This window comes from Hippopotamus amphibius, chromosome 16 (genome assembly GCF_030028045.1).
Source record: "Hippopotamus amphibius kiboko isolate mHipAmp2 chromosome 16, mHipAmp2.hap2, whole genome shotgun sequence".
Lineage (NCBI taxonomy): Eukaryota > Metazoa > Chordata > Mammalia > Artiodactyla > Hippopotamidae > Hippopotamus > Hippopotamus amphibius.
The window spans coordinates 50,922,357-50,994,445 of record NC_080201.1 but is presented as its reverse complement, the minus strand read 5'-3'; the positions used below and the strand labels follow the sequence as shown (position 1 = coordinate 50,994,445).

The following is a 72,089-nucleotide window of genomic DNA, read 5'->3' as shown; positions in this document are numbered from 1 at the left end:
CTTTACCTATTCCCATCCACCCAGTTCCCCCTACAACCCCACAGGTAATCACAGTTACTAGTTATGTATGTATTCTAACAAAGTGTCTTCATAGACCAAAAGACACATAGAAATATAGGTTATCTCCCCCCCCTCGTTTTTCACAAAAGATGTATATCCTAGTTCATGGCTGAGTTTTTAACTTACCATTGTCACTTAGAAACCTTACTGAGTCCATACATAGAAATCTTCCTAATTATTTTCTACACAGGTGCACTGTTCCATTCTAAGGATATGTCACAGTATGTATAACCACTTACTTATTGATAAACCTTTGGGTTTTCCATTTCTTTCCTGTTAAACAGTATTACAGCAAATGACTTTCTGTATGTGAGACGTGTGCAAGAAAATCCGCAGGATGAATTCTAGTGGATGAAAGGATATATGTATTAGGAATTTAAATAGATACGGCCAAACTTTTACCATCATTGTTTTACTGATTTGTATTTTCATCCACAGAGGATGTGTGTGCCCTATCGCCCCTCATCCTAGCCAGTACACTGTGTTCTCAAATTTCTTCAATGGTGACAATTTGACAGGTAAAATATCTCAGTTCAGTCTCGGTCAAATATCCTTTAAAATGTCTGTAGCCATTACAAAGGTTAGCCAACGGCAAAGTTAGAGGGGACAGGCTACACAACACCGCCCTCACTTCTGATACCAGTTGCAAGTTCAGGGGTCCCCCAGACCACTCTTACATTCAACAATTTACTAGCAAGTCTCTCAGAACTAACTGAAAGCGCTTATACTCACAGTTACAGTTTAGTACAGGGAAAGAATGCAAATCAAAACCAACCAGGGGAAAAAGGGTAGAAGGCAGGGCCCTAGAGGGTACCAAATGTGGAACTTCCAGTTGTCTTCTCCCCAATGAGGCAGGATGGTGTTACTCTCCCAGCATCACTATATGATACTGTACACAGAGTTCACCAAATCTTGGGGTCCAGAGCCTTAATTAGGGCTCCATGGTTCACTGCCCACATGGCTTTTATTCGATTCATTCCTCTGATGAATTCCCAGAAACTCATAATGTTGCATGATCTAGAAAGTGTACCAATCTGATCAGGATGTATTATTCTTTTATTGTAGTGATACCATTCATTAATATTCTATGTAGGTTTTTCCCATCAATATTCATAAGTGAGATTGCTATATACTGCTATTGTGTCGTCTTTCTCAGCTTTACAATTGTTATACTCACTTTATACAAAGAATTTAGAAGTTCCATTAAGTTTTTTGTGTGTATGCTCTAAAACAGGTAAAATGGGTTGTGGAGTTAAATTATGTGATTGGTCCCAACAGAGGAATAGACCTCCCACCCTGTAACATCAGGCTTGGCCATTTGACTGAATTTGGGCAGTGAAATGCGAGCAGTAGTGATCAGTATCACTTCTGAACAGAAGTTTGGAGAGTGCTGTGTAGTTCCATGATTTACGTTTTCCATCTCGGCACAGAATGGGATGTCCCAAGTAGGCAAGGCTTCTTCAGGCAGAATCTTGAATTGAGGAAGATACATGGAACAGAGCCATAGCCGACCCAGAGCAGATGTGTAATGGAAGTAAAAGCTAAACTCTTGTCACAAACCATTGAGATTATGATGATTATTACCACAGCAAAAGCTTGATGGAGACCAAGGCATCTCTTGGGAACTTAGATTTCCCTTTGGATACATCTGGAAGAAGAGCTCTTTGCTTCAGATGAAAATATCCTCTCGCTGATTTAGAATGTAGGGGTTTCTGAATTGTTTTTCCCGATTTACTCATTACATGCCTGGCTCACAGCCTTGGAGTAGCAGCAGGCTTTGCTAAACTAGGAGAATCATCATGTAGTGTCTATATCTCTTTAACATTAAACATATTCTAACCACTTCTCATGCACGTTCCATTTGAGCTTCACCATTTCCTGCTCTGACCGTACAGGTGGACCTCTAAAGGTTATAGAGGTGCCCTGAATTTCCTTGGATTTCAGAAGCCAGCCTGGAGTCTTTCTTCACTCGGTTACTGAGGGAGGGACCCCAGGGAGGCCACATATATTGGGGAAGAGTTTTTGCCACCTAATGAGAGGGTCAGGCCAAAAAAGAAGAGGTGCTTGCTGCCAAACAATAAAAAATTTTGAGACCTTTCATTCCTCTGACTTGTCATCACCTTAGTCACCCAGTCGGTCACTAGAATTTGTTTGCTCAGGTGAATACCAAGACTCTGAGTGGAGGTGAGGCTGTGTTCCCAAGGTCCACCTGAGTACAGATCCTGACCTTATCCCACTACAGCACGCTGTCCTCTCAGGGTGGAGTGGCCCCTCAAGAGAGCACAGGCAGCATCCCTGAGGGTCAAGTCAGGGGGACAAAGTAGAGCAGAGTGACTAAGAGCATGGCCCTGGGGGCAGACTGCCTGGGCTCAAATCCTGATGTTGACATTAGCAAAAGTGGGGCTCTCGCCATACGTTTTTCTTTTTTTCTTTTTTCTGTTTTTGCTGCACCACACCGCTCATGGGATCTTACTTCTCCACCAGGGATTGAACCTGGGCCATTGATAGCGAGACCATGTAGTCCTAACCACTGGACTGCCAGGGAATTCTCACTGGCTGTTTTTCTTGACCCTACTTTGCCTAATAAGTTTATCCTAAAAGTTCTCTCTTTTTCTTTTTTCTTCTCCTGTCCTTATCAATGATGCCGTGTTAGATGGAGCAGAACATGCAAGCTATTGAGTTTTGTGAGGGAAGAAACAAAAGAATCTGGAGTTCCTATACTCACACGAGTGGGCTGAACGCATGCCAACAGGTAAATGAGTAAAGTTCTCAAGAGGATGACAATTTGACTGTATCAGCTCACCTCTGAGTTGTAGGCTCAGTTGATTTTGGAGAAATGTCCATCCCCAGCCCTGCACACTTGCCTGTGCATGGGAAGAGCTTCCATGAAGAAGGCAGTGGACAGCCAGCTCCAGATAGGAATCATTCGCCATAGCATGTCTAAGAAAACAGAGGGAAAGATGTTCCTTCATCCCCTTGGCTAATACAGACGGTTAAGTGGTTCTCATTTCCTCCCACCACGTCCTGCAAGAAAGAACGACACATGCTCTCATTTCTCCTGGAATGAGTAAGTCTCAGGGCACTGACTTCATGGAAAAGGGAACTATCCCCAAGGGGAAAAAACAGTTTTGATATAAGAGAATTTCCCGAGTTTTTAAAATACAGTGAATATGTTTATAGTACTAGTAAGCCTCAGTAAAAATATTTGACAACTACAGCACAGTAGGAAAAAGAAAATCTTCAATCAGAATCACACCACTCAGAGACCATCACTGTTACTATTTTGCTTTGTTCATTTTATTTTTGAGAACAAATTTATTTCAATAAACTTGGTATCATATGCTGTATTATCTTAAAGTTTTAATGTCTGACAAAACTTTACAGCACTATATCATGTTCTTAGGTATTGTCTACAACATGAAGTGTAATTGCTGCACAGAGCCGATCATTTAGATGAAATATAACTGATTTATCTAAACTCCTCTTTTGGGTGTTTTTGTTGAACAGCTCCAAAGAGGGGATATAGAGCTGGGCCATGCCCACCCCTCTGACTCCACCTCTTCCACACGCTCTCTGACTCCCTCTGCTCCAGTCACCCTGACCTTGATCTTCCTCAGACCTGCCAACTCAGTCTCACTTCATGGCACACTCCGTGTGCCCTCTCTGTGAAATGCTCATATCCACATTCTGTCATGGAGGATGAAGGAAAAGCTGGGTGTAAAGATGACTCTCAGGTTTCTGGTTCACAGGAGCAAGTGTGGCCTTGGTCCACACATGGGCCTTAGCCTGACCAGCCTCACTCCCAGCAGCAGTAGCTTCAGGTCATTTAGAGCCATAGAAATCTTTCTTACACTAAGGATGGAAAGAATGAAATAATTGTGTCAGGATCCAGCACTGCAGCATGGTTCCTGAGAAAGCCTTCAGTGATGGAGAGGAGAGGCTCTGAGGACAGGGTGGGGGGAGGGAGGGTGGCTTGAAGAATCCCCATCATGTGCCCCTTTAAAAAGGCCTCTCCTCAGCACTCCAAGACACAGAGAAGGGATCTTATTCAGACAATGCCTGCCCACCTGGTGGGGGTGTGTGTGGCTAGGGGCTCGGACCCTCTCCCTATGCCGCCCCTTTCTCAGGGAGACTTTAACCACAGCTCCAATGAGAAGAGAGAAGATGAGTGTGTCTCCCATTGTGTGCCTCTTGTATTGTCTTGGGACTGACCTGGATGTGAGCTGAAAGTCACTTCTGGTTCAGTCAGAGGGAGGTGGGTTGGCATGGATGTGCCTGTAGATGCTCATGCCTTCCCCATCCCCTCAGCCTGTGCCAAAGCAGTTGCCCTTCTCCCTGTGTTCCCTGTGGCAGCACTCCAGCCTTCAGGAGAAGAGCAAACAGCATCACTCCCAGCACCAACTTTAGCTGCACTTACACACCTGCGGGGGGACTGAAGGTGGAGAGCTGGCACCCCATTGACGGGCCAGATTAATAGTAATTACTACCCAGTATTTACATAGAGCTTAATATATTCCACCCAGTGTTACAAACACGTGACATAAATTAACTGACCCCTCACAACAATGCTATGAGATGGGCACTATCATGTCAATCTCATACCTGAGGAAACTGAGTCACAGAGCTCTTAAGTCACTTGTAGATGGTTACACAAATGAGCCACACCACCTCCCCAGAATATTCCCCGTGGAAAGGAGGAGTTGTGCCGCAGCAGAAAGACTGCATTTTCCAGTTAAGAGAGAAGCGTGGGCAAGAGAAAAGATTTTGAGGGCCGATGAAGTGGCGTATTCAGAGTTCTCTTTCCATCCCCTCCACACCCTGGTGAATCACTCCCGTGACTCTCCAGGTGCCCCGTCATCACTTTGTATCCCCACTCTGAGCTGAGTTCCATGAGTCCTCGAACAGGGAGGGGCAAGAGAGGAGGGAGCGTCAACAGCCTGACCTTGAGTGATGGGCAGTCATTTGAGCAGGTCTCCCTGAGCCTGGAGTCATCACATAGCCTAGGAGATGTGGGGGATAGGGAGGCAGTTAGAAGAGAAGTGGGTGAGCTGTATCAGTGCACAGGGCTGCCATAGCCACCAGAGACTGGGTGGCTTACACAACAGAAGTTTATATTCTCACAGATTTGGAGGCTGAAGTCCAAGATCAAGGCACCAGCAGGGGGGCCTGCCAATGCAGGGGACGTGGGTTCGAGGCCTGATCCAGGAAGATACCATGTGCTGTGGAGTAAATAAGCCCATGCCCAACAACTACTGAGCCTGTGCTCTAGAGCCCTCAAGCCACAACTACCGAAGCCCACGCCCCTACAGCCTGTGCTCCACAACAGGAAACTCCACCGCAATAAGAAGCCCACGCACTGCAATGAAGAGTAGGCACTGCTCTCCACAACTACAGAAAGCCTGTGCACAGCAACGAAGACCCAATGCAGCCAATAAATTAAAAAAATTTTAAATGAAATAAAATAAAAAGAAAATTAAGAGAAGGTGGCAGCAGGGTTGGTTTCTGGTGAGACCTCTCTCTTTGGCTTGCAGATGGCCACCTTCTCTCTGTGTCCTCCCGTGGTCTTTGTGTGCCCACATCCCTGGTATCTGTTCCTCTAAGAAGGACAATGGTCTTTTTGGATTAGGGCCCCACCTTCATGATCTCATTTAACCTTAATTACCTCCTTAAAGGCCCTATCTCCAAATATGGTAGCATTTGAGAATTAGGACTTCAACATATCAACCTGTGGGCAAAACACTTCAGTCCATGACATGAGCTAAACATGGGTAGTGTAGGACCTGGCACTTAGTAAGTGCTCAAAATCTGGGACCAATGGCAATGATAGCTGATGAGATTCTCATGAAGGGAATCAGCACCAGGAACCATAGTAATGGGGTTACTGTACCTCCTCATCGGCCGTGCAGTTGTGGATGGTCCATGAACCATACAGTTAACCACTGGGTTGAGGAGTGTGGAGGCCGCATCTTAGCAAGTGTGTAGCCTGCACCTGGAGAAAGCAGCACCCCCAGGCCCATCCCGCCCCAGCCAAAGTGGATGAAGCTCTTGATGACGTGGGGCTTAGAAAAGGAGAGAAAATTAGATTCATTTCCTTGGACCCAAATCTGAATGACCCCAAAGGTCAAGTTTCTGACCATTTCAGCTGTGGTTTCTGAGTGTTTCTATGAGTATATAGTATATCCTTAGGACAGAGAAGGCAGTCAGTAACATACACACACACACAGACACTTTGTCATTACATGTAGCAACAGTAGCCACCCACAGGGAGGTGGGATGGCAGCAAAATCATTCAGAAGGGCGTCTCAGTCTCTGCTATGGGAGCTGTCTCCAAGGCATTGCACGGAGACTCCCAGGAAAAATCTGTACTTTCTGTGAAGGGAGTGTTCAGAGGTTTGCTATATGCAGGAAGCTCCAGCACAGAAGCTAGACATAGGGCTAAATTAAGAAGGAAAACACTGCTAATGCCCTGGTAGTCTAGTAGTTAGGACTCTGCCTTTCCATTGCAGGGGGCACAGGTTCAATCCCTGGTCAGCGAACTAAGATCCTGCAAATTGCAGGTGGCCTAAAGAAAAAAAAAAGAAAGAAGAAGAAGGAAAATGCTACTTCTTTGGTTTCTTATTACCAGGACTAGGGGCTAGAAGTTCCAGGGGCTCTGCCTGAGTTACATATGATGCAGGTACTGTAGACAATATTGTGTCTCATCATTGGCAGTTTTCAGTAATGTTTGTAAAGAAAAGGGTTTGTGTAGTGACCTTTCCAAAGCATCAGTTGTGGGTTGGGCTGCCTGAGCCGCTAGTCCCGCACGGAGGTGCTTCAAAGCTTTATTAAAGAGGTAATAATAAGAAGAATAAATAAAACAAAACAAAAACAAATGCATATTGCGTACGTGAAACTTGCTAAGAGAATACAACTTCAATGTTTTCAGCACTAAATAATAAAAGTGAATTAGGTGATGAAAGTGTTAAATAACCCTATTGCAATTTTTTCAAAATCTACACAGGTATCAAACCATCACATTGTACAACTTAAACTTAAACAATGTTACATGTCAATTTCATCTCAATAAAGCTGGTGTGGGGGGACATAACTTTCCTCTAGACGTCTTGCTATTTTCAGATCAGGCTGCTGCAGGACCATGCCCACAAGCTTCCTAGAAACCCTCTTCTGTAGCTGGGAAGCTCGTCTACACACTGCCTCACATGTTTGACCCTTTAACAAAAGGTCATAAAGCACACCTTTAATCTGATTTATACTCACAGGCTGTTTTTGACATTGACAATCTTTTGTGGTTGGAGAGACTGGATGTGAGAAGACCCTTTCTTTCCCAACCTAGCAAGTCATAGTCCCTCTATGTTTCCTCTCCATTCTTCTGGAAAGTCAGCCAATTCCTCCTATAGGTCAACCTTTTTTGCTACACCTTATCATACTCATTGGTGAGTAATCCGCATTATGCCTGGGTATCTCCTTAGGCAAATACTTTCTATGTCTGTTTCTAGTTCTATTTCTGGGTAATCACAGGGGACAGCCTGCCTATTGTTTCACTGCATCATAACATGAGTTATCATATTTTCTGTTCTGATAACATTTCCTCACAGTTTTCCCTACGTCTTTTAGTTTTCCTTAGGGCACTACCCAACTCCTGATACCAATTTCTGGAGCAGTTATCTATTGCTACAATAACGTTGCATGGCAAATCACATCAAGCATTTATTTAGTTTATGAGCCTAAAAGTCAACTGCTAGGGCAGCTGGGGACTGACTGATCTTTCCCCCGCCGAGCCAACCAGAGGTTGAACCCGCACCCCAGCAATGAAAGCACCGGGTCCTACCCACAAGACCGCCAGGGAATTCCCAGGACTGACTGATCTTGAATGCCTTGTCTCAGACCACTCTCTTCAGTCCCAAATTGCCTTCCACCGTCCAGCAAACTGCTCCACAGTTGTTCCCACGGTTGAGACAAGAGTCTAAGAGAGAACGGAAGCACGAAATGCCTCTCGAGGCCCAGTCTCAAAACAGATACACTATCATTTCTGCCACATCCTATTGGTCAAAGCAAGACACAAGGCCAGCTCAGATTCAAGGGATGGAGGAAAAGAAGCTACCTCTTGATGGGAAGAGCTGCAAACTCATATTACAAAGGGTGTAGAAACAGAGAGGATGGAGAATTGGAATGAATCTAGCACAGTAGCAGTCTTGGGAAAAGAGACAAGGCTTGTAACATCATGTTTAGCCCTCACGGCAGCATTAAATATCTCGGGAGAGAGAGGCAAATCTGTATCTACCTGTATCTACCATTAAGCCAGCTCAAGCCCATCGAGAGAGCAGATGTAAGGCCTAGGATACTCAGGGGTAATAAAGAGGCAAGAATGACATCATGATTCCCCCAATTCTCTTAAGCCAGGTGCAGATTCTGAGTTGTGGTTTCATCCCATAGCCATAAAATTACTGATTTAGGTCAACATGGGTATGCATCCTTTAAAGGACATCTTCGTTCACAGTAAGGACAAGTTTCCCACCAGTGCTATTTATTACAGGCTTTGGCAGCCTTTGGGAGAAGCAGATTCCGTCCCTTTCCTTACAAAACTCTTCACCTCCTCTTTTCTTTCATCTTTATTGGAGTTTAATTGCTTTACAGTGTTGGGTTACTTTTTGCTGTACAACAAAGTGAATCAGCTATATGTATACATATATCCCCACATTCCCTCCCTCTTGAGCTTCCCTCCCACCATCTCCATCCCACCCTTCTCGGTTGTCACAAAGCATGGAGCTGATCCCTGTGCTATGCGGCAGCCTCCCAGTAGCTATCTGTATTACATTTGGTAGTGCATACATGTCAGTGCTACGCTCTCACTACGTCCCAGCCTCCCATTCCCCACCCTCCATGTCCTCAAGTCCGTTCTCTACACCTGTCTCTCTGTTCCTGCCCTGCCACTAGATTCATCAATACCATTTGTCTAGATTCCATATTCATCTCCTCTTTTAAAATGTTAAGTGTATGACCATGGGTTTAAATTCTCTATGTTTTCCCGTAAAAATATACCAGCGTGGAGCCCCTGATATCAGCTCCCTTAATTGTTGAGTCTGCAGCATGACTGAAACTGTCCTCCGATAATTCTGAAATGCTGGCAGTGAGTCAGAGACAAAGATGCTGCAGCCGCTACACAGGAACAGTCTTGGGAGCAATAGCTAACCTGGAAGCTGTCTCAAATTTTTCCTTTCGTCTCCCCACATGAGCACTTCTGTTTAATACACCATAATTTTGTTTAGAGCTATTCCTGTCTCTGGATAATGGGAGGGTCAAAAGGCAGGATGATATCTGCCTCCAGAGGATTACACCAAATTACTACAATTTCTAGTTCCCCTTCGCTTCATGTAAGTTATTACAGAAGCCTAGGAATTCTATTAAATATTTGTGATTTCCCAGGCAGGCTCAGGGTTGGAGCAATGGACCTTTGGTCTCCAAACTAGCCTGGGCGCTGCCTTAAAGGAGCCACACAGTGATTGCAAAGATGCTGGGGGGAAGCTGTGTTTGAAGCAGCAGGAAGGCTGGATGTTGTGTTTTATACATGTGGTACTTGGACCAGGAAAACAAAAATGCAACCTCATGATCCGTACATGACCTAATGCCTAGCTCCTCCTGACAGGGCAGAGAACAATGAGTCACTGGAGTTATTTGCTGATGCCCATGAATCATGGCATCACGATGGGGGTCATCACCAGCAAAATCAAGGGTGGAATTTCCTTACATGATGTTTCTCACGTTAATTAGAATAAGTAAAAAGTAACTAGACAGTCACTATTTAAATGAATGTTGTAATATTATGGGACACATGCAAATAATGGTAATGAATATGGATCTATCAAGAAAACGAACTATTTATAACCACAATGAAAACCATAGGTGACTCTCATAAAAATAATGTGCAAAAGAAAGCAGACACAAGAGTATGTAAAATTCAAAAAAGCAAGCAAAATTAAACTACAGTATCAGGAATGTACCCCTAGGTAGTAAAACAGAAAGAAAAGCAAGGAGGACTTCCCCGGTGCTGCAGTGGTTAAGCATCTGCCTGCTAATGCAGGGGACAGGGGATCGATCCCTAGTGGTGGAAGAGCCCACACATAGCAGAGCAACTAAAGCCACACACCACAACTACTGAGCACACAAGTCACAATTACTGAAGCCCAGACACACATAGCCGGTGCTCCACAACAAGAGAAGCCACCACAATGAGAAGCCAGTACATAGCAATGAAGACTAGCCCCTGCTCTCTGCAACTAGGGAAAAAATGCCTAAGCAGAGACCCGACTACCCAACGCAGCCAAAACAAGCAAACAAACAAACAAAACAAAACCAAAAAACAAAAAAACAAAAAACCCCAAAACAAGCAAGGAAATGATTAGTGTACATATCAGTATAGTGATTACCTCAGGGTAGAAAGGAGACTGTAGTGAGAAGCGGGGGGATTCTGGGATGATAGAAATATGCAATTCCTGGACAGGAGTCGTGGTTACATGGACGTTCACTTTGTCATAAATCAGTCAGCTGTATATTTATATTTTGTGTACATTTTCCTGCATGTTACATTGTACAAAAACGATTTAGAGAAAAATAGATGCCCAGGGGAATTCCTTCGGGGTCCAGTGGCTGGGACTGCCCGCTTCCACTGCAGGGGGCACGGGTTGCATCCCTAGTCCGGGAACCAGCATCCCACAAGGGGGCAGGGCGCACCAAATAAATAAATAAATGTCGAAGAATAGCCAAAGCCATTTTAAAATAACACAGGAATGTTATTATAAAGCTTTAGTAGTTAAGAGAATTTTAAGAAAATACACAAATAATAAATGGAAAAGAACAAAGGACCCCACCCTACCCCCAAAGTAACCCATGAACCTAGATTATCTTGGTATATAATAGAGGTGGCATTATAATCACTGGAGAACAAGAAACTTAGGGAGAGGCATCCTAGGATGTCATCTTGGGAAAGCCAACCGGAAGCGACCTTGTGCGACTTTGCTTGGACACATTCAACTGGTGGAAATGCAACACACGGCTCGGCTCCGCCCTCAGACAATCTGGGGAAAGTTTCAGGTGTGCCGGCACTTCCCGCCGCTAGGTGGCACCTGGAAGCTCGCAGGCGCGCGGGGAGGACGCATGCGCCGTGCTCTTACGTTGAGCCGCGGCCCCTTTGGTCCTGCACGTGGGTTTCCACACGCAGCGTGGACCCGCGTGCACAGCGCTGACGCACGCGCATTTCCGTGCACACCACTAATCGCGCCGTACCGGTTTGCCAGGTTTTGTGAGGGCGGCCGAGCTGACCCCGCGGTCCGAGATGTCCGAGCTGCCCGCAGACAGCAGTGTCCCGCCGGCGGGCGCGGCGAATGACCACGGCGACGTCCCGCAGGCGGAGGTAGGCGGCGGGCGGCGGGCGGCGGCCCCGGCGCAGCCTGTGGAGGCCAGCGACCGTGCGACGGCGGCGGCCAGGGAAGGTCCGATGGCGGCACCTCGGGAAGGTCCAGTGGCGGCGGCCAGGGAAGCCCGCGTGGCAGCGGTCGCCAGAGTGTTGGCGGAGCCCGCGGAGGGAGAGGGTGCTGAGGCCAGACCCCGGCCCAGGCCCGGCAATGGCCCAGGCCTGGCTTTCGTGCCGAATCTCCTCCTCCCTCAGCATTTTGAGGCCATGAGAGTTTACCAGCAGGGCGTGCGCCGCTTCCTGGAGCACTTCGCGCTTGCTCCTGGCCGAATTCCAGAGCTGGAAGGACGCCGCAGGGGGTTTGTGGAACCTTGGGGAGCAAGGGAGGCGGCGTTTGATGCGGAATATCGGCGGGATCCTCAGAGGATGGATGCTGATATGTTAACATTGAGTATAACTCTGACTGCGTCTGCAGTTATCAACCCTCTGATACGAGAACTTGGTTGTGATAAGTGTACCAGTAGAGAATAGTTTCGTGAAGAAAGTACTTCAAGAAGAACCTCTGCGTTGGAGACAGCCTTGTCGCAATCCTGTAACCTGATTTGAAGAAGTACGAGTATGTGAGAATAAGTGAAGGCACAGTTCGGGGGACAAAAGAAGAAGACTGTGGGGCTTGGGGGTCCAGGTCACCCCCACCTTTAAATGCTTTATTTTTCTTCCTTGTTCATACAACGGAATAAACTCCTGTGTATCCAGCATGCAGTTAAAACAATACCTTTGTGTTTTGTTTTCTTCTCTGTCTTAAAAGTTTTGCGATAACTGACATATTGGTTTAGGTGTACAACATAATACTTTGGAAACTGCATGTATTACAAAATGACCACTGTACCAAGTCTAGTTCATATCCATCACCATACCCAGGTATACATTTTTTTCTTGGGATGAGAGTTTTAAAGATGTTCTCATAGCAACTGTCAAATATACAATATATTCTTATCAACTATAGTCTCCATGCTGTACATTCTATCCCCCAGGGCTTATTTTATACCTGGAAGTTTGGACCTTTTGACCACCTTCAGCCATTGCGCCTCCTACCCCACTCACCACCTCTGGCAACCACCAATCTACTCTCTAGAAATACTTTTGTTGTTCAATTTCAGAAGTAATCTACGCTTACTCCTGAAAAAGTGTTTTATATTACAGCTGTATAAAACACACCTCCTGCCTGTGGGCTTACACTCCAGCCATTGAGCACAGGGTAGTGTGTTCCTGTGTCTGCAAACCTGTACTCACTTAGAGGCTGGCTAGAAGGCAGGTTACGCAGACAAGACCACCCTGTCCATGCGTTCTGCAGCTGCTCCTATCCTGGTTGATGGCTATGCCTTGGGGCCTCCTTAGGTCAGCATCTGCAGCTTTACGGCTTTCCTGTTTATAGTCGCATAGGCTTAGATGTTCAGACAATTTTTCACCTTCTCTTTTTTCATCCAGCTTTAGTGTCTAAGCATTGCTTCCTATCACTCACGTATATACTGTTATTATTGAAGGGTTATTGTACCTTCCTCCAGAAATTAGACAGGAGGTCCCTGATCAAACTGAATTTTGCAAAGAACAACGAAGTGAGACATCATTTTTACAGCCAATTTCGGGGATTAGCCAGCAGGAGCCAAGGCCGCTGCATTCACTATGGTCTCTTTGGGAAACATTCATTCCATGGTAATCAAGCTGGACACGTTTTTGTTTAGTAGATATTCTTAGAGCAGTTTTAGGTTTACAGATAACTGAGCAGATGGCACAAAGTTCCCATGTATCCTTCACCCGCCCCCTAAAAGTTTCTCCTGTTATTTTACATTGCATTAGTGGGGTACACTTGTTATGACACTATTTACTCACTTAACCAAAGTGACAGTAGAAGATTTTGAAGGCAAATGCAGAACATTGCAACAGATTTCTTAAGAGGTGAAGAAACTTTGCAATCTGTTCTCAAAAGCATCACTATTTCAAGAAACCTTTGTCCTTTTACCACTCTGGTAAACCAAAAGAAAACCAAATTCTAGTTTTGCACCATTTCACCTTTACTATTAACATACATTTATTTAATTAAATTTCATGTACTCTTAGTCTTGACTGAGGCCGAAGATAGATGGGCCCCACACTGAACAGCTGGAGTTTGTCCCCTGTGGACGGGCACTCCAAGACAAAGATAATAGCAGGAGGGAGGAGAAGCTGAACCCTTCCCAGATGAGAGAGAAAGAGACCATCTCTTTCTCATTATCAAGGTCAAGGAGACCTTGCCGACTACACGTGTGCAGAAAGGCTCCTCAGAGGTCAAAAGGGAGGAGGTGTTACCTACAGTAAGTGATGCCATCTGACCCACAGGCCTCTTGGCTAGAGTCCATCTTGGCTAAAAGACCCCCCAACACACAGGGGAGCCTCCTGAGATAAACCAAATATGGACTCAGAACCAGGCAAATCAAGATGATCGGCCAAAGGAAACCCAGAAGAAATGCCCCATGTAAGTGATTCAAACTACCTTGAGTGTGAGATTCTCTCTCTCAGTCTGCCAGTGTGAGTCTATTCACATGTACCCTTTTTCCTCCTAATACACACGTTTCACTCCTTTTTGTCTCTTTGGGGGAATTCCTGCTTCAAGCCGCTGCAGGCCGAGGCCACCCGAAATCATGACCTTGCATGAAACTCTTCTCAGGGTCCCATTTTTAAAATTAATTTCTAGAAATATATGCCATTTCATATACAAATTTTCAGTATAACCAAAATATATTTATCAGTAGTCCCAAACATTGTCTCTCTATATAAGAGATCAAATGTAGGTAAACATAGATTCTTTAGCAACTAATGGTTCAGTATGATGTAGACATTCAATGAATTTCCATAATGTAACTTATCTTAGGCATTTCCCTGACGGTCCGGTGGTTAGGACTCCATACTTCATGGCAAGGGCCACGGTTTGATCCCTGGTCAGGGGAGTAAGATCTTGCAAGCTGGGCAGTGCAGCCAAAAATTTTCTTAAAGTTTTAAATTAAAAAAAAAAACAGAAATTTTCAAGATACTAAAATTCTGGACTGTTTTTAAGTAGACTTACCATAAAACCTAATTATTGTTTTTCTTATTCTTTTTTTCCCGATCTTTATTGGAGTGTAGTAACTTTACAATGTTGTGCCAGTTTCCACTGTACAACAAAGTGAATCAGCTGTATTTATACATATATCCCCCATCCCCTCCCTCTTGAGCCTCCCTCCCACCCTCCCTATCCCACACCTCTAGGTCATCATCAATCATCGAGTTGATCTCCTAATTATTCTTAAAATGTATACCCAAAAGCTTTTGTCCCATTTATCTCTATTTCATCATGAAAATATGAAAATATTAACATACCGACTTAATTTTCCTGTTGATAAGTTTTATAACAGAAATACCGTAAACCTAGGTACAACTGATGTTGGGGGACCTTGGCCTGCAGTGGCTCGAAAGCAGGATTTTGGTTCCCGGCCAGAGATTGAAGTCAGGCCGAGGCAGTGAGAGTGCTGAATTCTAGCCACTAGACCAGTGGCCAGTGACGAGGCCCTGGCCCATACAGCTTTGCAGAAAATGAATGTCCACACAGAAATGGAAAGTTGTAAAACAAGTGAAGTGTTTATTAGGAGGAAAAAGAGTAGGTGTGGGTAGACACACGGGCGGGCTCAGAGACAGAGTCCCGCCCTCATGGTAGTTTGAATCAGTTATATGGGGTACAACTTAAACTTACACAATGTTACATGTCAATTTCCTCTCAATAAAGCTGGGATGCGGGGACATACCTTTCCTCTAGACTTCTTGCTATTTTCAGATCAGGCTGCTGCAGGACCATGCCCACAAGCTTCCTAGAAACCCTCTTCTGTAGCTGGGAAGCTCGTCTACACACTGCCTCACATGTTTGACCCTTTAACAAAAGGTCATAAAGCACACCTTTAATCTGATTTATACTCACAGGCTGTTTTTGACATTGACAATCTTTTGTGGTTGGAGAGACTGGATGTGAGAAGACCCTTTCTTTCCCAACCTAGCAAGTCATAGTCCCTCTATGTTTCCTCTCCATTCTTCTGGAAAGTCAGCCAATTCCTCCTATAGGTCAACCTTTTTTGCTACACCTTATCATACTCATTGGTGAGTAATCCGCATTATGCCTGGGTATCTCCTTAGGCAAATACTTTCTATGTCTGTTTCTAGTTCTATTTCTGGGTAATCACAGGGGACAGCCTGCCTATTGTTTCACTACATCATAACATGAGTTATCATATTTTCTGTTCTGATAACATTTCCTCACTGTTTTCCCTACGTCTTTTAGTTTTCCTTAGGGCACTACCCAACTCCTGATACCAATTTCTGGAGCAGTTATCTATTGCTACAATAACGTTGCATGGCAAATCACATCAAGCATTTATTTAGTCTATGAGCCTAAAAGTCAACTGCTAGCTCAGCTGGGGACTGACTGATCTTCCCCCCCCGAGCCAACCAGAGGTTGAACCCGCACCCCAGCAATGAAAGCACCGGGTCCTACCCACAAGACCGCCAGGGAATTCCCAGGACTGACTGATCTTGAATGCCTTGTCTCAGACCACTCTCTTCAGTCCCAAATTGCCTTCCACCATCCAGCAAACTGCTCCACAGTTGTTCCCATGGTTGAGACAAGAGTCTAAGAGAGAACGGAAGCACGAAATGCCTCTCGAGGCCCAGTCTCAAAACAGATACACTATCATTTCTGCCACATCCTATTGGTCAAAGCAAGGCACAAGGCCAGCTCAGATTCAAGGGATGGAGGAAAAGAAGCTACCTCTTGATGGGAAGAGCTGCAAACTCATATTACAAAGGGTGTAGAAACAGAGAGGATGGAGAATTGGAATGAATCTAGCACAGTAGCAGTCTTGGGAAAAGAGACAAGGCTTGTAACATCATGTTTAGCCCTCACGGCAGCATTAAATATCTCGGGAGAGAGAGGCAAATCTGTACCTACCTGTATCTACCATTAAGCCAGCTCAAGCCCATCGAGAGAGCAGATGTAAGGCCTAGGATACTCAGGGGTAATAAAGAGGCAAGAATGACATCATGATTCCCCCAATTCTCTTAAGCCAGGTGCAGATTCTGAGTTGTGGTTTCATCCCATAGCCATAAAATTACTGATTTAGGTCAACATGGGTATGCATCCTTTAAAGGACATCTTCGTTCACAGTAAGGACAAATTTCCCACCAGTGCTATTTATTACAGGCTTTGGCAGCCTTTGGGAGAAGCAGATTCCGTCCCTTTCCTTACAAAACTCTTCACCTCCTCTTTTCTTTCATCTTTATTGGAGTTTAATTGCTTTACAGTGTTGGGTTACTTTTTGCTGTACAACAAAGTGAATCAGCTATATGTATACATATATCCCCACATTCCCTCCCTCTTGAGCTTCCCTCCCACCATCTCCATCCCACCCTTCTCGGTTGTCACAAAGCATGGAGCTGATCTCCCTGTGCTATGCGGCAGCTTCCCAGTAGCTATCTGTATTACATTTGGTAGTGCATACATGTCAGTGCTATGCTCTCACTACGTCCCAGCCTCCCATTCCCCACCCTCCATGTCCTCAAGTCCGTTCTCTACACCTGTCTCTCTGTTCCTGCCCTGCCACTAGATTCATCAATACCATTTGTCTAGATTCCATATTCATCTCCTCTTTTAAAATGTTAAGTGTATGACCATGGGTTTAAATTCTCTATGTTTTCCCGTAAAAATATACCAGCGTGGAGCCCCTGATATCAGCTCCCTTAATTGTTGAGTCTGCAGCATGACTGAAACTGTCCTCCGATGATTCTGAAATGCTGGCAGTGAGTCAGAGACAAAGATGCTGCAGCCGCTACACAGGAACAGTCTTGGGAGCAATAGCTAACCTGGAAGCTGTCTCAAATTTTTCCTTTCGTCTCCCCACATGAGCACTTCTGTTTAATACACCATAATTTTGTTTAGAGCTATTCCTGTCTCTGGATAATGGGAGGGTCAAAAGGCAGGATGATATCTGCCTCCAGAGGATTACACCAAATTACTACAATTTCTAGTTCCCCTTCGCTTCATGTAAGTTATTACAGAAGCCTAGGAATTCTATTAAATATTTGTGATTTCCCAGGCAGGCTCAGGGTTGGAGCAATGGACCTTTGGTCTCCAAACTAGCCTGGGCGCTGCCTTAAAGGAGCCACACAGTGATTGCAAAGATGCTGGGGGGAAGCTGTGTTTGAAGCAGCAGGAAGGCTGGATGTTGTGTTTTATACATGTGGTACTTGGACCAGGAAAACAAAAATGCAACCTCATGATCCGTACATGACCTAATGCCTAGCTCCTCCTGACAGGGCAGAGAACAATGAGTCACTGGAGTTATTTGCTGATGCCCATGAATCATGGCATCACGATGGGGGTCATCACCAGCAAAATCAAGGGTGGAATTTCCTTACATGATGTTTCTCACGTTAATTAGAATAAGTAAAAAGTAACTAGACAGTCACTATTTAAATGAATGTTGTAATATTATGGGACACATGCAAATAATGGTAATGAACATGGATCTATCAAGAAAACGAACTATTTATAACCACAATGAAAACCATAGGTGAATCTCATAAAAATAATGTGCAAAAGAAAGCAGACACAAGAGTATGTAAAATTCAAAAAAGCAAGCAAAATTAAACTACAGTATCAGGAATGTACCCCTAGGTAGTAAAACAGAAAGAAAAGCAAGGAGGACTTCCCCGGTGCTGCAGTGGTTAAGCATCTGCCTGCTAATGCAGGGGACAGGGGTTCGATCCCTAGTGGTGGAAGAGCCCACACATAGCAGAGCAACTAAAGCCACACACCACAACTACTGAGCACACAAGTCACAATTACTGAAGCCCAGACACACAGAGCCGGTGCTCCACAACAAGAGAAGCCACCACAATGAGAAGCCAGTACATAGCAATGAAGACTAGCCCCTGCTCTCTGCAACTAGGGAAAAAAATGCCTAAGCAGAGACCCGACTACCCAACGCAGCCAAAACAAGCAAACAAACAAACAAACAAACCAAAAAACAAAAAACAAAAACAAAAAACCCCAAAACAAGCAAGGAAATGATTAGTGTACATATCAGTATAGTGATTACCTCAGGGTAGAAAGGAGACTGTAGTGAGAAGCGGGGGGATTCTGGGATGATAGAAATATGCAATTCCTGGACAGGAGTCGTGGTTACATGGACGTTCACTTTGTCATAAATCAGTCAGCTGTATATTTATATTTTGTGTACATTTTCCTGCATGTTACATTGTACAAAAACGATTTAGAGAAAAATAGATGCCCAGGGGAATTCCTTCGGGGTCCAGTGGCTGGGACTGCCCGCTTCCACTGCAGGGGGCACGGGTTGCATCCCTAGTCCGGGAACCAGCATCCCACAAGGGGGCAGGGCGCACCAAATAAATAAATAAATGTCGAAGAATAGCCAAAGCCATTTTAAAATAACACAGGAATGTTATTATAAAGCTTTAGTAGTTAAGAGAATTTTAAGAAAATACACAAATAATAAATGGAAAAGAACAAAGGACCCCACCCTACCCCCAAAGTAACCCATGAACCTAGATTATCTTGGTATATAATAGAGGTGGCATTATAATCACTGGAGAACAAGAAACTTAGGGAGAGGCATCCTAGGATGTCATCTTGGGAAAGCCAACCGGAAGCGACCTTGTGCGACTTTGTTTGGACACATTCAACTGGTGGAAATGCAACACACGGCTCGGCTCCGCCCTCAGACAATCTGGGGAAAGTTTCAGGTGTGCCGGCACTTCCCGCCGCTAGGTGGCACCTGGAAGCTCGCAGGCGCGCGGGGAGGACGCATGCGCCGTGCTCTTACGTTGAGCCGCGGCCCCTTTGGTCCTGCACGTGGGTTTCCACACGCAGCGTGGACCCGCGTGCACAGCGCTGACGCACGCGCATTTCCGTGCACACCACTAATCGCGCCGTACCGGTTTGCCAGGTTTTGTGAGGGCGGCCGAGCTGACCCCGCGGTCCGAGATGTCCGAGCTGCCCGCAGACAGCAGTGTCCCGCCGGCGGGCGCGGCGAATGACCACGGCGACGTCCCGCAGGCGGAGGTAGGCGGCGGGCGGCGGCCCCGGCGCAGCCTGTGGAGGCCAGCGACCGTGCGACGGCGGCGGCCAGGGAAGGTCCGATGGCGGCACCTCGGGAAGGTCCAGTGGCGGCGGCCAGGGAAGCCCGCGTGGCAGCGGTCGCCAGAGTGTTGGCGGAGCCCGCGGAGGGAGAGGGTGCTGAGGCCAGACCCCGGCCCAGGCCCGGCAACGGCCCAGGCCTGGCTTTCGTGCCGAATCTCCTCCTCCCTCAGCATTTTGAGGCCATGAGAGTTTACCAGCAGGGCGTGCGCCGCTTCCTGGAGCACTTCGCGCTTGCTCCTGGCCGAATTCCGGAGCTGGAAGGACGCCGCAGGGGGTTTGTGGAACCCTGGGGAGCAAGGGAGGCGGCGTTTGATGCGGAATATCAGCGGGATCCTCAGAGGATGGATGCTGATATGTTAACATTGAGTATAACTCTGACTGCGTCTGCAGTTATCAACCCTCTGATATGAGAACTTGGTTGTGATAAGTGTACCAGTAGAGAATAGTTTCGTGAAGAAAGTACTTCAAGAAGAACCTCTGCGTTGGAGACAGCCTTGTCGCAATCCTGTAACCTGATTTGAAGAAGTCCGAGTATGTGAGAATAAGTGAAGGCACAGTTCGGGGGACAAAAGAAGAAGACTGTGGGGCTTGGGGGTCCAGGTCACCCCCACCTTTAAATGCTTTATTTTTCTTCCTTGTTCATACAACGGAATAAACTCCTGTGTATCCAGCATGCAGTTAAAACAATACCTTTGTGTTTTGTTTTCTTCTCTGTCTTAAAAGTTTTGCAATAACTGACATATTGGTTTAGGTGTTCAATATAATACTTTGGAAATTGCATATATTACAAAATGATCACTGTACCAAGTCTAGTTCATATCCATCACCATACCCAGGTATACATTTTTTTCTTGGGATGACAATTTTAAAGATGTTCTCATAGCAACTGTCAAATATACAATATATTCTTATCAACTATAGTCTCCATGCTGTACATTCTATCCCCCAGGGCTTATTTTATACCTGGAAGTTTGGACCTTTTGACCACCTTCAGCCATTGCGCCTCCTACCCCACTCACCACCTCTGGCAACCACCAATCTACTCTCTAGAAATACTTTTGTTGTTCAATTTCAGAAGTAATCTACGCTTACTCCTGAAAAAGTGTTTTATATTACAGCTGTATAAAACACACCTCCTGCCTGTGGGCTTACACTCCAGCCATTGAGCACAGGGTAGTGTGTTCCTGTGTCTGCAAACCTGTACTCACTTAGAGGCTGGCTAGAAGGCAGGTTACGCAGACAAGACCACCCTGTCCATGCGTTCTGCAGCTGCTCCTATCCTGGTTGATGGCTATGCCTTGGGGCCTCCTTAGGTCAGCATCTGCAGCTTTACGGCTTTCCTGTTTATAGTCGCATAGGCTTAGATGTTCAGACAATTTTTCACCTTCTCTTTTTTCATCCAGCTTTAGTGTCTAAGCATTGCTTCCTATCACTCACGTATATACTGTTATTATTGAAGGGTTATTGTACCTTCCTCCAGAAATTAGACAGGAGGTCCCTGATCAAACTGAATTTTGCAAAGAACAACGAAGTGAGACATCATTTTTACAGCCAATTTCGGGGATTAGCCAGCAGGAGCCAAGGCCGCTGCATTCACTATGGTCTCTTTGGGAAACATTCATTCCATGGTAATCAAGCTGGACACGTTTTTGTTTAGTAGATATTCTTAGAGCAGTTTTAGGTTTACAGATAACTGAGCAGATGGCACAAAGTTCCCATGTATCCTTCACCCGCCCCCTAAAAGTTTCTCCTGTTATTTTACATTGCATTAGTGGGGTACACTTGTTATGACACTATTTACTCACTTAACCAAAGTGACAGTAGAAGATTTTGAAGGCAAATGCAGAACATTGCAACAGATTTCTTAAGAGGTGAAGAAACTTTGCAATCTGTTCTCAAAAGCATCACTATTTCAAGAAACCTTTGTCCTTTTACCACTCTGGTAAACCAAAAGAAAACCAAATTCTAGTTTTGCACCATTTCACCTTTACGATTAACATACATTTATTTAATTAAATTTCATGTACTCTTAGTCTTGACTGAGGCCGAAGATAGATGGGCCCCACACTGAACAGCTGGAGTTTGTCCCCTGTGGACGGGCACTCCAAGACAAAGATAATAGCAGGAGGGAGGAGAAGCTGAACCCTTCCCAGATGAGAGAGAAAGAGACCATCTCTTTCTCATTATCAAGGTCAAGGAGACCTTGCCGACTACACGTGTGCAGAAAGGCTCCTCAGAGGTCAAAAGGGAGGAGGTGTTACCTACAGTAAGTGATGCCATCTGACCCACAGGCCTCTTGGCTAGAGTCCATCTTGGCTAAAAGACCCCCCAACACACAGGGGAGCCTCCTGAGATAAACCAAATATGGACTCAGAACCAGGCAAATCAAGATGATCGGCCAAAGGAAACCCAGAAGAAATGCCCCATGTAAGTGATTCAAACTACCTTGAGTGTGAGATTCTCTCTCTCAGTCTGCCAGTGTGAGTCTATTCACATGTACCCTTTTTCCTCCTAATACACACGTTTCACTCCTTTTTGTCTCTTTGGGGGAATTCCTGCTTCAAGCCGCTGCAGGCCGAGGCCACCCGAAATCATGACCTTGCATGAAACTCTTCTCAGGGTCCCATTTTTAAAATTAATTTCTAGAAATATATGCCATTTCATATACAAATTTTCAGTATAACCAAAATATATTTATCAGTAGTCCCAAACATTGTCTCTCTATATAAGAGATCAAATGTAGGTAAACATAGATTCTTTAGCAACTAATGGTTCAGTATGATGTAGACATTCAATGAATTTCCATAATGTAACTTATCTTAGGCATTTCCCTGACGGTCCGGTGGTTAGGACTCCATACTTCATGGCAAGGGCCACGGTTTGATCCCTGGTCAGGGGAGTAAGATCTTGCAAGCTGGGCAGTGCAGCCAAAAATTTTCTTAAAGTTTTAAATTAAAAAAAAAAACAGAAATTTTCAAGATACTAAAATTCTGGACTGTTTTTAAGTAGACTTACCATAAAACCTAATTATTGTTTTTCTTATTCTTTTTTTCCCGATCTTTATTGGAGTGTAGTAACTTTACAATGTTGTGCCAGTTTCCACTGTACAACAAAGTGAATCAGCTGTATTTATACATATATCCCCCATCCCCTCCCTCTTGAGCCTCCCTCCCACCCTCCCTATCCCACACCTCTAGGTCATCATCAATCATCGAGTTGATCTCCTAATTATTCTTAAAATGTATACCCAAAAGCTTTTGTCCCATTTATCTCTATTTCATCATGAAAATATGAAAATATTAACATACCGACTTAATTTTCCTGTTGATAAGTTTTATAACAGAAATACCGTAAACCTAGGTACAACTGATGTTGGGGGACCTTGGCCTGCAGTGGCTCGAAAGCAGGATTTTGGTTCCCGGCCAGAGATTGAAGTCAGGCCGAGGCAGTGAGAGTGCTGAATTCTAGCCACTAGACCAGTGGCCAGTGACGAGGCCCTGGCCCATACAGCTTTGCAGAAAATGAATGTCCACACAGAAATGGAAAGTTGTAAAACAAGTGAAGTGTTTATTAGGAGGAAAAAGAGTAGGTGTGGGTAGACACACGGGCGGGCTCAGAGACAGAGTCCCGCCCTCATGGTAGTTTGAATCAGTTATATGGGGTACAACTTAAACTTACACAATGTTACATGTCAATTTCCTCTCAATAAAGCTGGGATGCGGGGACATACCTTTCCTCTAGACTTCTTGCTATTTTCAGATCAGGCTGCTGCAGGACCATGCCCACAAGCTTCCTAGAAACCCTCTTCTGTAGCTGGGAAGCTCGTCTACACACTGCCTCACATGTTTGACCCTTTAACAAAAGGTCATAAAGCACACCTTTAATCTGATTTATACTCACAGGCTGTTTTTGACATTGACAATCTTTTGTGGTTGGAGAGACTGGATGTGAGAAGACCCTTTCTTTCCCAACCTAGCAAGTCATAGTCCCTCTATGTTTCCTCTCCATTCTTCTGGAAAGTCAGCCAATTCCTCCTATAGGTCAACCTTTTTTGCTACACCTTATCATACTCATTGGTGAGTAATCCGCATTATGCCTGGGTATCTCCTTAGGCAAATACTTTCTATGTCTGTTTCTAGTTCTATTTCTGGGTAATCACAGGGGACAGCCTGCCTATTGTTTCACTACATCATAACATGAGTTATCATATTTTCTGTTCTGATAACATTTCCTCACTGTTTTCCCTACGTCTTTTAGTTTTCCTTAGGGCACTACCCAACTCCTGATACCAATTTCTGGAGCAGTTATCTATTGCTACAATAACGTTGCATGGCAAATCACATCAAGCATTTATTTAGTCTATGAGCCTAAAAGTCAACTGCTAGCTCAGCTGGGGACTGACTGATCTTCCCCCCCCGAGCCAACCAGAGGTTGAACCCGCACCCCAGCAATGAAAGCACCGGGTCCTACCCACAAGACCGCCAGGGAATTCCCAGGACTGACTGATCTTGAATGCCTTGTCTCAGACCACTCTCTTCAGTCCCAAATTGCCTTCCACCATCCAGCAAACTGCTCCACAGTTGTTCCCATGGTTGAGACAAGAGTCTAAGAGAGAACGGAAGCACGAAATGCCTCTCGAGGCCCAGTCTCAAAACAGATACACTATCATTTCTGCCACATCCTATTGGTCAAAGCAAGGCACAAGGCCAGCTCAGATTCAAGGGATGGAGGAAAAGAAGCTACCTCTTGATGGGAAGAGCTGCAAACTCATATTACAAAGGGTGTAGAAACAGAGAGGATGGAGAATTGGAATGAATCTAGCACAGTAGCAGTCTTGGGAAAAGAGACAAGGCTTGTAACATCATGTTTAGCCCTCACGGCAGCATTAAATATCTCGGGAGAGAGAGGCAAATCTGTACCTACCTGTATCTACCATTAAGCCAGCTCAAGCCCATCGAGAGAGCAGATGTAAGGCCTAGGATACTCAGGGGTAATAAAGAGGCAAGAATGACATCATGATTCCCCCAATTCTCTTAAGCCAGGTGCAGATTCTGAGTTGTGGTTTCATCCCATAGCCATAAAATTACTGATTTAGGTCAACATGGGTATGCATCCTTTAAAGGACATCTTCGTTCACAGTAAGGACAAATTTCCCACCAGTGCTATTTATTACAGGCTTTGGCAGCCTTTGGGAGAAGCAGATTCCGTCCCTTTCCTTACAAAACTCTTCACCTCCTCTTTTCTTTCATCTTTATTGGAGTTTAATTGCTTTACAGTGTTGGGTTACTTTTTGCTGTACAACAAAGTGAATCAGCTATATGTATACATATATCCCCACATTCCCTCCCTCTTGAGCTTCCCTCCCACCATCTCCATCCCACCCTTCTCGGTTGTCACAAAGCATGGAGCTGATCTCCCTGTGCTATGCGGCAGCTTCCCAGTAGCTATCTGTATTACATTTGGTAGTGCATACATGTCAGTGCTATGCTCTCACTACGTCCCAGCCTCCCATTCCCCACCCTCCATGTCCTCAAGTCCGTTCTCTACACCTGTCTCTCTGTTCCTGCCCTGCCACTAGATTCATCAATACCATTTGTCTAGATTCCATATTCATCTCCTCTTTTAAAATGTTAAGTGTATGACCATGGGTTTAAATTCTCTATGTTTTCCCGTAAAAATATACCAGCGTGGAGCCCCTGATATCAGCTCCCTTAATTGTTGAGTCTGCAGCATGACTGAAACTGTCCTCCGATGATTCTGAAATGCTGGCAGTGAGTCAGAGACAAAGATGCTGCAGCCGCTACACAGGAACAGTCTTGGGAGCAATAGCTAACCTGGAAGCTGTCTCAAATTTTTCCTTTCGTCTCCCCACATGAGCACTTCTGTTTAATACACCATAATTTTGTTTAGAGCTATTCCTGTCTCTGGATAATGGGAGGGTCAAAAGGCAGGATGATATCTGCCTCCAGAGGATTACACCAAATTACTACAATTTCTAGTTCCCCTTCGCTTCATGTAAGTTATTACAGAAGCCTAGGAATTCTATTAAATATTTGTGATTTCCCAGGCAGGCTCAGGGTTGGAGCAATGGACCTTTGGTCTCCAAACTAGCCTGGGCGCTGCCTTAAAGGAGCCACACAGTGATTGCAAAGATGCTGGGGGGAAGCTGTGTTTGAAGCAGCAGGAAGGCTGGATGTTGTGTTTTATACATGTGGTACTTGGACCAGGAAAACAAAAATGCAACCTCATGATCCGTACATGACCTAATGCCTAGCTCCTCCTGACAGGGCAGAGAACAATGAGTCACTGGAGTTATTTGCTGATGCCCATGAATCATGGCATCACGATGGGGGTCATCACCAGCAAAATCAAGGGTGGAATTTCCTTACATGATGTTTCTCACGTTAATTAGAATAAGTAAAAAGTAACTAGACAGTCACTATTTAAATGAATGTTGTAATATTATGGGACACATGCAAATAATGGTAATGAACATGGATCTATCAAGAAAACGAACTATTTATAACCACAATGAAAACCATAGGTGAATCTCATAAAAATAATGTGCAAAAGAAAGCAGACACAAGAGTATGTAAAATTCAAAAAAGCAAGCAAAATTAAACTACAGTATCAGGAATGTACCCCTAGGTAGTAAAACAGAAAGAAAAGCAAGGAGGACTTCCCCGGTGCTGCAGTGGTTAAGCATCTGCCTGCTAATGCAGGGGACAGGGGTTCGATCCCTAGTGGTGGAAGAGCCCACACATAGCAGAGCAACTAAAGCCACACACCACAACTACTGAGCACACAAGTCACAATTACTGAAGCCCAGACACACAGAGCCGGTGCTCCACAACAAGAGAAGCCACCACAATGAGAAGCCAGTACATAGCAATGAAGACTAGCCCCTGCTCTCTGCAACTAGGGAAAAAAATGCCTAAGCAGAGACCCGACTACCCAACGCAGCCAAAACAAGCAAACAAACAAACAAACAAACCAAAAAACAAAAAACAAAAACAAAAAACCCCAAAACAAGCAAGGAAATGATTAGTGTACATATCAGTATAGTGATTACCTCAGGGTAGAAAGGAGACTGTAGTGAGAAGCGGGGGGATTCTGGGATGATAGAAATATGCAATTCCTGGACAGGAGTCGTGGTTACATGGACGTTCACTTTGTCATAAATCAGTCAGCTGTATATTTATATTTTGTGTACATTTTCCTGCATGTTACATTGTACAAAAACGATTTAGAGAAAAATAGATGCCCAGGGGAATTCCTTCGGGGTCCAGTGGCTGGGACTGCCCGCTTCCACTGCAGGGGGCACGGGTTGCATCCCTAGTCCGGGAACCAGCATCCCACAAGGGGGCAGGGCGCACCAAATAAATAAATAAATGTCGAAGAATAGCCAAAGCCATTTTAAAATAACACAGGAATGTTATTATAAAGCTTTAGTAGTTAAGAGAATTTTAAGAAAATACACAAATAATAAATGGAAAAGAACAAAGGACCCCACCCTACCCCCAAAGTAACCCATGAACCTAGATTATCTTGGTATATAATAGAGGTGGCATTATAATCACTGGAGAACAAGAAACTTAGGGAGAGGCATCCTAGGATGTCATCTTGGGAAAGCCAACCGGAAGCGACCTTGTGCGACTTTGTTTGGACACATTCAACTGGTGGAAATGCAACACACGGCTCGGCTCCGCCCTCAGACAATCTGGGGAAAGTTTCAGGTGTGCCGGCACTTCCCGCCGCTAGGTGGCACCTGGAAGCTCGCAGGCGCGCGGGGAGGACGCATGCGCCGTGCTCTTACGTTGAGCCGCGGCCCCTTTGGTCCTGCACGTGGGTTTCCACACGCAGCGTGGACCCGCGTGCACAGCGCTGACGCACGCGCATTTCCGTGCACACCACTAATCGCGCCGTACCGGTTTGCCAGGTTTTGTGAGGGCGGCCGAGCTGACCCCGCGGTCCGAGATGTCCGAGCTGCCCGCAGACAGCAGTGTCCCGCCGGCGGGCGCGGCGAATGACCACGGCGACGTCCCGCAGGCGGAGGTAGGCGGCGGGCGGCGGCCCCGGCGCAGCCTGTGGAGGCCAGCGACCGTGCGACGGCGGCGGCCAGGGAAGGTCCGATGGCGGCACCTCGGGAAGGTCCAGTGGCGGCGGCCAGGGAAGCCCGCGTGGCAGCGGTCGCCAGAGTGTTGGCGGAGCCCGCGGAGGGAGAGGGTGCTGAGGCCAGACCCCGGCCCAGGCCCGGCAACGGCCCAGGCCTGGCTTTCGTGCCGAATCTCCTCCTCCCTCAGCATTTTGAGGCCATGAGAGTTTACCAGCAGGGCGTGCGCCGCTTCCTGGAGCACTTCGCGCTTGCTCCTGGCCGAATTCCGGAGCTGGAAGGACGCCGCAGGGGGTTTGTGGAACCCTGGGGAGCAAGGGAGGCGGCGTTTGATGCGGAATATCAGCGGGATCCTCAGAGGATGGATGCTGATATGTTAACATTGAGTATAACTCTGACTGCGTCTGCAGTTATCAACCCTCTGATATGAGAACTTGGTTGTGATAAGTGTACCAGTAGAGAATAGTTTCGTGAAGAAAGTACTTCAAGAAGAACCTCTGCGTTGGAGACAGCCTTGTCGCAATCCTGTAACCTGATTTGAAGAAGTCCGAGTATGTGAGAATAAGTGAAGGCACAGTTCGGGGGACAAAAGAAGAAGACTGTGGGGCTTGGGGGTCCAGGTCACCCCCACCTTTAAATGCTTTATTTTTCTTCCTTGTTCATACAACGGAATAAACTCCTGTGTATCCAGCATGCAGTTAAAACAATACCTTTGTGTTTTGTTTTCTTCTCTGTCTTAAAAGTTTTGCAATAACTGACATATTGGTTTAGGTGTTCAATATAATACTTTGGAAATTGCATATATTACAAAATGATCACTGTACCAAGTCTAGTTCATATCCATCACCATACCCAGGTATACATTTTTTTCTTGGGATGACAATTTTAAAGATGTTCTCATAGCAACTGTCAAATATACAATATATTCTTATCAACTATAGTCTCCATGCTGTACATTCTATCCCCCAGGGCTTATTTTATACCTGGAAGTTTGGACCTTTTGACCACCTTCAGCCATTGCGCCTCCTACCCCACTCACCACCTCTGGCAACCACCAATCTACTCTCTAGAAATACTTTTGTTGTTCAATTTCAGAAGTAATCTACGCTTACTCCTGAAAAAGTGTTTTATATTACAGCTGTATAAAACACACCTCCTGCCTGTGGGCTTACACTCCAGCCATTGAGCACAGGGTAGTGTGTTCCTGTGTCTGCAAACCTGTACTCACTTAGAGGCTGGCTAGAAGGCAGGTTACGCAGACAAGACCACCCTGTCCATGCGTTCTGCAGCTGCTCCTATCCTGGTTGATGGCTATGCCTTGGGGCCTCCTTAGGTCAGCATCTGCAGCTTTACGGCTTTCCTGTTTATAGTCGCATAGGCTTAGATGTTCAGACAATTTTTCACCTTCTCTTTTTTCATCCAGCTTTAGTGTCTAAGCATTGCTTCCTATCACTCACGTATATACTGTTATTATTGAAGGGTTATTGTACCTTCCTCCAGAAATTAGACAGGAGGTCCCTGATCAAACTGAATTTTGCAAAGAACAACGAAGTGAGACATCATTTTTACAGCCAATTTCGGGGATTAGCCAGCAGGAGCCAAGGCCGCTGCATTCACTATGGTCTCTTTGGGAAACATTCATTCCATGGTAATCAAGCTGGACACGTTTTTGTTTAGTAGATATTCTTAGAGCAGTTTTAGGTTTACAGATAACTGAGCAGATGGCACAAAGTTCCCATGTATCCTTCACCCGCCCCCTAAAAGTTTCTCCTGTTATTTTACATTGCATTAGTGGGGTACACTTGTTATGACACTATTTACTCACTTAACCAAAGTGACAGTAGAAGATTTTGAAGGCAAATGCAGAACATTGCAACAGATTTCTTAAGAGGTGAAGAAACTTTGCAATCTGTTCTCAAAAGCATCACTATTTCAAGAAACCTTTGTCCTTTTACCACTCTGGTAAACCAAAAGAAAACCAAATTCTAGTTTTGCACCATTTCACCTTTACGATTAACATACATTTATTTAATTAAATTTCATGTACTCTTAGTCTTGACTGAGGCCGAAGATAGATGGGCCCCACACTGAACAGCTGGAGTTTGTCCCCTGTGGACGGGCACTCCAAGACAAAGATAATAGCAGGAGGGAGGAGAAGCTGAACCCTTCCCAGATGAGAGAGAAAGAGACCATCTCTTTCTCATTATCAAGGTCAAGGAGACCTTGCCGACTACACGTGTGCAGAAAGGCTCCTCAGAGGTCAAAAGGGAGGAGGTGTTACCTACAGTAAGTGATGCCATCTGACCCACAGGCCTCTTGGCTAGAGTCCATCTTGGCTAAAAGACCCCCCAACACACAGGGGAGCCTCCTGAGATAAACCAAATATGGACTCAGAACCAGGCAAATCAAGATGATCGGCCAAAGGAAACCCAGAAGAAATGCCCCATGTAAGTGATTCAAACTACCTTGAGTGTGAGATTCTCTCTCTCAGTCTGCCAGTGTGAGTCTATTCACATGTACCCTTTTTCCTCCTAATACACACGTTTCACTCCTTTTTGTCTCTTTGGGGGAATTCCTGCTTCAAGCCGCTGCAGGCCGAGGCCACCCGAAATCATGACCTTGCATGAAACTCTTCTCAGGGTCCCATTTTTAAAATTAATTTCTAGAAATATATGCCATTTCATATACAAATTTTCAGTATAACCAAAATATATTTATCAGTAGTCCCAAACATTGTCTCTCTATATAAGAGATCAAATGTAGGTAAACATAGATTCTTTAGCAACTAATGGTTCAGTATGATGTAGACATTCAATGAATTTCCATAATGTAACTTATCTTAGGCATTTCCCTGACGGTCCGGTGGTTAGGACTCCATACTTCATGGCAAGGGCCACGGTTTGATCCCTGGTCAGGGGAGTAAGATCTTGCAAGCTGGGCAGTGCAGCCAAAAATTTTCTTAAAGTTTTAAATTAAAAAAAAAAACAGAAATTTTCAAGATACTAAAATTCTGGACTGTTTTTAAGTAGACTTACCATAAAACCTAATTATTGTTTTTCTTATTCTTTTTTTCCCGATCTTTATTGGAGTGTAGTAACTTTACAATGTTGTGCCAGTTTCCACTGTACAACAAAGTGAATCAGCTGTATTTATACATATATCCCCCATCCCCTCCCTCTTGAGCCTCCCTCCCACCCTCCCTATCCCACACCTCTAGGTCATCATCAATCATCGAGTTGATCTCCTAATTATTCTTAAAATGTATACCCAAAAGCTTTTGTCCCATTTATCTCTATTTCATCATGAAAATATGAAAATATTAACATACCGACTTAATTTTCCTGTTGATAAGTTTTATAACAGAAATACCGTAAACCTAGGTACAACTGATGTTGGGGGACCTTGGCCTGCAGTGGCTCGAAAGCAGGATTTTGGTTCCCGGCCAGAGATTGAAGTCAGGCCGAGGCAGTGAGAGTGCTGAATTCTAGCCACTAGACCAGTGGCCAGTGACGAGGCCCTGGCCCATACAGCTTTGCAGAAAATGAATGTCCACACAGAAATGGAAAGTTGTAAAACAAGTGAAGTGTTTATTAGGAGGAAAAAGAGTAGGTGTGGGTAGACACACGGGCGGGCTCAGAGACAGAGTCCCGCCCTCATGGTAGTTTGAATCAGTTATATGGGGTACAACTTAAACTTACACAATGTTACATGTCAATTTCCTCTCAATAAAGCTGGGATGCGGGGACATACCTTTCCTCTAGACTTCTTGCTATTTTCAGATCAGGCTGCTGCAGGACCATGCCCACAAGCTTCCTAGAAACCCTCTTCTGTAGCTGGGAAGCTCGTCTACACACTGCCTCACATGTTTGACCCTTTAACAAAAGGTCATAAAGCACACCTTTAATCTGATTTATACTCACAGGCTGTTTTTGACATTGACAATCTTTTGTGGTTGGAGAGACTGGATGTGAGAAGACCCTTTCTTTCCCAACCTAGCAAGTCATAGTCCCTCTATGTTTCCTCTCCATTCTTCTGGAAAGTCAGCCAATTCCTCCTATAGGTCAACCTTTTTTGCTACACCTTATCATACTCATTGGTGAGTAATCCGCATTATGCCTGGGTATCTCCTTAGGCAAATACTTTCTATGTCTGTTTCTAGTTCTATTTCTGGGTAATCACAGGGGACAGGCTGCCTATTGTTTCACTACATCATAACATGAGTTATCATATTTTCTGTTCTGATAACATTTCCTCACTGTTTTCCCTACGTCTTTTAGTTTTCCTTAGGGCACTACCCAACTCCTGATACCAATTTCTGGAGCAGTTATCTATTGCTACAATAACGTTGCATGGCAAATCACATCAAGCATTTATTTAGTCTATGAGCCTAAAAGTCAACTGCTAGCTCAGCTGGGGACTGACTGATCTTCCCCCCCCGAGCCAACCAGAGGTTGAACCCGCACCCCAGCAATGAAAGCACCGGGTCCTACCCACAAGACCGCCAGGGAATTCCCAGGACTGACTGATCTTGAATGCCTTGTCTCAGACCACTCTCTTCAGTCCCAAATTGCCTTCCACCATCCAGCAAACTGCTCCACAGTTGTTCCCATGGTTGAGACAAGAGTCTAAGAGAGAACGGAAGCACGAAATGCCTCTCGAGGCCCAGTCTCAAAACAGATACACTATCATTTCTGCCACATCCTATTGGTCAAAGCAAGGCACAAGGCCAGCTCAGATTCAAGGGATGGAGGAAAAGAAGCTACCTCTTGATGGGAAGAGCTGCAAACTCATATTACAAAGGGTGTAGAAACAGAGAGGATGGAGAATTGGAATGAATCTAGCACAGTAGCAGTCTTGGGAAAAGAGACAAGGCTTGTAACATCATGTTTAGCCCTCACGGCAGCATTAAATATCTCGGGAGAGAGAGGCAAATCTGTACCTACCTGTATCTACCATTAAGCCAGCTCAAGCCCATCGAGAGAGCAGATGTAAGGCCTAGGATACTCAGGGGTAATAAAGAGGCAAGAATGACATCATGATTCCCCCAATTCTCTTAAGCCAGGTGCAGATTCTGAGTTGTGGTTTCATCCCATAGCCATAAAATTACTGATTTAGGTCAACATGGGTATGCATCCTTTAAAGGACATCTTCGTTCACAGTAAGGACAAATTTCCCACCAGTGCTATTTATTACAGGCTTTGGCAGCCTTTGGGAGAAGCAGATTCCGTCCCTTTCCTTACAAAACTCTTCACCTCCTCTTTTCTTTCATCTTTATTGGAGTTTAATTGCTTTACAGTGTTGGGTTACTTTTTGCTGTACAACAAAGTGAATCAGCTATATGTATACATATATCCCCACATTCCCTCCCTCTTGAGCTTCCCTCCCACCATCTCCATCCCACCCTTCTCGGTTGTCACAAAGCATGGAGCTGATCTCCCTGTGCTATGCGGCAGCTTCCCAGTAGCTATCTGTATTACATTTGGTAGTGCATACATGTCAGTGCTATGCTCTCACTACGTCCCAGCCTCCCATTCCCCACCCTCCATGTCCTCAAGTCCGTTCTCTACACCTGTCTCTCTGTTCCTGCCCTGCCACTAGATTCATCAATACCATTTGTCTAGATTCCATATTCATCTCCTCTTTTAAAATGTTAAGTGTATGACCATGGGTTTAAATTCTCTATGTTTTCCCGTAAAAATATACCAGCGTGGAGCCCCTGATATCAGCTCCCTTAATTGTTGAGTCTGCAGCATGACTGAAACAGTCCTCCGATGATTCTGAAATGCTGGCAGTGAGTCAGAGACAAAGATGCTGCAGCCGCTACACAGGAACAGTCTTGGGAGCAATAGCTAACCTGGAAGCTGTCTCAAATTTTTCCTTTCGTCTCCCCACATGAGCACTTCTGTTTAATACACCATAATTTTGTTTAGAGCTATTCCTGTCTCTGGATAATGGGAGGGTCAAAAGGCAGGATGATATCTGCCTCCAGAGGATTACACCAAATTACTACAATTTCTAGTTCCCCTTCGCTTCATGTAAGTTATTACAGAAGCCTAGGAATTCTATTAAATATTTGTGATTTCCCAGGCAGGCTCAGGGTTGGAGCAATGGACCTTTGGTCTCCAAACTAGCCTGGGCGCTGCCTTAAAGGAGCCACACAGTGATTGCAAAGATGCTGGGGGGAAGCTGTGTTTGAAGCAGCAGGAAGGCTGGATGTTGTGTTTTATACATGTGGTACTTGGACCAGGAAAACAAAAATGCAACCTCATGATCCGTACATGACCTAATGCCTAGCTCCTCCTGACAGGGCAGAGAACAATGAGTCACTGGAGTTATTTGCTGATGCCCATGAATCATGGCATCACGATGGGGGTCATCACCAGCAAAATCAAGGGTGGAATTTCCTTACATGATGTTTCTCACGTTAATTAGAATAAGTAAAAAGTAACTAGACAGTCACTATTTAAATGAATGTTGTAATATTATGGGACACATGCAAATAATGGTAATGAACATGGATCTATCAAGAAAACGAACTATTTATAACCACAATGAAAACCATAGGTGAATCTCATAAAAATAATGTGCAAAAGAAAGCAGACACAAGAGTATGTAAAATTCAAAAAAGCAAGCAAAATTAAACTACAGTATCAGGAATGTACCCCTAGGTAGTAAAACAGAAAGAAAAGCAAGGAGGACTTCCCCGGTGCTGCAGTGGTTAAGCATCTGCCTGCTAATGCAGGGGACAGGGGTTCGATCCCTAGTGGTGGAAGAGCCCACACATAGCAGAGCAACTAAAGCCACACACCACAACTACTGAGCACACAAGTCACAATTACTGAAGCCCAGACACACAGAGCCGGTGCTCCACAACAAGAGAAGCCACCACAATGAGAAGCCAGTACATAGCAATGAAGACTAGCCCCTGCTCTCTGCAACTAGGGAAAAAAATGCCTAAGCAGAGACCCGACTACCCAACGCAGCCAAAACAAGCAAACAAACAAACAAACAAACCAAAAAAAAAAAAAAACAAAAACAAAAAACCCCAAAACAAGCAAGGAAATGATTAGTGTACATATCAGTATAGTGATTACCTCAGGGTAGAAAGGAGACTGTAGTGAGAAGCGGGGGGATTCTGGGATGATAGAAATATGCAATTCCTGGACAGGAGTCGTGGTTACATGGACGTTCACTTTGTCATAAATCAGTCAGCTGTATATTTATATTTTGTGTACATTTTCCTGCATGTTACATTGTACAAAAACGATTTAGAGAAAAATAGATGCCCAGGGGAATTCCTTCGGGGTCCAGTGGCTGGGACTGCCCGCTTCCACTGCAGGGGGCACGGGTTGCATCCCTAGTCCGGGAACCAGCATCCCACAAGGGGGCAGGGCGCACCAAATAAATAAATAAATGTCGAAGAATAGCCAAAGCCATTTTAAAATAACACAGGAATGTTATTATAAAGCTTTAGTAGTTAAGAGAATTTTAAGAAAATACACAAATAATAAATGGAAAAGAACAAAGGACCCCACCCTACCCCCAAAGTAACCCATGAACCTAGATTATCTTGGTATATAATAGAGGTGGCATTATAATCACTGGAGAACAAGAAACTTAGGGAGAGGCATCCTAGGATGTCATCTTGGGAAAGCCAACCGGAAGCGACCTTGTGCGACTTTGCTTGGACACATTCAACTGGTGGAAATGCAACACACGGCTCGGCTCCGCCCTCAGACAATCTGGGGAAAGTTTCAGGTGTGCCGGCACTTCCCGCCGCTAGGTGGCACCTGGAAGCTCGCAGGCGCGCGGGGAGGACGCATGCGCCGTGCTCTTACGTTGAGCCGCGGCCCCTTTGGTCCTGCACGTGGGTTTCCACACGCAGCGTGGACCCGCGTGCACAGCGCTGACGCACGCGCATTTCCGTGCACACCACTAATCGCGCCGTACCGGTTTGCCAGGTTTTGTGAGGGCGGCCGAGCTGACCCCGCGGTCCGAGATGTCCGAGCTGCCCGCAGACAGCAGTGTCCCGCCGGCGGGCGCGGCGAATGACCACGGCGACGTCCCGCAGGCGGAGGTAGGCGGCGGGCGGCGGGCGGCGGCCCCGGCGCAGCCTGTGGAGGCCAGCGACCGTGCGACGGCGGCGGCCAGGGAAGGTCCGATGGCGGCACCTCGGGAAGGTCCAGTGGCGGCGGCCAGGGAAGCCCGCGTGGCAGCGGTCGCCAGAGTGTTGGCGGAGCCCGCGGAGGGAGAGGGTGCTGAGGCCAGACCCCGGCCCAGGCCTGGCAACGGCCCAGGCCTGGCTTTCGTGCCGAATCTCCTCCTCCCTCAGCATTTTGAGGCCATGAGAGTTTACCAGCAGGGCGTGCGCCGCTTCCTGGAGCACTTCGCGCTTGCTCCTGGCCGAATTCCGGAGCTGGAAGGACGGCGCAGGGGGTTTGTGGAACCCTGGGGAGCAAGGGAGGCGGCGTTTGATGCGGAATATCGGCGGGATCCTCAGAGGATGGATGCTGATATGTTAACATTGAGTATAACTCTGACTGCGTCTGCAGTTATCAACCCTCTGATACGAGAACTTGGTTGTGATAAGTGTACCAGTAGAGAATAGTTTCGTGAAGAAAGTACTTCAAGAAGAACCTCTGCGTTGGAGACAGCCTTGTCGCAATCCTGTAACCTGATTTGAAGAAGTCCGAGTATGTGAGAATAAGTGAAGGCACAGTTCGGGGGACAAAAGAAGAAGACTGTGGGGCTTGGGGGTCCAGGTCACCCCCACCTTTAAATGCTTTATTTTTCTTCCTTGTTCATACAACGGAATAAACTCCTGTGTATCCAGCATGCAGTTAAAACAATACCTTTGTGTTTTGTTTTCTTCTCTGTCTTAAAAGTTTTGCGATAACTGACATATTGGTTTAGGTGTTCAATATAATACTTTGGAAATTGCATATATTACAAAATGACCACTGTACCAAGTCTAGTTCATATCCATCACCATACCCAGGTATACATTTTTTTCTTGGGATGACAATTTTAAAGATGTTCTCATAGCAACTGTCAAATATACAATATATTCTTATCAACTATAGTCTCCATGCTGTACATTCTATCCCCCAGGGCTTATTTTATACCTGGAAGTTTGGACCTTTTGACCACCTTCAGCCATTGCGCCTCCTACCCCACTCACCACCTCTGGCAACCACCAATCTACTCTCTAGAAATACTTTTGTTGTTCAATTTCAGAAGTAATCTACGCTTACTCCTGAAAAAGTGTTTTATATTACAGCTGTATAAAACACACCTCCTGCCTGTGGGCTTACACTCCAGCCATTGAGCACAGGGTAGTGTGTTCCTGTGTCTGCAAACCTGTACTCACTTAGAGGCTGGCTAGAAGGCAGGTTACGCAGACAAGACCACCCTGTCCATGCGTTCTGCAGCTGCTCCTATCCTGGTTGATGGCTATGCCTTGGGGCCTCCTTAGGTCAGCATCTGCAGCTTTACGGCTTTCCTGTTTATAGTCGCATAGGCTTAGATGTTCAGACAATTTTTCACCTTCTCTTTTTTCATCCAGCTTTAGTGTCTAAGCATTGCTTCCTATCACTCACGTATATACTGTTATTATTGAAGGGTTATTGTACCTTCCTCCAGAAATTAGACAGGAGGTCCCTGATCAAACTGAATTTTGCAAAGAACAACGAAGTGAGACATCATTTTTACAGCCAATTTCGGGGATTAGCCAGCAGGAGCCAAGGCCGCTGCATTCACTATGGTCTCTTTGGGAAACATTCATTCCATGGTAATCAAGCTGGACACGTTTTTGTTTAGTAGATATTCTTAGAGCAGTTTTAGGTTTACAGATAACTGAGCAGATGGCACAAAGTTCCCATGTATCCTTCACCCGCCCCCTAAAAGTTTCTCCTGTTATTTTACATTGCATTAGTGGGGTACACTTGTTATGACACTATTTACTCACTTAACCAAAGTGACAGTAGAAGATTTTGAAGGCAAATGCAGAACATTGCAACAGATTTCTTAAGAGGTGAAGAAACTTTGCAATCTGTTCTCAAAAGCATCACTATTTCAAGAAACCTTTGTCCTTTTACCACTCTGGTAAACCAAAAGAAAACCAAATTCTAGTTTTGCACCATTTCACCTTTACGATTAACATACATTTATTTAATTAAATTTCATGTACTCTTAGTCTTGACTGAGGCCGAAGATAGATGGGCCCCACACTGAACAGCTGGAGTTTGTCCCCTGTGGACGGGCACTCCAAGACAAAGATAATAGCAGGAGGGAGGAGAAGCTGAACCCTTCCCAGATGAGAGAGAAAGAGACCATCTCTTTCTCATTATCAAGGTCAAGGAGACCTTGCCGACTACACGTGTGCAGAAAGGCTCCTCAGAGGTCAAAAGGGAGGAGGTGTTACCTACAGTAAGTGATGCCATCTGACCCACAGGCCTCTTGGCTAGAGTCCATCTTGGCTAAAAGACCCCCCAACACACAGGGGAGCCTCCTGAGATAAACCAAATATGGACTCAGAACCAGGCAAATCAAGATGATCGGCCAAAGGAAACCCAGAAGAAATGCCCCATGTAAGTGATTCAAACTACCTTGAGTGTGAGATTCTCTCTCTCAGTCTGCCAGTGTGAGTCTATTCACATGTACCCTTTTTCCTCCTAATACACACGTTTCACTCCTTTTTGTCTCTTTGGGGGAATTCCTGCTTCAAGCCGCTGCAGGCCGAGGCCACCCGAAATCATGACCTTGCATGAAACTCTTCTCAGGGTCCCATTTTTAAAATTAATTTCTAGAAATATATGCCATTTCATATACAAATTTTCAGTATAACCAAAATATATTTATCAGTAGTCCCAAACATTGTCTCTCTATATAAGAGATCAAATGTAGGTAAACATAGATTCTTTAGCAACTAATGGTTCAGTATGATGTAGACATTCAATGAATTTCCATAATGTAACTTATCTTAGGCATTTCCCTGACGGTCCGGTGGTTAGGACTCCATACTTCATGGCAAGGGCCACGGTTTGATCCCTGGTCAGGGGAGTAAGATCTTGCAAGCTGGGCAGTGCAGCCAAAAATTTTCTTAAAGTTTTAAATTAAAAAAAAAAACAGAAATTTTCAAGATACTAAAATTCTGGACTGTTTTTAAGTAGACTTACCATAAAACCTAATTATTGTTTTTCTTATTCTTTTTTTCCCGATCTTTATTGGAGTGTAGTAACTTTACAATGTTGTGCCAGTTTCCACTGTACAACAAAGTGAATCAGCTGTATTTATACATATATCCCCCATCCCCTCCCTCTTGAGCCTCCCTCCCACCCTCCCTATCCCACACCTCTAGGTCATCATCAATCATCGAGTTGATCTCCTAATTATTCTTAAAATGTATACCCAAAAGCTTTTGTCCCATTTATCTCTATTTCATCATGAAAATATGAAAATATTAACATACCGACTTAATTTTCCTGTTGATAAGTTTTATAACAGAAATACCGTAAACCTAGGTACAACTGATGTTGGGGGACCTTGGCCTGCAGTGGCTCGAAAGCAGGATTTTGGTTCCCGGCCAGAGATTGAAGTCAGGCCGAGGCAGTGAGAGTGCTGAATTCTAGCCACTAGACCAGTGGCCAGTGACGAGGCCCTGGCCCATACAGCTTTGCAGAAAATGAATGTCCACACAGAAATGGAAAGTTGTAAAACAAGTGAAGTGTTTATTAGGAGGAAAAAGAGTAGGTGTGGGTAGACACACGGGCGGGCTCAGAGACAGAGTCCCGCCCTCATGGTAGTTTGAATCAGTTATATGGGGTACAACTTAAACTTACACAATGTTACATGTCAATTTCCTCTCAATAAAGCTGGGATGCGGGGACATACCTTTCCTCTAGACTTCTTGCTATTTTCAGATCAGGCTGCTGCAGGACCATGCCCACAAGCTTCCTAGAAACCCTCTTCTGTAGCTGGGAAGCTCGTCTACACACTGCCTCACATGTTTGACCCTTTAACAAAAGGTCATAAAGCACACCTTTAATCTGATTTATACTCACAGGCTGTTTTTGACATTGACAATCTTTTGTGGTTGGAGAGACTGGATGTGAGAAGACCCTTTCTTTCCCAACCTAGCAAGTCATAGTCCCTCTATGTTTCCTCTCCATTCTTCTGGAAAGTCAGCCAATTCCTCCTATAGGTCAACCTTTTTTGCTACACCTTATCATACTCATTGGTGAGTAATCCGCATTATGCCTGGGTATCTCCTTAGGCAAATACTTTCTATGTCTGTTTCTAGTTCTATTTCTGGGTAATCACAGGGGACAGCCTGCCTATTGTTTCACTACATCATAACATGAGTTATCATATTTTCTGTTCTGATAACATTTCCTCACTGTTTTCCCTACGTCTTTTAGTTTTCCTTAGGGCACTACCCAACTCCTGATACCAATTTCTGGAGCAGTTATCTATTGCTACAATAACGTTGCATGGCAAATCACATCAAGCATTTATTTAGTCTATGAGCCTAAAAGTCAACTGCTAGCTCAGCTGGGGACTGACTGATCTTCCCCCCCCGAGCCAACCAGAGGTTGAACCCGCACCCCAGCAATGAAAGCACCGGGTCCTACCCACAAGACCGCCAGGGAATTCCCAGGACTGACTGATCTTGAATGCCTTGTCTCAGACCACTCTCTTCAGTCCCAAATTGCCTTCCACCATCCAGCAAACTGCTCCACAGTTGTTCCCATGGTTGAGACAAGAGTCTAAGAGAGAACGGAAGCACGAAATGCCTCTCGAGGCCCAGTCTCAAAGCAGATACACTATCATTTCTGCCACATCCTATTGGTCAAAGCAAGGCACAAGGCCAGCTCAGATTCAAGGGATGGAGGAAAAGAAGCTACCTCTTGATGGGAAGAGCTGCAAACTCATATTACAAAGGGTGTAGAAACAGAGAGGATGGAGAATTGGAATGAATCTAGCACAGTAGCAGTCTTGGGAAAAGAGACAAGGCTTGTAACATCATGTTTAGCCCTCACGGCAGCATTAAATATCTCGGGAGAGAGAGGCAAATCTGTACCTACCTGTATCTACCATTAAGCCAGCTCAAGCCCATCGAGAGAGCAGATGTAAGGCCTAGGATACTCAGGGGTAATAAAGAGGCAAGAATGACATCATGATTCCCCCAATTCTCTTAAGCCAGGTGCAGATTCTGAGTTGTGGTTTCATCCCATAGCCATAAAATTACTGATTTAGGTCAACATGGGTATGCATCCTTTAAAGGACATCTTCGTTCACAGTAAGGACAAATTTCCCACCAGTGCTATTTATTACAGGCTTTGGCAGCCTTTGGGAGAAGCAGATTCCGTCCCTTTCCTTACAAAACTCTTCACCTCCTCTTTTCTTTCATCTTTATTGGAGTTTAATTGCTTTACAGTGTTGGGTTACTTTTTGCTGTACAACAAAGTGAATCAGCTATATGTATACATATATCCCCACATTCCCTCCCTCTTGAGCTTCCCTCCCACCATCTCCATCCCACCCTTCTCGGTTGTCACAAAGCATGGAGCTGATCTCCCTGTGCTATGCGGCAGCTTCCCAGTAGCTATCTGTATTACATTTGGTAGTGCATACATGTCAGTGCTATGCTCTCACTACGTCCCAGCCTCCCATTCCCCACCCTCCATGTCCTCAAGTCCGTTCTCTACACCTGTCTCTCTGTTCCTGCCCTGCCACTAGATTCATCAATACCATTTGTCTAGATTCCATATTCATCTCCCCTTTTAAAATGTTAAGTGTATGACCATGGGTTTAAATTCTCTATGTTTTCCCGTAAAAATATACCAGCGTGGAGCCCCTGATATCAGCTCCCTTAATTGTTGAGTCTGCAGCATGACTGAAACAGTCCTCCGATGATTCTGAAATGCTGGCAGTGAGTCAGAGACAAAGATGCTGCAGCCGCTACACAGGAACAGTCTTGGGAGCAATAGCTAACCTGGAAGCTGTCTCAAATTTTTCCTTTCGTCTCCCCACATGAGCACTTCTGTTTAATACACCATAATTTTGTTTAGAGCTATTCCTGTCTCTGGATAATGGGAGGGTCAAAAGGCAGGATGATATCTGCCTCCAGAGGATTACACCAAATTACTACAATTTCTAGTTCCCCTTCGCTTCATGTAAGTTATTACAGAAGCCTAGGAATTCTATTAAATATTTGTGATTTCCCAGGCAGGCTCAGGGTTGGAGCAATGGACCTTTGGTCTCCAAACTAGCCTGGGCGCTGCCTTAAAGGAGCCACACAGTGATTGCAAAGATGCTGGGGGGAAGCTGTGTTTGAAGCAGCAGGAAGGCTGGATGTTGTGTTTTATACATGTGGTACTTGGACCAGGAAAACAAAAATGCAACCTCATGATCCGTACATGACCTAATGCCTAGCTCCTCCTGACAGGGCAGAGAACAATGAGTCACTGGAGTTATTTGCTGATGCCCATGAATCATGGCATCACGATGGGGGTCATCACCAGCAAAATCAAGGGTGGAATTTCCTTACATGATGTTTCTCACGTTAATTAGAATAAGTAAAAAGTAACTAGACAGTCACTATTTAAATGAATGTTGTAATATTATGGGACACATGCAAATAATGGTAATGAACATGGATCTATCAAGAAAACGAACTATTTATAACCACAATGAAAACCATAGGTGAATCTCATAAAAATAATGTGCAAAAGAAAGCAGACACAAGAGTATGTAAAATTCAAAAAAGCAAGCAAAATTAAACTACAGTATCAGGAATGTACCCCTAGGTAGTAAAACAGAAAGAAAAGCAAGGAGGACTTCCCCGGTGCTGCAGTGGTTAAGCATCTGCCTGCTAATGCAGGGGACAGGGGTTCGATCCCTAGTGGTGGAAGAGCCCACACATAGCAGAGCAACTAAAGCCACACACCACAACTACTGAGCACACAAGTCACAATTACTGAAGCCCAGACACACAGAGCCGGTGCTCCACAACAAGAGAAGCCACCACAATGAGAAGCCAGTACATAGCAATGAAGACTAGCCCCTGCTCTCTGCAACTAGGGAAAAAAATGCCTAAGCAGAGACCCGACTACCCAACGCAGCCAAAACAAGCAAACAAACAAACAAACAAACCAAAAAAAAAAAAACAAAAACAAAAAACCCCAAAACAAGCAAGGAAATGATTAGTGTACATATCAGTATAGTGATTACCTCAGGGTAGAAAGGAGACTGTAGTGAGAAGCGGGGGGATTCTGGGATGATAGAAATATGCAATTCCTGGACAGGAGTCGTGGTTACATGGACGTTCACTTTGTCATAAATCAGTCAGCTGTATATTTATATTTTGTGTACATTTTCCTGCATGTTACATTGTACAAAAACGATTTAGAGAAAAATAGATGCCCAGGGGAATTCCTTCGGGGTCCAGTGGCTGGGACTGCCCGCTTCCACTGCAGGGGGCACGGGTTGCATCCCTAGTCCGGGAACCAGCATCCCACAAGGGGGCAGGGCGCACCAAATAAATAAATAAATGTCGAAGAATAGCCAAAGCCATTTTAAAATAACACAGGAATGTTATTATAAAGCTTTAGTAGTTAAGAGAATTTTAAGAAAATACACAAATAATAAATGGAAAAGAACAAAGGACCCCACCCTACCCCCAAAGTAACCCATGAACCTAGATTATCTTGGTATATAATAGAGGTGGCATTATAATCACTGGAGAACAAGAAACTTAGGGAGAGGCATCCTAGGATGTCATCTTGGGAAAGCCAACCGGAAGCGACCTTGTGCGACTTTGCTTGGACACATTCAACTGGTGGAAATGCAACACACGGCTCGGCTCCGCCCTCAGACAATCTGGGGAAAGTTTCAGGTGTGCCGGCACTTCCCGCCGCTAGGTGGCACCTGGAAGCTCGCAGGCGCGCGGGGAGGACGCATGCGCCGTGCTCTTACGTTGAGCCGCGGCCCCTTTGGTCCTGCACGTGGGTTTCCACACGCAGCGTGGACCCGCGTGCACAGCGCTGACGCACGCGCATTTCCGTGCACACCACTAATCGCGCCGTACCGGTTTGCCAGGTTTTGTGAGGGCGGCCGAGCTGACCCCGCGGTCCGAGATGTCCGAGCTGCCCGCAGACAGCAGTGTCCCGCCGGCGGGCGCGGCGAATGACCACGGCGACGTCCCGCAGGCGGAGGTAGGCGGCGGGCGGCGGGCGGCGGCCCCGGCGCAGCCTGTGGAGGCCAGCGACCGTGCGACGGCGGCGGCCAGGGAAGGTCCGATGGCGGCACCTCGGGAAGGTCCAGTGGCGGCGGCCAGGGAAGCCCGCGTGGCAGCGGTCGCCAGAGTGTTGGCGGAGCCCGCGGAGGGAGAGGGTGCTGAGGCCAGACCCCGGCCCAGGCCCGGCAACGGCCCAGGCCTGGCTTTCGTGCCGAATCTCCTCCTCCCTCAGCATTTTGAGGCCATGAGAGTTTACCAGCAGGGCGTGCGCCGCTTCCTGGAGCACTTCGCGCTTGCTCCTGGCCGAATTCCGGAGCTGGAAGGACGGCGCAGGGGGTTTGTGGAACCCTGGGGAGCAAGGGAGGCGGCGTTTGATGCGGAATATCGGCGGGATCCTCAGAGGATGGATGCTGATATGTTAACATTGAGTATAACTCTGACTGCGTCTGCAGTTATCAACCCTCTGATACGAGAACTTGGTTGTGATAAGTGTACCAGTAGAGAATAGTTTCGTGAAGAAAGTACTTCAAGAAGAACCTCTGCGTTGGAGACAGCCTTGTCGCAATCCTGTAACCTGATTTGAAGAAGTCCGAGTATGTGAGAATAAGTGAAGGCACAGTTCGGGGGAAAAAAGAAGAAGACTGTGGGGCTTGGGGGTCCAGGTCACCCCCACCTTTAAATGCTTTATTTTTCTTCCTTGTTCATACAACGGAATAAACTCCTGTGTATCCAGCATGCAGTTAAAACAATACCTTTGTGTTTTGTTTTCTTCTCTGTCTTAAAAGTTTTGCGATAACTGACATATTGGTTTAGGTGTTCAATATAATACTTTGGAAATTGCATATATTACAAAATGACCACTGTACCAAGTCTAGTTCATATCCATCACCATACCCAGGTATACATTTTTTTCTTGGGATGACAATTTTAAAGATGTTCTCATAGCAACTGTCAAATATACAATATATTCTTATCAACTATAGTCTCCATGCTGTACATTCTATCCCCCAGGGCTTATTTTATACCTGGAAGTTTGGACCTTTTGACCACCTTCAGCCATTGCGCCTCCTACCCCACTCACCACCTCTGGCAACCACCAATCTACTCTCTAGAAATACTTTTGTTGTTCAATTTCAGAAGTAATCTACGCTTACTCCTGAAAAAGTGTTTTATATTACAGCTGTATAAAACACACCTCCTGCCTGTGGGCTTACACTCCAGCCATTGAGCACAGGGTAGTGTGTTCCTGTGTCTGCAAACCTGTACTCACTTAGAGGCTGGCTAGAAGGCAGGTTACGCAGACAAGACCACCCTGTCCATGCGTTCTGCAGCTGCTCCTATCCTGGTTGATGGCTATGCCTTGGGGCCTCCTTAGGTCAGCATCTGCAGCTTTACGGCTTTCCTGTTTATAGTCGCATAGGCTTAGATGTTCAGACAATTTTTCACCTTCTCTTTTTTCATCCAGCTTTAGTGTCTAAGCATTGCTTCCTATCACTCACGTATATACTGTTATTATTGAAGGGTTATTGTACCTTCCTCCAGAAATTAGACAGGAGGTCCCTGATCAAACTGAATTTTGCAAAGAACAACGAAGTGAGACATCATTTTTACAGCCAATTTCGGGGATTAGCCAGCAGGAGCCAAGGCCGCTGCATTCACTATGGTCTCTTTGGGAAACATTCATTCCATGGTAATCAAGCTGGACACGTTTTTGTTTAGTAGATATTCTTAGAGCAGTTTTAGGTTTACAGATAACTGAGCAGATGGCACAAAGTTCCCATGTATCCTTCACCCGCCCCCTAAAAGTTTCTCCTGTTATTTTACATTGCATTAGTGGGGTACACTTGTTATGACACTATTTACTCACTTAACCAAAGTGACAGTAGAAGATTTTGAAGGCAAATGCAGAACATTGCAACAGATTTCTTAAGAGGTGAAGAAACTTTGCAATCTGTTCTCAAAAGCATCACTATTTCAAGAAACCTTTGTCCTTTTACCACTCTGGTAAACCAAAAGAAAACCAAATTCTAGTTTTGCACCATTTCACCTTTACGATTAACATACATTTATTTAATTAAATTTCATGTACTCTTAGTCTTGACTGAGGCCGAAGATAGATGGGCCCCACACTGAACAGCTGGAGTTTGTCCCCTGTGGACGGGCACTCCAAGACAAAGATAATAGCAGGAGGGAGGAGAAGCTGAACCCTTCCCAGATGAGAGAGAAAGAGACCATCTCTTTCTCATTATCAAGGTCAAGGAGACCTTGCCGACTACACGTGTGCAGAAAGGCTCCTCAGAGGTCAAAAGGGAGGAGGTGTTACCTACAGTAAGTGATGCCATCTGACCCACAGGCCTCTTGGCTAGAGTCCATCTTGGCTAAAAGACCCCCCAACACACAGGGGAGCCTCCTGAGATAAACCAAATATGGACTCAGAACCAGGCAAATCAAGATGATCGGCCAAAGGAAACCCAGAAGAAATGCCCCATGTAAGTGATTCAAACTACCTTGAGTGTGAGATTCTCTCTCTCAGTCTGCCAGTGTGAGTCTATTCACATGTACCCTTTTTCCTCCTAATACACACGTTTCACTCCTTTTTGTCTCTTTGGGGGAATTCCTGCTTCAAGCCGCTGCAGGCCGAGGCCACCCGAAATCATGACCTTGCATGAAACTCTTCTCAGGGTCCCATTTTTAAAATTAATTTCTAGAAATATATGCCATTTCATATACAAATTTTCAGTATAACCAAAATATATTTATCAGTAGTCCCAAACATTGTCTCTCTATATAAGAGATCAAATGTAGGTAAACATAGATTCTTTAGCAACTAATGGTTCAGTATGATGTAGACATTCAATGAATTTCCATAATGTAACTTATCTTAGGCATTTCCCTGACGGTCCGGTGGTTAGGACTCCATACTTCATGGCAAGGGCCACGGTTTGATCCCTGGTCAGGGGAGTAAGATCTTGCAAGCTGGGCAGTGCAGCCAAAAATTTTCTTAAAGTTTTAAATTAAAAAAAAAAACAGAAATTTTCAAGATACTAAAATTCTGGACTGTTTTTAAGTAGACTTACCATAAAACCTAATTATTGTTTTTCTTATTCTTTTTTTCCCGATCTTTATTGGAGTGTAGTAACTTTACAATGTTGTGCCAGTTTCCACTGTACAACAAAGTGAATCAGCTGTATTTATACATATATCCCCCATCCCCTCCCTCTTGAGCCTCCCTCCCACCCTCCCTATCCCACACCTCTAGGTCATCATCAATCATCGAGTTGATCTCCTAATTATTCTTAAAATGTATACCCAAAAGCTTTTGTCCCATTTATCTCTATTTCATCATGAAAATATGAAAATATTAACATACCGACTTAATTTTCCTGTTGATAAGTTTTATAACAGAAATACCGTAAACCTAGGTACAACTGATGTTGGGGGACCTTGGCCTGCAGTGGCTCGAAAGCAGGATTTTGGTTCCCGGCCAGAGATTGAAGTCAGGCCGAGGCAGTGAGAGTGCTGAATTCTAGCCACTAGACCAGTGGCCAGTGACGAGGCCCTGGCCCATACAGCTTTGCAGAAAATGAATGTCCACACAGAAATGGAAAGTTGTAAAACAAGTGAAGTGTTTATTAGGAGGAAAAAGAGTAGGTGTGGGTAGACACACGGGCGGGCTCAGAGACAGAGTCCCGCCCTCATGGTAGTTTGAATCAGTTATATGGGGTACAACTTAAACTTACACAATGTTACATGTCAATTTCCTCTCAATAAAGCTGGGATGCGGGGACATACCTTTCCTCTAGACTTCTTGCTATTTTCAGATCAGGCTGCTGCAGGACCATGCCCACAAGCTTCCTAGAAACCCTCTTCTGTAGCTGGGAAGCTCGTCTACACACTGCCTCACATGTTTGACCCTTTAACAAAAGGTCATAAAGCACACCTTTAATCTGATTTATACTCACAGGCTGTTTTTGACATTGACAATCTTTTGTGGTTGGAGAGACTGGATGTGAGAAGACCCTTTCTTTCCCAACCTAGCAAGTCATAGTCCCTCTATGTTTCCTCTCCATTCTTCTGGAAAGTCAGCCAATTCCTCCTATAGGTCAACCTTTTTTGCTACACCTTATCATACTCATTGGTGAGTAATCCGCATTATGCCTGGGTATCTCCTTAGGCAAATACTTTCTATGTCTGTTTCTAGTTCTATTTCTGGGTAATCACAGGGGACAGCCTGCCTATTGTTTCACTACATCATAACATGAGTTATCATATTTTCTGTTCTGATAACATTTCCTCACTGTTTTCCCTACGTCTTTTAGTTTTCCTTAGGGCACTACCCAACTCCTGATACCAATTTCTGGAGCAGTTATCTATTGCTACAATAACGTTGCATGGCAAATCACATCAAGCATTTATTTAGTCTATGAGCCTAAAAGTCAACTGCTAGCTCAGCTGGGGACTGACTGATCTTCCCCCCCCGAGCCAACCAGAGGTTGAACCCGCACCCCAGCAATGAAAGCACCGGGTCCTACCCACAAGACCGCCAGGGAATTCCCAGGACTGACTGATCTTGAATGCCTTGTCTCAGACCACTCTCTTCAGTCCCAAATTGCCTTCCACCATCCAGCAAACTGCTCCACAGTTGTTCCCATGGTTGAGACAAGAGTCTAAGAGAGAACGGAAGCACGAAATGCCTCTCGAGGCCCAGTCTCAAAGCAGATACACTATCATTTCTGCCACATCCTATTGGTCAAAGCAAGGCACAAGGCCAGCTCAGATTCAAGGGATGGAGGAAAAGAAGCTACCTCTTGATGGGAAGAGCTGCAAACTCATATTACAAAGGGTGTAGAAACAGAGAGGATGGAGAATTGGAATGAATCTAGCACAGTAGCAGTCTTGGGAAAAGAGACAAGGCTTGTAACATCATGTTTAGCCCTCACGGCAGCATTAAATATCTCGGGAGAGAGAGGCAAATCTGTACCTACCTGTATCTACCATTAAGCCAGCTCAAGCCCATCGAGAGAGCAGATGTAAGGCCTAGGATACTCAGGGGTAATAAAGAGGCAAGAATGACATCATGATTCCCCCAATTCTCTTAAGCCAGGTGCAGATTCTGAGTTGTGGTTTCATCCCATAGCCATAAAATTACTGATTTAGGTCAACATGGGTATGCATCCTTTAAAGGACATCTTCGTTCACAGTAAGGACAAATTTCCCACCAGTGCTATTTATTACAGGCTTTGGCAGCCTTTGGGAGAAGCAGATTCCGTCCCTTTCCTTACAAAACTCTTCACCTCCTCTTTTCTTTCATCTTTATTGGAGTTTAATTGCTTTACAGTGTTGGGTTACTTTTTGCTGTACAACAAAGTGAATCAGCTATATGTATACATATATCCCCACATTCCCTCCCTCTTGAGCTTCCCTCCCACCATCTCCATCCCACCCTTCTCGGTTGTCACAAAGCATGGAGCTGATCTCCCTGTGCTATGCGGCAGCTTCCCAGTAGCTATCTGTATTACATTTGGTAGTGCATACATGTCAGTGCTATGCTCTCACTACGTCCCAGCCTCCCATTCCCCACCCTCCATGTCCTCAAGTCCGTTCTCTACACCTGTCTCTCTGTTCCTGCCCTGCCACTAGATTCATCAATACCATTTGTCTAGATTCCATATTCATCTCCTCTTTTAAAATGTTAAGTGTATGACCATGGGTTTAAATTCTCTATGTTTTCCCGTAAAAATATACCAGCGTGGAGCCCCTGATATCAGCTCCCTTAATTGTTGAGTCTGCAGCATGACTGAAACAGTCCTCCGATGATTCTGAAATGCTGGCAGTGAGTCAGAGACAAAGATGCTGCAGCCGCTACACAGGAACAGTCTTGGGAGCAATAGCTAACCTGGAAGCTGTCTCAAATTTTTCCTTTCGTCTCCCCACATGAGCACTTCTGTTTAATACACCATAATTTTGTTTAGAGCTATTCCTGTCTCTGGATAATGGGAGGGTCAAAAGGCAGGATGATATCTGCCTCCAGAGGATTACACCAAATTACTACAATTTCTAGTTCCCCTTCGCTTCATGTAAGTTATTACAGAAGCCTAGGAATTCTATTAAATATTTGTGATTTCCCAGGCAGGCTCAGGGTTGGAGCAATGGACCTTTGGTCTCCAAACTAGCCTGGGCGCTGCCTTAAAGGAGCCACACAGTGATTGCAAAGATGCTGGGGGGAAGCTGTGTTTGAAGCAGCAGGAAGGCTGGATGTTGTGTTTTATACATGTGGTACTTGGACCAGGAAAACAAAAATGCAACCTCATGATCCGTACATGACCTAATGCCTAGCTCCTCCTGACAGGGCAGAGAACAATGAGTCACTGGAGTTATTTGCTGATGCCCATGAATCATGGCATCACGATGGGGGTCATCACCAGCAAAATCAAGGGTGGAATTTCCTTACATGATGTTTCTCACGTTAATTAGAATAAGTAAAAAGTAACTAGACAGTCACTATTTAAATGAATGTTGTAATATTATGGGACACATGCAAATAATGGTAATGAACATGGATCTATCAAGAAAACGAACTATTTATAACCACAATGAAAACCATAGGTGAATCTCATAAAAATAATGTGCAAAAGAAAGCAGACACAAGAGTATGTAAAATTCAAAAAAGCAAGCAAAATTAAACTACAGTATCAGGAATGTACCCCTAGGTAGTAAAACAGAAAGAAAAGCAAGGAGGACTTCCCCGGTGCTGCAGTGGTTAAGCATCTGCCTGCTAATGCAGGGGACAGGGGTTCGATCCCTAGTGGTGGAAGAGCCCACACATAGCAGAGCAACTAAAGCCACACACCACAACTACTGAGCACACAAGTCACAATTACTGAAGCCCAGACACACAGAGCCGGTGCTCCACAACAAGAGAAGCCACCACAATGAGAAGCCAGTACATAGCAATGAAGACTAGCCCCTGCTCTCTGCAACTAGGGAAAAAAATGCCTAAGCAGAGACCCGACTACCCAACGCAGCCAAAACAAGCAAACAAACAAACAAACAAACCAAAAAAAAAAAAAAACAAAAACAAAAAACCCCAAAACAAGCAAGGAAATGATTAGTGTACATATCAGTATAGTGATTACCTCAGGGTAGAAAGGAGACTGTAGTGAGAAGCGGGGGGATTCTGGGATGATAGAAATATGCAATTCCTGGACAGGAGTCGTGGTTACATGGACGTTCACTTTGTCATAAATCAGTCAGCTGTATATTTATATTTTGTGTACATTTTCCTGCATGTTACATTGTACAAAAACGATTTAGAGAAAAATAGATGCCCAGGGGAATTCCTTCGGGGTCCAGTGGCTGGGACTGCCCGCTTCCACTGCAGGGGGCACGGGTTGCATCCCTAGTCCGGGAACCAGCATCCCACAAGGGGGCAGGGCGCACCAAATAAATAAATAAATGTCGAAGAATAGCCAAAGCCATTTTAAAATAACACAGGAATGTTATTATAAAGCTTTAGTAGTTAAGAGAATTTTAAGAAAATACACAAATAATAAATGGAAAAGAACAAAGGACCCCACCCTACCCCCAAAGTAACCCATGAACCTAGATTATCTTGGTATATAATAGAGGTGGCATTATAATCACTGGAGAACAAGAAACTTAGGGAGAGGCATCCTAGGATGTCATCTTGGGAAAGCCAACCGGAAGCGACCTTGTGCGACTTTGCTTGGACACATTCAACTGGTGGAAATGCAACACACGGCTCGGCTCCGCCCTCAGACAATCTGGGGAAAGTTTCAGGTGTGCCGGCACTTCCCGCCGCTAGGTGGCACCTGGAAGCTCGCAGGCGCGCGGGGAGGACGCATGCGCCGTGCTCTTACGTTGAGCCGCGGCCCCTTTGGTCCTGCACGTGGGTTTCCACACGCAGCGTGGACCCGCGTGCACAGCGCTGACGCACGCGCATTTCCGTGCACACCACTAATCGCGCCGTACCGGTTTGCCAGGTTTTGTGAGGGCGGCCGAGCTGACCCCGCGGTCCGAGATGTCCGAGCTGCCCGCAGACAGCAGTGTCCCGCCGGCGGGCGCGGCGAATGACCACGGCGACGTCCCGCAGGCGGAGGTAGGCGGCGGGCGGCGGGCGGCGGCCCCGGCGCAGCCTGTGGAGGCCAGCGACCGTGCGACGGCGGCGGCCAGGGAAGGTCCGATGGCGGCACCTCGGGAAGGTCCAGTGGCGGCGGCCAGGGAAGCCCGCGTGGCAGCGGTCGCCAGAGTGTTGGCGGAGCCCGCGGAGGGAGAGGGTGCTGAGGCCAGACCCCGGCCCAGGCCCGGCAACGGCCCAGGCCTGGCTTTCGTGCCGAATCTCCTCCTCCCTCAGCATTTTGAGGCCATGAGAGTTTACCAGCAGGGCGTGCGCCGCTTCCTGGAGCACTTCGCGCTTGCTCCTGGCCGAATTCCGGAGCTGGAAGGACGGCGCAGGGGGTTTGTGGAACCCTGGGGAGCAAGGGAGGCGGCGTTTGATGCGGAATATCGGCGGGATCCTCAGAGGATGGATGCTGATATGTTAACATTGAGTATAACTCTGACTGCGTCTGCAGTTATCAACCCTCTGATACGAGAACTTGGTTGTGATAAGTGTACCAGTAGAGAATAGTTTCGTGAAGAAAGTACTTCAAGAAGAACCTCTGCGTTGGAGACAGCCTTGTCGCAATCCTGTAACCTGATTTGAAGAAGTCCGAGTATGTGAGAATAAGTGAAGGCACAGTTCGGGGGACAAAAGAAGAAGACTGTGGGGCTTGGGGGTCCAGGTCACCCCCACCTTTAAATGCTTTATTTTTCTTCCTTGTTCATACAACGGAATAAACTCCTGTGTATCCAGCATGCAGTTAAAACAATACCTTTGTGTTTTGTTTTCTTCTCTGTCTTAAAAGTTTTGCGATAACTGACATATTGGTTTAGGTGTTCAATATAATACTTTGGAAATTGCATATATTACAAAATGACCACTGTACCAAGTCTAGTTCATATCCATCACCATACCCAGGTATACATTTTTTTCTTGGGATGACAATTTTAAAGATGTTCTCATAGCAACTGTCAAATATACAATATATTCTTATCAACTATAGTCTCCATGCTGTACATTCTATCCCCCAGGGCTTATTTTATACCTGGAAGTTTGGACCTTTTGACCACCTTCAGCCATTGCGCCTCCTACCCCACTCACCACCTCTGGCAACCACCAATCTACTCTCTAGAAATACTTTTGTTGTTCAATTTCAGAAGTAATCTACGCTTACTCCTGAAAAAGTGTTTTATATTACAGCTGTATAAAACACACCTCCTGCCTGTGGGCTTACACTCCAGCCATTGAGCACAGGGTAGTGTGTTCCTGTGTCTGCAAACCTGTACTCACTTAGAGGCTGGCTAGAAGGCAGGTTACGCAGACAAGACCACCCTGTCCATGCGTTCTGCAGCTGCTCCTATCCTGGTTGATGGCTATGCCTTGGGGCCTCCTTAGGTCAGCATCTGCAGCTTTACGGCTTTCCTGTTTATAGTCGCATAGGCTTAGATGTTCAGACAATTTTTCACCTTCTCTTTTTTCATCCAGCTTTAGTGTCTAAGCATTGCTTCCTATCACTCACGTATATACTGTTATTATTGAAGGGTTATTGTACCTTCCTCCAGAAATTAGACAGGAGGTCCCTGATCAAACTGAATTTTGCAAAGAACAACGAAGTGAGACATCATTTTTACAGCCAATTTCGGGGATTAGCCAGCAGGAGCCAAGGCCGCTGCATTCACTATGGTCTCTTTGGGAAACATTCATTCCATGGTAATCAAGCTGGACACGTTTTTGTTTAGTAGATATTCTTAGAGCAGTTTTAGGTTTACAGATAACTGAGCAGATGGCACAAAGTTCCCATGTATCCTTCACCCGCCCCCTAAAAGTTTCTCCTGTTATTTTACATTGCATTAGTGGGGTACACTTGTTATGACACTATTTACTCACTTAACCAAAGTGACAGTAGAAGATTTTGAAGGCAAATGCAGAACATTGCAACAGATTTCTTAAGAGGTGAAGAAACTTTGCAATCTGTTCTCAAAAGCATCACTATTTCAAGAAACCTTTGTCCTTTTACCACTCTGGTAAACCAAAAGAAAACCAAATTCTAGTTTTGCACCATTTCACCTTTACGATTAACATACATTTATTTAATTAAATTTCATGTACTCTTAGTCTTGACTGAGGCCGAAGATAGATGGGCCCCACACTGAACAGCTGGAGTTTGTCCCCTGTGGACGGGCACTCCAAGACAAAGATAATAGCAGGAGGGAGGAGAAGCTGAACCCTTCCCAGATGAGAGAGAAAGAGACCATCTCTTTCTCATTATCAAGGTCAAGGAGACCTTGCCGACTACACGTGTGCAGAAAGGCTCCTCAGAGGTCAAAAGGGAGGAGGTGTTACCTACAGTAAGTGATGCCATCTGACCCACAGGCCTCTTGGCTAGAGTCCATCTTGGCTAAAAGACCCCCCAACACACAGGGGAGCCTCCTGAGATAAACCAAATATGGACTCAGAACCAGGCAAATCAAGATGATCGGCCAAAGGAAACCCAGAAGAAATGCCCCATGTAAGTGATTCAAACTACCTTGAGTGTGAGATTCTCTCTCTCAGTCTGCCAGTGTGAGTCTATTCACATGTACCCTTTTTCCTCCTAATACACACGTTTCACTCCTTTTTGTCTCTTTGGGGGAATTCCTGCTTCAAGCCGCTGCAGGCCGAGGCCACCCGAAATCATGACCTTGCATGAAACTCTTCTCAGGGTCCCATTTTTAAAATTAATTTCTAGAAATATATGCCATTTCATATACAAATTTTCAGTATAACCAAAATATATTTATCAGTAGTCCCAAACATTGTCTCTCTATATAAGAGATCAAATGTAGGTAAACATAGATTCTTTAGCAACTAATGGTTCAGTATGATGTAGACATTCAATGAATTTCCATAATGTAACTTATCTTAGGCATTTCCCTGACGGTCCGGTGGTTAGGACTCCATACTTCATGGCAAGGGCCACGGTTTGATCCCTGGTCAGGGGAGTAAGATCTTGCAAGCTGGGCAGTGCAGCCAAAAATTTTCTTAAAGTTTTAAATTAAAAAAAAAAACAGAAATTTTCAAGATACTAAAATTCTGGACTGTTTTTAAGTAGACTTACCATAAAACCTAATTATTGTTTTTCTTATTCTTTTTTTCCCGATCTTTATTGGAGTGTAGTAACTTTACAATGTTGTGCCAGTTTCCACTGTACAACAAAGTGAATCAGCTGTATTTATACATATATCCCCCATCCCCTCCCTCTTGAGCCTCCCTCCCACCCTCCCTATCCCACACCTCTAGGTCATCATCAATCATCGAGTTGATCTCCTAATTATTCTTAAAATGTATACCCAAAAGCTTTTGTCCCATTTATCTCTATTTCATCATGAAAATATGAAAATATTAACATACCGACTTAATTTTCCTGTTGATAAGTTTTATAACAGAAATACCGTAAACCTAGGTACAACTGATGTTGGGGGACCTTGGCCTGCAGTGGCTCGAAAGCAGGATTTTGGTTCCCGGCCAGAGATTGAAGTCAGGCCGAGGCAGTGAGAGTGCTGAATTCTAGCCACTAGACCAGTGGCCAGTGACGAGGCCCTGGCCCATACAGCTTTGCAGAAAATGAATGTCCACACAGAAATGGAAAGTTGTAAAACAAGTGAAGTGTTTATTAGGAGGAAAAAGAGTAGGTGTGGGTAGACACACGGGCGGGCTCAGAGACAGAGTCCCGCCCTCATGGTAGTTTGAATCAGTTATATGGGGTACAACTTAAACTTACACAATGTTACATGTCAATTTCCTCTCAATAAAGCTGGGATGCGGGGACATACCTTTCCTCTAGACTTCTTGCTATTTTCAGATCAGGCTGCTGCAGGACCATGCCCACAAGCTTCCTAGAAACCCTCTTCTGTAGCTGGGAAGCTCGTCTACACACTGCCTCACATGTTTGACCCTTTAACAAAAGGTCATAAAGCACACCTTTAATCTGATTTATACTCACAGGCTGTTTTTGACATTGACAATCTTTTGTGGTTGGAGAGACTGGATGTGAGAAGACCCTTTCTTTCCCAACCTAGCAAGTCATAGTCCCTCTATGTTTCCTCTCCATTCTTCTGGAAAGTCAGCCAATTCCTCCTATAGGTCAACCTTTTTTGCTACACCTTATCATACTCATTGGTGAGTAATCCGCATTATGCCTGGGTATCTCCTTAGGCAAATACTTTCTATGTCTGTTTCTAGTTCTATTTCTGGGTAATCACAGGGGACAGCCTGCCTATTGTTTCACTACATCATAACATGAGTTATCATATTTTCTGTTCTGATAACATTTCCTCACTGTTTTCCCTACGTCTTTTAGTTTTCCTTAGGGCACTACCCAACTCCTGATACCAATTTCTGGAGCAGTTATCTATTGCTACAATAACGTTGCATGGCAAATCACATCAAGCATTTATTTAGTCTATGAGCCTAAAAGTCAACTGCTAGCTCAGCTGGGGACTGACTGATCTTCCCCCCCCGAGCCAACCAGAGGTTGAACCCGCACCCCAGCAATGAAAGCACCGGGTCCTACCCACAAGACCGCCAGGGAATTCCCAGGACTGACTGATCTTGAATGCCTTGTCTCAGACCACTCTCTTCAGTCCCAAATTGCCTTCCACCATCCAGCAAACTGCTCCACAGTTGTTCCCATGGTTGAGACAAGAGTCTAAGAGAGAACGGAAGCACGAAATGCCTCTCGAGGCCCAGTCTCAAAGCAGATACACTATCATTTCTGCCACATCCTATTGGTCAAAGCAAGGCACAAGGCCAGCTCAGATTCAAGGGATGGAGGAAAAGAAGCTACCTCTTGATGGGAAGAGCTGCAAACTCATATTACAAAGGGTGTAGAAACAGAGAGGATGGAGAATTGGAATGAATCTAGCACAGTAGCAGTCTTGGGAAAAGAGACAAGGCTTGTAACATCATGTTTAGCCCTCACGGCAGCATTAAATATCTCGGGAGAGAGAGGCAAATCTGTACCTACCTGTATCTACCATTAAGCCAGCTCAAGCCCATCGAGAGAGCAGATGTAAGGCCTAGGATACTCAGGGGTAATAAAGAGGCAAGAATGACATCATGATTCCCCCAATTCTCTTAAGCCAGGTGCAGATTCTGAGTTGTGGTTTCATCCCATAGCCATAAAATTACTGATTTAGGTCAACATGGGTATGCATCCTTTAAAGGACATCTTCGTTCACAGTAAGGACAAATTTCCCACCAGTGCTATTTATTACAGGCTTTGGCAGCCTTTGGGAGAAGCAGATTCCGTCCCTTTCCTTACAAAACTCTTCACCTCCTCTTTTCTTTCATCTTTATTGGAGTTTAATTGCTTTACAGTGTTGGGTTACTTTTTGCTGTACAACAAAGTGAATCAGCTATATGTATACATATATCCCCACATTCCCTCCCTCTTGAGCTTCCCTCCCACCATCTCCATCCCACCCTTCTCGGTTGTCACAAAGCATGGAGCTCATCTCCCTGTGCTATGCGGCAGCTTCCCAGTAGCTATCTGTATTACATTTGGTAGTGCATACATGTCAGTGCTATGCTCTCACTACGTCCCAGCCTCCCATTCCCCACCCTCCATGTCCTCAAGTCCGTTCTCTACACCTGTCTCTCTGTTCCTGCCCTGCCACTAGATTCATCAATACCATTTGTCTAGATTCCATATTCATCTCCTCTCTTAAAATGTTAAGTGTATGACCATGGGTTTAAATTCTCTATGTTTTCCCGTAAAAATATACCAGCGTGGAGCCCCTGATATCAGCTCCCTTAATTGTTGAGTCTGCAGCATGACTGAAACTGTCCTCCGATGATTCTGAAATGCTGGCAGTGAGTCAGAGACAAAGATGCTGCAGCCGCTACACAGGAACAGTCTTGGGAGCAATAGCTAACCTGGAAGCTGTCTCAAATTTTTCCTTTCGTCTCCCCACATGAGCACTTCTGTTTAATACACCATAATTTTGTTTAGAGCTATTCCTGTCTCTGGATAATGGGAGGGTCAAAAGGCAGGATGATATCTGCCTCCAGAGGATTACACCAAATTACTACAATTTCTAGTTCCCCTTCGCTTCATGTAAGTTATTACAGAAGCCTAGGAATTCTATTAAATATTTGTGATTTCCCAGGCAGGCTCAGGGTTGGAGCAATGGACCTTTGGTCTCCAAACTAGCCTGGGCGCTGCCTTAAAGGAGCCACACAGTGATTGCAAAGATGCTGGGGGGAAGCTGTGTTTGAAGCAGCAGGAAGGCTGGATGTTGTGTTTTATACATGTGGTACTTGGACCAGGAAAACAAAAATGCAACCTCATGATCCGTACATGACCTAATGCCTAGCTCCTCCTGACAGGGCAGAGAACAATGAGTCACTGGAGTTATTTGCTGATGCCCATGAATCATGGCATCACGATGGGGGTCATCACCAGCAAAATCAAGGGTGGAATTTCCTTACATGATGTTTCTCACGTTAATTAGAATAAGTAAAAAGTAACTAGACAGTCACTATTTAAATGAATGTTGTAATATTATGGGACACATGCAAATAATGGTAATGAACATGGATCTATCAAGAAAACGAACTATTTATAACCACAATGAAAACCATAGGTGAATCTCATAAAAATAATGTGCAAAAGAAAGCAGACACAAGAGTATGTAAAATTCAAAAAAGCAAGCAAAATTAAACTACAGTATCAGGAATGTACCCCTAGGTAGTAAAACAGAAAGAAAAGCAAGGAGGACTTCCCCGGTGCTGCAGTGGTTAAGCATCTGCCTGCTAATGCAGGGGACAGGGGTTCGATCCCTAGTGGTGGAAGAGCCCACACATAGCAGAGCAACTAAAGCCACACACCACAACTACTGAGCACACAAGTCACAATTACTGAAGCCCAGACACACAGAGCCGGTGCTCCACAACAAGAGAAGCCACCACAATGAGAAGCCAGTACATAGCAATGAAGACTAGCCCCTGCTCTCTGCAACTAGGGAAAAAAATGCCTAAGCAGAGACCCGACTACCCAACGCAGCCAAAACAAGCAAACAAACAAACAAACAAACCAAAAAAAAAAAAAAACAAAAACAAAAAACCCCAAAACAAGCAAGGAAATGATTAGTGTACATATCAGTATAGTGATTACCTCAGGGTAGAAAGGAGACTGTAGTGAGAAGCGGGGGGATTCTGGGATGATAGAAATATGCAATTCCTGGACAGGAGTCGTGGTTACATGGACGTTCACTTTGTCATAAATCAGTCAGCTGTATATTTATATTTTGTGTACATTTTCCTGCATGTTACATTGTACAAAAACGATTTAGAGAAAAATAGATGCCCAGGGGAATTCCTTCGGGGTCCAGTGGCTGGGACTGCCCGCTTCCACTGCAGGGGGCACGGGTTGCATCCCTAGTCCGGGAACCAGCATCCCACAAGGGGGCAGGGCGCACCAAATAAATAAATAAATGTCGAAGAATAGCCAAAGCCATTTTAAAATAACACAGGAATGTTATTATAAAGCTTTAGTAGTTAAGAGAATTTTAAGAAAATACACAAATAATAAATGGAAAAGAACAAAGGACCCCACCCTACCCCCAAAGTAACCCATGAACCTAGATTATCTTGGTATATAATAGAGGTGGCATTATAATCACTGGAGAACAAGAAACTTAGGGAGAGGCATCCTAGGATGTCATCTTGGGAAAGCCAACCGGAAGCGACCTTGTGCGACTTTGCTTGGACACATTCAACTGGTGGAAATGCAACACACGGCTCGGCTCCGCCCTCAGACAATCTGGGGAAAGTTTCAGGTGTGCCGGCACTTCCCGCCGCTAGGTGGCACCTGGAAGCTCGCAGGCGCGCGGGGAGGACGCATGCGCCGTGCTCTTACGTTGAGCCGCGGCCCCTTTGGTCCTGCACGTGGGTTTCCACACGCAGCGTGGACCCGCGTGCACAGCGCTGACGCACGCGCATTTCCGTGCACACCACTAATCGCGCCGTACCGGTTTGCCAGGTTTTGTGAGGGCGGCCGAGCTGACCCCGCGGTCCGAGATGTCCGAGCTGCCCGCAGACAGCAGTGTCCCGCCGGCGGGCGCGGCGAATGACCACGGCGACGTCCCGCAGGCGGAGGTAGGCGGCGGGCGGCGGGCGGCGGCCCCGGCGCAGCCTGTGGAGGCCAGCGACCGTGCGACGGCGGCGGCCAGGGAAGGTCCGATGGCGGCACCTCGGGAAGGTCCAGTGGCGGCGGCCAGGGAAGCCCGCGTGGCAGCGGTCGCCAGAGTGTTGGCGGAGCCCGCGGAGGGAGAGGGTGCTGAGGCCAGACCCCGGCCCAGGCCCGGCAACGGCCCAGGCCTGGCTTTCGTGCCGAATCTCCTCCTCCCTCAGCATTTTGAGGCCATGAGAGTTTACCAGCAGGGCGTGCGCCGCTTCCTGGAGCACTTCGCGCTTGCTCCTGGCCGAATTCCGGAGCTGGAAGGACGGCGCAGGGGGTTTGTGGAACCCTGGGGAGCAAGGGAGGCGGCGTTTGATGCGGAATATCGGCGGGATCCTCAGAGGATGGATGCTGATATGTTAACATTGAGTATAACTCTGACTGCGTCTGCAGTTATCAACCCTCTGATACGAGAACTTGGTTGTGATAAGTGTACCAGTAGAGAATAGTTTCGTGAAGAAAGTACTTCAAGAAGAACCTCTGCGTTGGAGACAGCCTTGTCGCAATCCTGTAACCTGATTTGAAGAAGTCCGAGTATGTGAGAATAAGTGAAGGCACAGTTCGGGGGACAAAAGAAGAAGACTGTGGGGCTTGGGGGTCCAGGTCACCCCCACCTTTAAATGCTTTATTTTTCTTCCTTGTTCATACAACGGAATAAACTCCTGTGTATCCAGCATGCAGTTAAAACAATACCTTTGTGTTTTGTTTTCTTCTCTGTCTTAAAAGTTTTGCGATAACTGACATATTGGTTTAGGTGTTCAATATAATACTTTGGAAATTGCATATATTACAAAATGACCACTGTACCAAGTCTAGTTCATATCCATCACCATACCCAGGTATACATTTTTTTCTTGGGATGACAATTTTAAAGATGTTCTCATAGCAACTGTCAAATATACAATATATTCTTATCAACTATAGTCTCCATGCTGTACATTCTATCCCCCAGGGCTTATTTTATACCTGGAAGTTTGGACCTTTTGACCACCTTCAGCCATTGCGCCTCCTACCCCACTCACCACCTCTGGCAACCACCAATCTACTCTCTAGAAATACTTTTGTTGTTCAATTTCAGAAGTAATCTACGCTTACTCCTGAAAAAGTGTTTTATATTACAGCTGTATAAAACACACCTCCTGCCTGTGGGCTTACACTCCAGCCATTGAGCACAGGGTAGTGTGTTCCTGTGTCTGCAAACCTGTACTCACTTAGAGGCTGGCTAGAAGGCAGGTTACGCAGACAAGACCACCCTGTCCATGCGTTCTGCAGCTGCTCCTATCCTGGTTGATGGCTATGCCTTGGGGCCTCCTTAGGTCAGCATCTGCAGCTTTACGGCTTTCCTGTTTATAGTCGCATAGGCTTAGATGTTCAGACAATTTTTCACCTTCTCTTTTTTCATCCAGCTTTAGTGTCTAAGCATTGCTTCCTATCACTCACGTATATACTGTTATTATTGAAGGGTTATTGTACCTTCCTCCAGAAATTAGACAGGAGGTCCCTGATCAAACTGAATTTTGCAAAGAACAACGAAGTGAGACATCATTTTTACAGCCAATTTCGGGGATTAGCCAGCAGGAGCCAAGGCCGCTGCATTCACTATGGTCTCTTTGGGAAACATTCATTCCATGGTAATCAAGCTGGACACGTTTTTGTTTAGTAGATATTCTTAGAGCAGTTTTAGGTTTACAGATAACTGAGCAGATGGCACAAAGTTCCCATGTATCCTTCACCCGCCCCCTAAAAGTTTCTCCTGTTATTTTACATTGCATTAGTGGGGTACACTTGTTATGACACTATTTACTCACTTAACCAAAGTGACAGTAGAAGATTTTGAAGGCAAATGCAGAACATTGCAACAGATTTCTTAAGAGGTGAAGAAACTTTGCAATCTGTTCTCAAAAGCATCACTATTTCAAGAAACCTTTGTCCTTTTACCACTCTGGTAAACCAAAAGAAAACCAAATTCTAGTTTTGCACCATTTCACCTTTACGATTAACATACATTTATTTAATTAAATTTCATGTACTCTTAGTCTTGACTGAGGCCGAAGATAGATGGGCCCCACACTGAACAGCTGGAGTTTGTCCCCTGTGGACGGGCACTCCAAGACAAAGATAATAGCAGGAGGGAGGAGAAGCTGAACCCTTCCCAGATGAGAGAGAAAGAGACCATCTCTTTCTCATTATCAAGGTCAAGGAGACCTTGCCGACTACACGTGTGCAGAAAGGCTCCTCAGAGGTCAAAAGGGAGGAGGTGTTACCTACAGTAAGTGATGCCATCTGACCCACAGGCCTCTTGGCTAGAGTCCATCTTGGCTAAAAGACCCCCCAACACACAGGGGAGCCTCCTGAGATAAACCAAATATGGACTCAGAACCAGGCAAATCAAGATGATCGGCCAAAGGAAACCCAGAAGAAATGCCCCATGTAAGTGATTCAAACTACCTTGAGTGTGAGATTCTCTCTCTCAGTCTGCCAGTGTGAGTCTATTCACATGTACCCTTTTTCCTCCTAATACACACGTTTCACTCCTTTTTGTCTCTTTGGGGGAATTCCTGCTTCAAGCCGCTGCAGGCCGAGGCCACCCGAAATCATGACCTTGCATGAAACTCTTCTCAGGGTCCCATTTTTAAAATTAATTTCTAGAAATATATGCCATTTCATATACAAATTTTCAGTATAACCAAAATATATTTATCAGTAGTCCCAAACATTGTCTCTCTATATAAGAGATCAAATGTAGGTAAACATAGATTCTTTAGCAACTAATGGTTCAGTATGATGTAGACATTCAATGAATTTCCATAATGTAACTTATCTTAGGCATTTCCCTGACGGTCCGGTGGTTAGGACTCCATACTTCATGGCAAGGGCCACGGTTTGATCCCTGGTCAGGGGAGTAAGATCTTGCAAGCTGGGCAGTGCAGCCAAAAATTTTCTTAAAGTTTTAAATTAAAAAAAAAAACAGAAATTTTCAAGATACTAAAATTCTGGACTGTTTTTAAGTAGACTTACCATAAAACCTAATTATTGTTTTTCTTATTCTTTTTTTCCCGATCTTTATTGGAGTGTAGTAACTTTACAATGTTGTGCCAGTTTCCACTGTACAACAAAGTGAATCAGCTGTATTTATACATATATCCCCCATCCCCTCCCTCTTGAGCCTCCCTCCCACCCTCCCTATCCCACACCTCTAGGTCATCATCAATCATCGAGTTGATCTCCTAATTATTCTTAAAATGTATACCCAAAAGCTTTTGTCCCATTTATCTCTATTTCATCATGAAAATATGAAAATATTAACATACCGACTTAATTTTCCTGTTGATAAGTTTTATAACAGAAATACCGTAAACCTAGGTACAACTGATGTTGGGGGACCTTGGCCTGCAGTGGCTCGAAAGCAGGATTTTGGTTCCCGGCCAGAGATTGAAGTCAGGCCGAGGCAGTGAGAGTGCTGAATTCTAGCCACTAGACCAGTGGCCAGTGACGAGGCCCTGGCCCATACAGCTTTGCAGAAAATGAATGTCCACACAGAAATGGAAAGTTGTAAAACAAGTGAAGTGTTTATTAGGAGGAAAAAGAGTAGGTGTGGGTAGACACACGGGCGGGCTCAGAGACAGAGTCCCGCCCTCATGGTAGTTTGAATCAGTTATATGGGGTACAACTTAAACTTACACAATGTTACATGTCAATTTCCTCTCAATAAAGCTGGGATGCGGGGACATACCTTTCCTCTAGACTTCTTGCTATTTTCAGATCAGGCTGCTGCAGGACCATGCCCACAAGCTTCCTAGAAACCCTCTTCTGTAGCTGGGAAGCTCGTCTACACACTGCCTCACATGTTTGACCCTTTAACAAAAGGTCATAAAGCACACCTTTAATCTGATTTATACTCACAGGCTGTTTTTGACATTGACAATCTTTTGTGGTTGGAGAGACTGGATGTGAGAAGACCCTTTCTTTCCCAACCTAGCAAGTCATAGTCCCTCTATGTTTCCTCTCCATTCTTCTGGAAAGTCAGCCAATTCCTCCTATAGGTCAACCTTTTTTGCTACACCTTATCATACTCATTGGTGAGTAATCCGCATTATGCCTGGGTATCTCCTTAGGCAAATACTTTCTATGTCTGTTTCTAGTTCTATTTCTGGGTAATCACAGGGGACAGCCTGCCTATTGTTTCACTACATCATAACATGAGTTATCATATTTTCTGTTCTGATAACATTTCCTCACTGTTTTCCCTACGTCTTTTAGTTTTCCTTAGGGCACTACCCAACTCCTGATACCAATTTCTGGAGCAGTTATCTATTGCTACAATAACGTTGCATGGCAAATCACATCAAGCATTTATTTAGTCTATGAGCCTAAAAGTCAACTGCTAGCTCAGCTGGGGACTGACTGATCTTCCCCCCCCGAGCCAACCAGAGGTTGAACCCGCACCCCAGCAATGAAAGCACCGGGTCCTACCCACAAGACCGCCAGGGAATTCCCAGGACTGACTGATCTTGAATGCCTTGTCTCAGACCACTCTCTTCAGTCCCAAATTGCCTTCCACCATCCAGCAAACTGCTCCACAGTTGTTCCCATGGTTGAGACAAGAGTCTAAGAGAGAACGGAAGCACGAAATGCCTCTCGAGGCCCAGTCTCAAAGCAGATACACTATCATTTCTGCCACATCCTATTGGTCAAAGCAAGGCACAAGGCCAGCTCAGATTCAAGGGATGGAGGAAAAGAAGCTACCTCTTGATGGGAAGAGCTGCAAACTCATATTACAAAGGGTGTAGAAACAGAGAGGATGGAGAATTGGAATGAATCTAGCACAGTAGCAGTCTTGGGAAAAGAGACAAGGCTTGTAACATCATGTTTAGCCCTCACGGCAGCATTAAATATCTCGGGAGAGAGAGGCAAATCTGTACCTACCTGTATCTACCATTAAGCCAGCTCAAGCCCATCGAGAGAGCAGATGTAAGGCCTAGGATACTCAGGGGTAATAAAGAGGCAAGAATGACATCATGATTCCCCCAATTCTCTTAAGCCAGGTGCAGATTCTGAGTTGTGGTTTCATCCCATAGCCATAAAATTACTGATTTAGGTCAACATGGGTATGCATCCTTTAAAGGACATCTTCGTTCACAGTAAGGACAAATTTCCCACCAGTGCTATTTATTACAGGCTTTGGCAGCCTTTGGGAGAAGCAGATTCCGTCCCTTTCCTTACAAAACTCTTCACCTCCTCTTTTCTTTCATCTTTATTGGAGTTTAATTGCTTTACAGTGTTGGGTTACTTTTTGCTGTACAACAAAGTGAATCAGCTATATGTATACATATATCCCCACATTCCCTCCCTCTTGAGCTTCCCTCCCACCATCTCCATCCCACCCTTCTCGGTTGTCACAAAGCATGGAGCTGATCTCCCTGTGCTATGCGGCAGCTTCCCAGTAGCTATCTGTATTACATTTGGTAGTGCATACATGTCAGTGCTATGCTCTCACTACGTCCCAGCCTCCCATTCCCCACCCTCCATGTCCTCAAGTCCGTTCTCTACACCTGTCTCTCTGTTCCTGCCCTGCCACTAGATTCATCAATACCATTTGTCTAGATTCCATATTCATCTCCCCTTTTAAAATGTTAAGTGTATGACCATGGGTTTAAATTCTCTATGTTTTCCCGTAAAAATATACCAGCGTGGAGCCCCTGATATCAGCTCCCTTAATTGTTGAGTCTGCAGCATGACTGAAACAGTCCTCCGATGATTCTGAAATGCTGGCAGTGAGTCAGAGACAAAGATGCTGCAGCCGCTACACAGGAACAGTCTTGGGAGCAATAGCTAACCTGGAAGCTGTCTCAAATTTTTCCTTTCGTCTCCCCACATGAGCACTTCTGTTTAATACACCATAATTTTGTTTAGAGCTATTCCTGTCTCTGGATAATGGGAGGGTCAAAAGGCAGGATGATATCTGCCTCCAGAGGATTACACCAAATTACTACAATTTCTAGTTCCCCTTCGCTTCATGTAAGTTATTACAGAAGCCTAGGAATTCTATTAAATATTTGTGATTTCCCAGGCAGGCTCAGGGTTGGAGCAATGGACCTTTGGTCTCCAAACTAGCCTGGGCGCTGCCTTAAAGGAGCCACACAGTGATTGCAAAGATGCTGGGGGGAAGCTGTGTTTGAAGCAGCAGGAAGGCTGGATGTTGTGTTTTATACATGTGGTACTTGGACCAGGAAAACAAAAATGCAACCTCATGATCCGTACATGACCTAATGCCTAGCTCCTCCTGACAGGGCAGAGAACAATGAGTCACTGGAGTTATTTGCTGATGCCCATGAATCATGGCATCACGATGGGGGTCATCACCAGCAAAATCAAGGGTGGAATTTCCTTACATGATGTTTCTCACGTTAATTAGAATAAGTAAAAAGTAACTAGACAGTCACTATTTAAATGAATGTTGTAATATTATGGGACACATGCAAATAATGGTAATGAACATGGATCTATCAAGAAAACGAACTATTTATAACCACAATGAAAACCATAGGTGAATCTCATAAAAATAATGTGCAAAAGAAAGCAGACACAAGAGTATGTAAAATTCAAAAAAGCAAGCAAAATTAAACTACAGTATCAGGAATGTACCCCTAGGTAGTAAAACAGAAAGAAAAGCAAGGAGGACTTCCCCGGTGCTGCAGTGGTTAAGCATCTGCCTGCTAATGCAGGGGACAGGGGTTCGATCCCTAGTGGTGGAAGAGCCCACACATAGCAGAGCAACTAAAGCCACACACCACAACTACTGAGCACACAAGTCACAATTACTGAAGCCCAGACACACAGAGCCGGTGCTCCACAACAAGAGAAGCCACCACAATGAGAAGCCAGTACATAGCAATGAAGACTAGCCCCTGCTCTCTGCAACTAGGGAAAAAAATGCCTAAGCAGAGACCCGACTACCCAACGCAGCCAAAACAAGCAAACAAACAAACAAACAAACCAAAAAAACAAAAACAAAAACAAAAAACCCCAAAACAAGCAAGGAAATGATTAGTGTACATATCAGTATAGTGATTACCTCAGGGTAGAAAGGAGACTGTAGTGAGAAGCGGGGGGATTCTGGGATGATAGAAATATGCAATTCCTGGACAGGAGTCGTGGTTACATGGACGTTCACTTTGTCATAAATCAGTCAGCTGTATATTTATATTTTGTGTACATTTTCCTGCATGTTACATTGTACAAAAACGATTTAGAGAAAAATAGATGCCCAGGGGAATTCCTTCGGGGTCCAGTGGCTGGGACTGCCCGCTTCCACTGCAGGGGGCACGGGTTGCATCCCTAGTCCGGGAACCAGCATCCCACAAGGGGGCAGGGCGCACCAAATAAATAAATAAATGTCGAAGAATAGCCAAAGCCATTTTAAAATAACACAGGAATGTTATTATAAAGCTTTAGTAGTTAAGAGAATTTTAAGAAAATACACAAATAATAAATGGAAAAGAACAAAGGACCCCACCCTACCCCCAAAGTAACCCATGAACCTAGATTATCTTGGTATATAATAGAGGTGGCATTATAATCACTGGAGAACAAGAAACTTAGGGAGAGGCATCCTAGGATGTCATCTTGGGAAAGCCAACCGGAAGCGACCTTGTGCGACTTTGCTTGGACACATTCAACTGGTGGAAATGCAACACACGGCTCGGCTCCGCCCTCAGACAATCTGGGGAAAGTTTCAGGTGTGCCGGCACTTCCCGCCGCTAGGTGGCACCTGGAAGCTCGCAGGCGCGCGGGGAGGACGCATGCGCCGTGCTCTTACGTTGAGCCGCGGCCCCTTTGGTCCTGCACGTGGGTTTCCACACGCAGCGTGGACCCGCGTGCACAGCGCTGACGCACGCGCATTTCCGTGCACACCACTAATCGCGCCGTACCGGTTTGCCAGGTTTTGTGAGGGCGGCCGAGCTGACCCCGCGGTCCGAGATGTCCGAGCTGCCCGCAGACAGCAGTGTCCCGCCGGCGGGCGCGGCGAATGACCACGGCGACGTCCCGCAGGCGGAGGTAGGCGGCGGGCGGCGGGCGGCGGCCCCGGCGCAGCCTGTGGAGGCCAGCGACCGTGCGACGGCGGCGGCCAGGGAAGGTCCGATGGCGGCACCTCGGGAAGGTCCAGTGGCGGCGGCCAGGGAAGCCCGCGTGGCAGCGGTCGCCAGAGTGTTGGCGGAGCCCGCGGAGGGAGAGGGTGCTGAGGCCAGACCCCGGCCCAGGCCCGGCAACGGCCCAGGCCTGGCTTTCGTGCCGAATCTCCTCCTCCCTCAGCATTTTGAGGCCATGAGAGTTTACCAGCAGGGCGTGCGCCGCTTCCTGGAGCACTTCGCGCTTGCTCCTGGCCGAATTCCGGAGCTGGAAGGACGGCGCAGGGGGTTTGTGGAACCCTGGGGAGCAAGGGAGGCGGCGTTTGATGCGGAATATCGGCGGGATCCTCAGAGGATGGATGCTGATATGTTAACATTGAGTATAACTCTGACTGCGTCTGCAGTTATCAACCCTCTGATACGAGAACTTGGTTGTGATAAGTGTACCAGTAGAGAATAGTTTCGTGAAGAAAGTACTTCAAGAAGAACCTCTGCGTTGGAGACAGCCTTGTCGCAATCCTGTAACCTGATTTGAAGAAGTCCGAGTATGTGAGAATAAGTGAAGGCACAGTTCGGGGGAAAAAAGAAGAAGACTGTGGGGCTTGGGGGTCCAGGTCACCCCCACCTTTAAATGCTTTATTTTTCTTCCTTGTTCATACAACGGAATAAACTCCTGTGTATCCAGCATGCAGTTAAAACAATACCTTTGTGTTTTGTTTTCTTCTCTGTCTTAAAAGTTTTGCGATAACTGACATATTGGTTTAGGTGTTCAATATAATACTTTGGAAATTGCATATATTACAAAATGACCACTGTACCAAGTCTAGTTCATATCCATCACCATACCCAGGTATACATTTTTTTCTTGGGATGACAATTTTAAAGATGTTCTCATAGCAACTGTCAAATATACAATATATTCTTATCAACTATAGTCTCCATGCTGTACATTCTATCCCCCAGGGCTTATTTTATACCTGGAAGTTTGGACCTTTTGACCACCTTCAGCCATTGCGCCTCCTACCCCACTCACCACCTCTGGCAACCACCAATCTACTCTCTAGAAATACTTTTGTTGTTCAATTTCAGAAGTAATCTACGCTTACTCCTGAAAAAGTGTTTTATATTACAGCTGTATAAAACACACCTCCTGCCTGTGGGCTTACACTCCAGCCATTGAGCACAGGGTAGTGTGTTCCTGTGTCTGCAAACCTGTACTCACTTAGAGGCTGGCTAGAAGGCAGGTTACGCAGACAAGACCACCCTGTCCATGCGTTCTGCAGCTGCTCCTATCCTGGTTGATGGCTATGCCTTGGGGCCTCCTTAGGTCAGCATCTGCAGCTTTACGGCTTTCCTGTTTATAGTCGCATAGGCTTAGATGTTCAGACAATTTTTCACCTTCTCTTTTTTCATCCAGCTTTAGTGTCTAAGCATTGCTTCCTATCACTCACGTATATACTGTTATTATTGAAGGGTTATTGTACCTTCCTCCAGAAATTAGACAGGAGGTCCCTGATCAAACTGAATTTTGCAAAGAACAACGAAGTGAGACATCATTTTTACAGCCAATTTCGGGGATTAGCCAGCAGGAGCCAAGGCCGCTGCATTCACTATGGTCTCTTTGGGAAACATTCATTCCATGGTAATCAAGCTGGACACGTTTTTGTTTAGTAGATATTCTTAGAGCAGTTTTAGGTTTACAGATAACTGAGCAGATGGCACAAAGTTCCCATGTATCCTTCACCCGCCCCCTAAAAGTTTCTCCTGTTATTTTACATTGCATTAGTGGGGTACACTTGTTATGACACTATTTACTCACTTAACCAAAGTGACAGTAGAAGATTTTGAAGGCAAATGCAGAACATTGCAACAGATTTCTTAAGAGGTGAAGAAACTTTGCAATCTGTTCTCAAAAGCATCACTATTTCAAGAAACCTTTGTCCTTTTACCACTCTGGTAAACCAAAAGAAAACCAAATTCTAGTTTTGCACCATTTCACCTTTACTATTAACATACATTTATTTAATTAAATTTCATGTACTCTTAGTCTTGACTGAGGCCGAAGATAGATGGGCCCCACACTGAACAGCTGGAGTTTGTCCCCTGTGGACGGGCACTCCAAGACAAAGATAATAGCAGGAGGGAGGAGAAGCTGAACCCTTCCCAGATGAGAGAGAAAGAGACCATCTCTTTCTCATTATCAAGGTCAAGGAGACCTTGCCGACTACACGTGTGCAGAAAGGCTCCTCAGAGGTCAAAAGGGAGGAGGTGTTACCTACAGTAAGTGATGCCATCTGACCCACAGGCCTCTTGGCTAGAGTCCATCTTGGCTAAAAGACCCCCCAACACACAGGGGAGCCTCCTGAGATAAACCAAATATGGACTCAGAACCAGGCAAATCAAGATGATCGGCCAAAGGAAACCCAGAAGAAATGCCCCATGTAAGTGATTCAAACTACCTTGAGTGTGAGATTCTCTCTCTCAGTCTGCCAGTGTGAGTCTATTCACATGTACCCTTTTTCCTCCTAATACACACGTTTCACTCCTTTTTGTCTCTTTGGGGGAATTCCTGCTTCAAGCCGCTGCAGGCCGAGGCCACCCGAAATCATGACCTTGCATGAAACTCTTCTCAGGGTCCCATTTTTAAAATTAATTTCTAGAAATATATGCCATTTCATATACAAATTTTCAGTATAACCAAAATATATTTATCAGTAGTCCCAAACATTGTCTCTCTATATAAGAGATCAAATGTAGGTAAACATAGATTCTTTAGCAACTAATGGTTCAGTATGATGTAGACATTCAATGAATTTCCATAATGTAACTTATCTTAGGCATTTCCCTGATGGTCCGGTGGTTAGGACTCCATACTTCATGGCAAGGGCCACGGTTTGATCCCTGGTCAGGGGAGTAAGATCTTGCAAGCTGGGCAGTGCAGCCAAAAATTTTCTTAAAGTTTTAAATTAAAAAAAAAAACAGAAATTTTCAAGATACTAAAATTCTGGACTGTTTTTAAGTAGACTTACCATAAAACCTAATTATTGTTTTTCTTATTCTTTTTTTCCCGATCTTTATTGGAGTGTAGTAACTTTACAATGTTGTGCCAGTTTCCACTGTACAACAAAGTGAATCAGCTGTATTTATACATATATCCCCCATCCCCTCCCTCTTGAGCCTCCCTCCCACCCTCCCTATCCCACACCTCTAGGTCATCATCAATCATCGAGTTGATCTCCTAATTATTCTTAAAATGTATACCCAAAAGCTTTTGTCCCATTTATCTCTATTTCATCATGAAAATATGAAAATATTAACATACCGACTTAATTTTCCTGTTGATAAGTTTTATAACAGAAATACCGTAAACCTAGGTACAACTGATGTTGGGGGACCTTGGCCTGCAGTGGCTCGAAAGCAGGATTTTGGTTCCCGGCCAGAGATTGAAGTCAGGCCGAGGCAGTGAGAGTGCTGAATTCTAGCCACTAGACCAGTGGCCAGTGACGAGGCCCTGGCCCATACAGCTTTGCAGAAAATGAATGTCCACACAGAAATGGAAAGTTGTAAAACAAGTGAAGT

The 72,089-nt window shown here is 45.2% G+C and overlaps 4 protein-coding genes across 4 annotated transcripts; all 4 read left to right on the top strand.

Moving 5' to 3' along the window:
- The first annotated feature begins 43,937 nt into the window (after nucleotides 1-43,937).
- LOC130838275 (EP300-interacting inhibitor of differentiation 2-like) lies at nucleotides 43,938-44,546 on the top strand. The gene has a single exon (XM_057711129.1). It carries the CDS (start codon nucleotides 43,938-43,940, stop codon nucleotides 44,544-44,546), a length of 609 nt encoding a protein of 202 aa, XP_057567112.1.
- Nucleotides 44,547-52,079: 7,533 nt separating this feature from the next.
- Nucleotides 52,080-52,688, top strand: LOC130838276 (EP300-interacting inhibitor of differentiation 2-like). Its single transcript, XM_057711131.1, has one exon. The coding sequence runs from the start codon at nucleotides 52,080-52,082 to the stop codon at nucleotides 52,686-52,688; it is 609 nt and encodes a 202-aa protein (XP_057567114.1).
- A 7,533-nt stretch (nucleotides 52,689-60,221) lies between these two features.
- Nucleotides 60,222-60,830, top strand: LOC130837973 (EP300-interacting inhibitor of differentiation 2-like). Its single transcript, XM_057710701.1, has one exon. It carries the CDS (start codon nucleotides 60,222-60,224, stop codon nucleotides 60,828-60,830), a length of 609 nt encoding a protein of 202 aa, XP_057566684.1.
- A 7,531-nt stretch (nucleotides 60,831-68,361) lies between these two features.
- LOC130837972 (EP300-interacting inhibitor of differentiation 2-like) lies at nucleotides 68,362-68,970 on the top strand. Its single transcript, XM_057710700.1, has one exon. It carries the CDS (start codon nucleotides 68,362-68,364, stop codon nucleotides 68,968-68,970), a length of 609 nt encoding a protein of 202 aa, XP_057566683.1.
- The last annotated feature ends 3,119 nt before the right edge of the window (nucleotides 68,971-72,089 follow it).

Coding starts and splice junctions, on each gene's coding strand:
- LOC130838276 (XM_057711131.1), top strand. CDS start 52,080: ATGTCCGAGCTGCCCGCAGACAGCAGTGTCCCGCCGGCGGGCGCGGCG.
- LOC130838275 (XM_057711129.1), top strand. CDS start 43,938: ATGTCCGAGCTGCCCGCAGACAGCAGTGTCCCGCCGGCGGGCGCGGCG.
- LOC130837973 (XM_057710701.1), top strand. CDS start 60,222: ATGTCCGAGCTGCCCGCAGACAGCAGTGTCCCGCCGGCGGGCGCGGCG.
- LOC130837972 (XM_057710700.1), top strand. CDS start 68,362: ATGTCCGAGCTGCCCGCAGACAGCAGTGTCCCGCCGGCGGGCGCGGCG.